This window comes from Acomys russatus, chromosome 26 (assembly GCF_903995435.1).
Source record: "Acomys russatus chromosome 26, mAcoRus1.1, whole genome shotgun sequence".
NCBI lineage: Eukaryota > Metazoa > Chordata > Mammalia > Rodentia > Muridae > Acomys > Acomys russatus.
Window position 1 is genome coordinate 20,408,111 of NC_067162.1, and position 64,728 is coordinate 20,472,838.

Genomic DNA, 64,728 nt, shown 5'->3' on the forward strand with positions numbered 1-64,728 from the left:
TAGCACCCCTTGGGAGCAAATGGTCTGGTACTGTGAAGAGAAGTCCAGAACCTGGGAGCTTTGCAGCAGCACTGTTAAAAGCTGTGTCCCACTGCTCTGGAGACTGTCAGGAAGTTCCTGCCCCCACATGTCTCTTTCTTCAGCAGTGACAGACTGGAGACATCCTTCCCACTGCCTCTGCCCCTCCCACACTTGGAATGGGGCCCTCCATGAGCTCTTGAACATTTGGGCTGGCTGGAGTTTTTAGAAAACTTGAAAGCAAACTGAAGGTTTTCTAAAAGTGGATGTGTGGCATGTGACCCTTTGGTGGCAGCTGCAGCATTCACATTTGAAAACATAAACTGCCCATAAGGGTGTGAGAGACTGTTCTGCCAGAGTTGGGTGGGGCGCTCTGGAGGGCAGAGACGGGAAGCGCAGCTGGGAGGGAGCATCCCACAGCCCTGGAGTTGGAGTGTGGCAGGCCACAGCGCTCCTCTGGACAGGGCTGGGAGCTGGGCAACGGTTCTCTCTGCTTAGAAGTCACTCTAAGACAGCTGGCTGTAGGGAAAGCAAGGTCCCAGCTCCCTGGCCCTCAGATCTAGGAAGAGTCAGTTAATCCAAGCGACTCTTTTACCTGGAGCCATCACTCCGGAGGCCCTCAACAGGTAAAAGGCAACTTAGGTCCCTCCTGGCCTTGTGTAGATGGCTCCCAAAGGAGATGGGTGTTTCCCTCTGCTGTTCGGCTTATACCCTTCACAACAAGGTTTCACATGGGCACAGGTGAGAGTAGCCCACATCAGGGTTGCCTTTTATTTTATTTCAAGACACAAAGCTGGCAGGTCAACATTTTGCTCTTGGAGGACAGATAGTGATATGTCAGGTTCAGCTGGTGGTTCCTTTTTTTCCAGTAACTGCTAATTGGAGAATGTAATTAGGCAAATATTTGAGAGCATGCCTAAGGCCAGACAATTGACTCAGCTTATACTGTGTCCCCAGTTTCCTAGGACATGGTCCTAAAACAAAGTCACTGCCCTCTTAGGGGGTAAGCAGTACTGAGGGGTCTCCTGCAAGTATGTCTCCTGATGGATTTCAAGCCTTCCCCCATCCTCCTGGGGCACTAACCAGGTCCCCCAGGGTACATGTGCTGGGACAGTTTGTGAGGACAGCCCCATTTTCTGAGGAGCTGGATGTATATGCATAAACACTTGGGCCTAAGAAATGCCACAAGAGGGGACAAAGATGGGCATGATGGTGCACACCATAATCTCAGCTCCTCAGGCTAAAGAGGGAGGATTGCAGACTGTAAGTCAATCTGGGCAACTAAGTGACAAGACCCTGTCTCAAAACATAAAAGGACTAGAGTCCGGTGTCTCAGTAGTGAGTTCCTGCCTGCCCCCTACAGGGCCATGGGTTCAATCCCAGCACTGCCCTCCCAAAACGGGGAAAAATGAAAGGCAGGATTTCCAAAACTGGGGATGGAGGAGCTCTCTGCAGGTGACATGGATTCAGAGACAAACAGAAGACAAATGTGGCACCAGGTTGCTGCTGGCCTGTTCTCACTTCTCATACTCCAGTGGTGCGGCACACACCTGTGGCTTGGCGCAGCCGAAACAGGAGAACCTGCCTGGAGGTCACAGGCCTCATGTTCAGCCCTTCCCTGACCAGCCTGGATTGTAGGGTACTCACCTTCAAGAGGTATGTGGGGATCAAGAGGGCACATGGGAGGTGGCCCATGAGAAAGCTGAGTCGGGCTCTGTGATATGAGGATGCACCTGTCAGGGCAAGGCAGCAGTTACCATGCAGAGAGCCTAGCACAAAGGCCTGATGGCCAGCTGTGTCTTCAATACCTACCCAGAAGAAAGGAGATCTTCAAAAGCCACCCATAGCATAAAGGATATTTTTGAAAACTTCCAAATCAGCATTCCTTTAGCCAGAAGAGCCAGTGGGCTGCACTGCCACACCCCCTCCTGTCAGCTCCAGCCCCGCAGTCCCCCACCCTGACCACCCCTGAGCTTCCAAACTGTTGGTCTTGAGGTCAGCTAGACACTGGCTGGTGTATTTCAGAAGTTTCTCAAGTGATTTGTCTCCCCCAGGAGGGTTGGGACGTACCATTCTGACAGACAGCAGGGAGTGGTGAAATCGACCCCTTAGTCACTAATACACATAACCCCATCCCCTACTTCACGGCATGGTGGTTTGTTCAGAAAAACCTCCGAGCTGTAATAAAGAAGTGAAAATTCAACCTGGCTAGGAAACAGTTCATCATGCCTACGCCCATCAGGCCACCTTATTCAGTGTCCCCACATTGGTTTTTAAGAAGTCACCTCAGGAGCAGAGTCAAGGTCGTGTTTTCAGGATGTCACAGGTGAGTGACATCTGCCAACTGGAGCTGAATGCTCAGGCCCAAACCCAGGATGTCCACCTGCTCCTGTCTTCTTGTGCCTTGACTGGGGCTCTTCAAGAGCCTTCCAGTGCCTGGAGTATGAAATCCAAGCTCTCTGGGGCCAAGAGCCCAGGCTTGTTCCCCGAAGTCTTAAGCAGCTTCCAAACACTGCAGGGCTTGCCCCAGCCATCAGGGATCCAGTGTAGCTCCAGTGCCCCGCTGTGCAGCCTGGTGTCCTCAGCAGCTGTTCCCAGGTGCTGGCGGCCACTGGCAGGAGAGCTTCAGGAGCTACTTGGAGAGCTCAGGGAGATGGGCAGGTCACAGAATGTCATGCACTGCACTCCGACAGTTCTTGTCTGTCCTTGTATCCAGCCTCTCACCTGCAAACACAGCCGATTCAGTTTTTTTTTTTGTTTTGGAGTGTTTGTTTGTTTTGGTTTTTTGAGACAGGGTTTCTCTGTGTAGTCTTGGCTGCCTTGGACTTACTTTGTAGACCAGCCTGGCCTCGAACTCATAAAGGTCTGCCTGCCTCTGCCTCACAAATGCTGGGATGAAAGGCGTGCACCAGCTGACTCTGTTTTTTACTTAGAGACTGAACCATCTTGTCCTGCCTTTGCCCACAGCCAGCCGACATAGCAGCTGCTCACCAGAAAGCATGCCTTCACCTGCTCAGATTAGTCAAGGGGTCGATTTCTCACACCTGTTTTTCATGGTGACTGAAGAGCTGAGTCCAGAAAAACACAAAGCCTTTCTGTTTGCAGAACACTACAAATGTCCTTCAAAGTCCCTGCTCAGTGGTCAGCCCACAGAGAGAGGATCTCTTCATTTGTTAGGTGGTGAAACTGACACTTGAGTCTCAAAATATGTTACGTGGCATGGGACCAGATCCCTTCTCTCATTCTGTTCCCTCTGGCTCGAAGACCAGGCTTGGCATAGAGCCAAGGGGTGCTGGGCTTTTAAAAGCAACTGAGGTTCTGCTTCCACGATCCTTGTTGCAAGGAGCAGCAGGTCATGGGCTTCTGCATTCCAAACTCTCGAGACCATTAAGCTAGGTGTAGTGACACATGCTTATAATTCCAGTATTTGGGAGACTGAGGCAAGAGAATTACTACAATTTTGAGGCTAACTTGTGCTGCATAGCAATGACCAGAACAGCAACTGTTACAGTGCAAGACTATCTCAAAAATTAAGGTAAAGAAATTTTAAAGGTTTGAACCTGGTGGTGCACACCTGTAATTCAAGCGCTTGAAAGGTGGAGGCAGGAAGATCATGAGTTCAAGACCACCCTGACTTAAAATAAAAAGGCCATCATGAGCTACATAGTAAAACCCAGTGGGGTTTGTTGTTGTTGTTGTTACTGTTTTGCGGGATGTGGTCTAGGCTGGCCTGAACTTCCTATGTAGCTGAAGATAGGCTTGAACTCCTGATCCTCTGGCTTTTGCCTCCTGGGTTCTGGGATTACAACAAACTCTGTTGTCTAGAAGTGTACTTTTAGAATTCAAAATGAGACAGAATGACCATGTCTCCCCTCCTGGTCCCTGGGGAGAGTTTCCCAGAAAGTTAACAGGCTAAAGATGTTTCTATAATGAAAGTCTAGACATAAGAGAAGCAAGCAGCTCTGACTCGCTAGTTTCTTGGCAGTCACTAGGATAGAAGAATTTCGCTGTTACCTGGAACTGAGTTCTTACTAGGGTTGCTACTTCAGTTTACATAGCTGCAGCAGCACTGAGCTCAGACCAGGCCTGCATTGAGAATTGTAGCTAAACCTGCATGCAGGGCTAAAGAGTAGATGGAGAGTTACTGCCCTGTGAGACCAAAACAAACAAAGAAGAAAAGTGAAGTCTCATTCAGCAGACAGTGATCGCTATTCAGGGTTCTGTTTGCCTTGGATGCCAAAAAGCTCCAAGCTTAAGTGATTGTTTTGCTTTCTTTGCTTTGAGATTTTACAAACATGTTATAGCACCACTGCCTAGCCAGAGAAAACCACCCCTTTTCTGAACCTATGCCTTATTCAAGGATCTGTGGAGGCTTTTATGCCTAGGTTGTGGCTCTTAGCTTTGGGTCCTGAGCTGCATCCATCTGAGGACACTGACCTTACTTTGCCCTGCTTAGTCTCCAAAATAGTTGCAGTATGTCTAATGCATTGCTTATACCTATGGAGACCTGTGGGGTGGCTGGTGGCTAAACAGTTTAGTTTCTTTTTTTAATCTGTCCATGAAGAAAAAGAAGCCAGAAGTCCTTCCTCCCATCGTTCTTGGCCTAGAAACCAAAAAACAATCAGGGGTCCTTTTTTCTTTTTAAAATTTATTTATTATGTATACAAATGTTCTGCCTGCACATACACCCACAGGCCAGAAGAGGGCACCAGATTTCATTGTAGATGGTTGTGAGCCATCATGTGGTTGCTGGGAATTAACCTCAGGACCTTTAGAAGAGCAGGCAGTGCTCTTAACCTCTGAGCCATCTCTCCAGACCCTTCCCTCCCTCCACCCCCCCACCCCCCGCCCACAGGGGTTCTTTCTTTAAGCATACAGATGACTTAATGTCTGCACATTTCCCCTTTCGCATCAGCTGCCCATAGCTTCAAGGCATGTTAGAATCTAGCTACTCTAATTCTATCCAAGTAGAAGGACCAGAATTACAGCACCCACATGCTCCTCAGGCGTTCATGGAATCCCAGTGGCTCTGCCCTGTGTCTAGCTTTCCAGGCCTGTCCTGGCCCTGTACTGTCTCTGCTCCTACACTGAGTAAGATTTGGATCTGTCTCTCTTCTATGGAGTCATCGAGTCTGTGAGCCCCTAGTGGGCAGGGATTCGGTTCCATGTGTGGCAGCCTAGACTTCTGCGCTGTTCTGGCCCAGGGAAGATGTTTGCATGGGCTTTCTACTGTCTCGGAACTGGAGGATCCACGCCCCAGGAGGAAGCCTCGCAGTTCTGGTATGGTTGCTGCAGCTGGTGTTGTGAATCAGGCCGACGCGCAGCGCATCCTCTTACCCGGCTATTTCACGACACCAGGGTTGCACCATACCCATCCTCTCCAGGCAAGCATCGTGGGACCACAGAACCCAGGACCTCGGGCACAGGGTGGGTTGGGGCAACTGACTGTGGGAGACGGTGTTCAGCAGGGCATAGCATCTCTGTCATAAGGCTCCACATAGTCACCTGGGATGGTTTGGACAAATGCCGGTGCCCCCTACTCTGCCCAAACCTATGAAGACTCAGAGATGTGACCTCAGAGTCAGCATTCCTGAGAGGTTCTAATCCATGTGCGACAGGAGGGAACCAGGTGGGCCTATGGCTCCTCTGTCCTTATCTGACCATGCCTGGCACCTGCTGGCCCTCCCCAGCCCCACTCCATTAGATTTGGCATATGCCATTCAACTGCTGCTCCTGGCACCAAGACACCCGGGACAAAGGCAGCTCCTTATCCTGGTACCCAAATCCCTTGCTGTCAAAGATCCCTACTCATAAACATCTTCTCCATGGGTTTCTCCCATTGTTGCCCCACCCCCAAGCCTTATATAACTCCATATAAATGCTGTTGTCTCAGTCTTCAGGGTGCTCTTCCATCTTGTCATCCTCAAGTTCCTTCCAGGCCTAGCTACCACCACTACATTTTGAAGCAACACCTCTCTGGTCCCCCTTGGTCCACATACAACAGCCAAAGTGACATATAAAAATTCCATCACATAATAACTTGCAACATGTAAGTTGGCCTATGAGCCTCCAAGTATACACCCTGTCTGCTTGGTCCTAACACACAGGCCTTCCTGCTCTGTTGGAAGCCCAAGCCACACTTTGTCCCAGGGCCTTTGCTCTCTTCTTACCTAGCTCCCCACCTCTTGCAATTCCTGCTCACATATGAGTGACTAAGCTTATCCTCACAGAGGCCTAATAGCCCTACCTCAGAAAAAGCTTTGTTTTCTCCATAGCACGCATCGCATCACTGGGTGCATTCTGATAATCGCTTGTCTGTTTATTGTCTCTCTCTCTAGAATGTGAGCTCCCAGAGAGCAGGGCTTTGTCTTGTCTGGAGGTGGGGTGGGGGCTGGGGACTTGCTCAGCAGAGAATAGTTTGTGGTAATTACCTAATAAATGTGGTGGAATGGAGAAGCGGCCCCTTCAGCCTGGTGTCCCTCCAGTTCTCCCTATTCTTCCAGCCAATCCTCCTCTTCTCCTGTCCCTGGCCACCTTTCTTCTCAGCTCCCATCTGCTGTGAGGTCCCCTTCTCTGCTGGTGCTGCATGCTCTGGGCTTCCAGGTCCAGGGCATGGTATACAGGAGGAGGCCTCTCTGGCCACGAAGATAGCAGGCCCAGTGTTGAGAAGCTAGTTGGCCTCCTGGCTCAGCCTCTGTACAGAGGATTTTTTCAGATCACTGAATCTATCCAGTCCTTGGCTGCCCTGCTCCTCCTGAGAGCCAGGCTGAGGCTAAGCAGGAAGGATTTGGCTGGCCCTCGTATGGGTGTGGTCCCCACTTTGCTGCTGCAGTAGCTGAGGCTCACCTAGAGGAGAAACTTGCTCAGAGGCCCCCCAAAACAAACAGAATGGGAATACCTTGAGTCCAATCCCAGGACTGTACTCAGAGTAAGAGTCCTGGGTCCCCTCAGGAGCTGAGTCCAGGATGTCAGGGACCAAGGAACCCAATGCTATGTCCCTATCAGGAGGAGCCCCTCTGAGGGTTTATCAAATAGACACCATACCATCAGTCACAGATATCTTCTCAGGGTCTGTGCTTTGGCACAAGGTGTCAAACAGTCACTAGCTGTCCTATCAATAAGCCCTTCAAGAGATCCTGCCTAAAGTCCATCCTACTCCAGGAAGTGCACTTGGAGCAGCTTGTTCCGGAAACAGCCTCACATCCCTTCCAGCTGACCCTGGTGCTTTGGAGAAAGGAAGAAGTGATATGCCAAGGTCACTCAGCAATTTCGCAGCCTCTTACTCCTGGCTGAAAACCAGCCCTGCCTGGCCCCTTCTATTCCAAGATCTTAATCAGGAATTTTCCACAGCTGCCAGGGCACGACAGAGTGTTGGAATGGTGTGGGGATGCTGGGTAGCTGTGATTTTTACCAGGTAGCTGGCAGTTTAAAACTCAGCGGATAAGATCTGCCCTTGGGGCCATAGACCTGCCGGGAGTGGGTGGGGGAGGCTTTACAAATCTCACTGTCCCTGTCGGGAAGGTGGAGACTGACCCTGAGGGGTCCTTGGCCTGAGTCCTTACTTCAAGCACTCAGCCCTGCTGGGGTCTGGCAGAGGAAAGGAGCACACATGCTTTTACTTTTAAAGTTTTCCTCTGCCCATGGCTTAATGTCAATAGAGGCATGATCTGTGCTGTGGGAAACCCCAAAGAGCCCTTGCAAGTCCCTCTCAAGGTAATCCTGCCAGCCAAGGATTGCCCTCCTGGCTTAGCCCTCCTCAGTTCTAGTCACCTTTGTTCTTTTTCTGTGCACTCAACAAGCACTTGTTGAGCGTCAGTCTTATACTCCATTTGCTTGAGTTAGTCACTGTACAATAGGGCAAGGTCCCTGCCTTTGTGGCTTCCATCCCCCAAAACTGGAGGGAACACAAACCCTCTCCACAAAAAAGAGCACTGAGGTCTAAAAACTCTGTGCTCATAGGGTGACTCTGGCTGTTTCTTCTCTATCTGGCTCTCTAGTTATATACACCTGACCTAGTCCCTCAAGCCCAGAGTAGCAGAGGCAGCTGGGCCTCTAGAAAGTACCTTCCCAAATAGTGCTAACTTCCTGCTGGAGGTCCGGGGTCCAATTGCCTTGGGGCAGGTGTGTAGGGCTCAGTGGGAGGGAGTGGGAGCGCTTCCTTCCAGCCAACCTTCCCTGGCTGTCCACACCTTGACACTTCCCCAGTGGCCGGCCACCTCCTACAGCTGTCTGCTCACCTCATAGCTGATCTGGTCTGTTTCTAAGTGTAGCTTCCATGAACCCTGTCCCACCATGAGCAGAGGCATGGCTTCTCCAAGTCCCCAGATCCCACTGCCACACAGCATGGGGGTGCTGGGAAAGGTCTGTTGGACAGTGACAAAAGTTCTCAGATCTTGTTTTTAACTATAAACTTTTTTTTTTTTATCTTGTGCTGGATGTAGTGGCTTACAGCTTTAATCTCAGCACTTGGGAGAGGCAGGCAGATATCTGTGAGTTCAAGGCCAGCCTGGTCTACAATTGGAGTTCCAGGACCACCAGGGCTATTATACCGAGAAACCCTGTCTCAAAAAACAAATAAAAATTATTCAAATAAATAAAAAAAAATCACACAAAAATTAGCCATACCCAAGGTTAATATAACTTAATGAACTTCTATATGGTTAGAACTGGCATAGAGACAGAAGCCATGGAGCTTCACATCAAATTTTACACCTTTAGTATTGAATATAAGTTTTGCACTTACCCACCAAAAAACTGAGTTAGAACTAAAAAAAAAAAAAATTAGCTCTTTATCTTCTCTCATATCTTGTGTCATTACCTGCATTCAGTCCTTCCCTATTTCTTTATATTTAGCTTTTCTTCATGTTATACTGTATAAGGACTTGTGCTTATATACACACATATATTTTTGGCTAGATTCCACATGAGGGAGAAGGTGGTTTATTTCTGAGTTTGTGTGATCTCACCTAATATTCTAAGACCACCCATTTTCCTGAAAAATATTTGAGAGCTGAGTAGCGCGCGCATGCGCACACACACACACACACACACACACACACACACACACACACACACACATTCATTATACAGTCATTTTTTGATGGACAAGGTTGATTCCAATTTTGTGTTATAGTGAATAAAGCAGCAATAAACCTGTATAGTTTTGTCATACTCTTAAAAGGGGTTGGGACACCTCACCCAGAAGCAAACTGAGAGGTGAGCATTCAAGGCATGTGCCTTGGAGGGCAGAGGGAGCAGGCTTTAGGGTAGGCCCTAAGCCTCAGAGGATAAAGGGAAACCCTGGGTAGGCCTTCAGGGGCAGGGCAGGAGGCCAGGCCTTTATGTCTCACATCCATCACTTATTGAACACTCAGTCTCCTGGAAAAAGATAATTATGGGTGGGGCCACTGACATAGGGCCTGACTCTGAGAGCCTGCACAGCCATATGTCTATTGTCTTTTTAGAACACACATCAAGCATCCACTAATTCATGTATCAAAACCCAGTTTCTCTTTCGTGTCCCAGGACACTGTTCCTGCAATAGCTCAGGAGCCTTCAGTGACCAGACCTCCTACTACATGGCTCTAGGGAGGGAAGGCATAGTTGGTTGCTCTGGGCTCTGTGAACCACAGCCCTGGAGCCTATGAATGTGTAGCTCAGGTGTGACACTATGTCTGGTTCACCTAAAGGCCGGTGGCTAGCACCAAGCCCTCAAGGCTTGTCAGCCAGAAGGTGGCTGCAGGTCTGCCTGGAGGCCACAAATCATAATAGTTCATGATACATGAAATGTATCAGGAAAGACAGAGAAATTGAAGGACGGAGATTGGAAGACAGACTTCTTTTTTTATGTACATGTCCTAAAATGACATCCATTTAAACTAGTAAATAGTCAGAAAGAAATATACTGTGTGGCCCCAATGAGAGGACTGTTAACCTGCCATGAAAGTGCTTTGCAGCAGATCTTCTCTGGGTTCTCTGTCATGGCTGCTGCTTCCTGCGTCCTAGCAGCAGAATCTCTCTTATCCTAGACCCAGAAGTGTACTGCAGGACTCAGCAACTCGGTTCTGTCTAGTCCAGCCCTCCCTCCTGCTCCAAAGTAGCCTCTATGTCAATGATCAAGTACATGGGGGCAGGACAGCACTTGCTGTGCTCCGCCTCCCACCTTGTCAGAGACCCTGCTCACTAGCTATGGGCAGGCTGGGCCAAGCTCCCGCCTTCTCCCAGCTGCTGCCCAGCCTATAAAGCCACCCTCAGTGTCCTTCCTCGCTCTGCGCCCCTCCCTTGATACCCAGAGCCATAATGGCAGAGCTACCTGTGACAGAGATGCCTAGCGATGCTCTGTGCAGCGGACGCTTCACCATCAGCACGCTGCTGGGGGGTGACGAGCCCCCACCAGCCACCGGTGACAGCAGCCAGCCCAGCCATTTGACACATGGCAGCACGCTGTACATGCGCACCTTTGGCTACAACACCATTGACGTGGTGCCTGCCTATGAACATTATGCTAACAGTGCTCTGCCAGGCGAGCCCCGGAAGGTGCGGCCCACCCTGGCTGACCTGCATTCATTCCTTAAGGTAAGCACCAGCTCAAAGACTGGCCACTTCCTGGCTGCGAGACTTTTGCCTCATCACCCAACATGTTCTGTCATCTGTGTTGTGAAGATGGCTGGGCGTCTTCCTAAAGGATCAAAATTACCCAAATAAAATAGTGGACCGAGGTGCTGTGAAGCTTGGGGCACAATGTTATACATTCCTGGGCAACCTAATGATAGCATAGGATGGCTGCCCATGCATATGCAGGTTTCGTGCCCCTGAGAGAGACTGTGAGAAGGAGCATTGCAGGCCCTCTCAAATATCAGCTCACTGGCTTTGCTGTCTGGGAGGCTGGAGGGCCCAATCCCTGTGACTTCACATTTTCATTGACAATTGGATAATTCTGGATCTGGGACTAAGTCCTATACTCCCAGCACTCTTCCCTGTTTCAAAGCATCCCTCCAATGGACCAAAAAAGACCCCTTGTTTGAATAGGGATGCTGAGGTGAGATGCTGGAAAGAAGGCCCCAGAGTGGCCTTAAGTCAGTAGGGAGACGAGCCAGATGGCTGCCATTCCAGGATCGAGGCCTGGGTACAATTACATCTGTGCCAGAGACCCAGTGTGTAGCCTGGGACAGACTACTTCACCTCTCATCTTGTCTCCCTTCTTAGACTGCAGGCTTCTCAGATCTCAGCCCTCTGCCCTAGACGGGTAGAGACTCCCTGAGCAGGAGCACACTAAATACCCAGCTTGCTCTCCCTGATGTCTTTCAAAACTTCAAGCAACCTTGTGCCTGTGGAGCTGTCCAAGGGCTGCCTGTGTGGCAAAATGGGACAGGCAGGGCTAAAAACAGACACTCAGCCCTTCCCCCCACCCTGCGCCCCAACCCCTATTTCTTAACTCCTGCTGGTCTCTGGGCCCCTAGCAGGAAGGTAGCCACCTGCATGCCCTGGCCTTTGATGGACGGCCAAGCCGTGAGCTGACTGATGGACTTGTGGAGGATGAAACCAGCACCGAGAAGAGCCCCGGGGAGCCTGTGCGCTTCGGCTGGGTCAAGGGGGTGATGGTGAGTGGGAGCCGACTAGGGCTTAATGGCTAGGAAGGATCAGGGTAGAGCCCCATTCAGCCTCAGCTTTGACTCTGAGGCCCTAGTGGGCAGGTTAGACCTTGGTGGGCTCAGTTTTGGCCTCAGTTTCCCCATCATCAGTGACCTCCAATTGTATTTGGTGTAAGCTTCCCAACTTCTTGTGTGCTCTTGGCCCAGACCCAACCCTGGGAAGATCTCTGCTTAGCTACTTACTAATGTTGTAGCCCCAGGAAAGTTACTTAGCCACTCCTTGCCTCAGTTTCCTCACCTGTAATGTTGAGTATTATATTAGCTTATCATGAAAATTCTTGTATAAATGCCTGCTGTGGGGATAGTGGTGATTAGAAGAAATTTCCCCCATATAGCCAGCAGAGGGCAGCACTAACATACAAATCTACCATTCCTCCTCCTCCGTTCCCATACCAGGCTACATCCTAATGGAAAAGTTTTGGCTGTAGCATGGAGCATAATTAAGCCTCCAGGCAGTAAAGAATCAAATGACTTTGATTTTGAAAGACATTATAGGGCTCTACAAAGGTGATGAGATGGGGTGTAGGAGAAAGCAGAACGAGAACCTTCATCTACCCCTGGGGGTTTCCATAGTCAGGGTTGGAGGGTGCTCCACTGTGTTGTCCAGAACCAGGCATGGCCTGCTTTTCATCTCAGCAGATGAGAGCCCCAGAAATCTCCTTACCTAGCCCTAGTAGTTGGCTGGACCAAAGCCATATCAAGCCCTCCCACTTGGAATTTCAGGCCCCAAAGATGACCTCTGGCTTTACCCCTAATATGGAAACATCCTGAGCAGTGGCTATGGCTGGAAACTGGAAAGCACAGGGCCTTGGGCTTGAAACAGGGTGAATGGTGGGAGGGCTGAAGCCCATCTCCAGACCTCCATGGCAGGGTGGGAGGAGGTAGGAGGAAAAATTGTCCTCTCCTCCTGTCCCCCAAGCCAGGCAGCCTGATCCCATGGGAGGGAGAGCACAGGAGCCTCAGGTGTCCCCCAGGTCTGGGAACAAGCACTTGAGGGTCTGGCCTTGGGACACCTCTCCTCCCAGACCCGCTGTATGCTTTAACCACCTCTCTTCCCAGATCCGCTGTATGCTCAACATCTGGGGTGTGATCCTCTACCTTAGGCTCCCCTGGATTACAGCGCAAGCGGGTATCGGTGAGTGCCACCTCAGGGCAAAGGGAAAGTGCATTCGCTTGAGTTCCAGCCCAAGCCCCTTGGGCTGTAGAGACTCCAGGCTAGGCCTGCTCCTCTGGAGCACACCCTCAGATGCCAGCAGCCTCAGTACATTTTTGTATTTGAATGTGCAGAGGCCAGAGAAAACCTCAGCTATCTACCTCAGGAGCCATCACCTTCTTTGAGATGGCTCCAAACTGAACTACATCTCCAGTCCTTATTTTGGGGAGGATTTTGTGGGGGTTGTTGCTGTTGTTTGAGGCAGGGTCTCTCTATGTAAACTTGGCTGTTCCAGGACTGGCTATGTAGATCAGGCTGGCTTTGATCTCACAGAGATCTACCTGCTTCTGCCTCCTAAGTGCTGGGATTAAAGACACGGGCCACACGCCCAGCCGCTTCTTCCTGTTTGGACACAGGGTTGTTCTCGATATTGCCCAGGCTGGCCTTGAACTCGCCATCTCCCAAATACTGGGGCCTGCACCTCAGCCTCTTCAGGTGACAAAACTGAGGCTTAGGGAAGGAAAGGGTCTCAAGGTCACACGGGGATGCAGGTGGCTACCTCAGGTTTCTCTATGGATTCTCACCTGAGGCCTATGCTGATTGCGTTTTGAGATGTTCACATTCTCACCCCCACACAGTGCTGACGTGGCTCATCATCCTGCTGTCGGTCATGGTAACATCCATCACAGGCCTTTCCATCTCGGCCATCTCCACCAACGGCAAGGTCAAGTCAGGTGTGTTCTGGTGGGGCCTTCTTCATCGGAATGCCACACTTTTCCTCTGGCTACATTCAACTCCTGGCATGCCCTATCATGCCCATGGAGATTCAGATGGGGACTTGTGGGAGCTCCCTACTTCCTAAGGAGGTCTCAGTTACCTGCCATGAGGCCTTTGCTCCTGCCCCTCCCCTCCCCCCTTGCAGTACACTGCTCTTTCTCTGGTTTCCTGCTCTGACCCTGCTAGGTGGCACCTATTTCCTCATTTCCCGGAGTCTGGGTCCAGAGCTGGGGGGCTCCATTGGCCTCATCTTTGCCTTTGCCAATGCCGTGGGTGTGGCCATGCACACCGTGGGTTTTGCGGAGACTGTACGGGACCTGCTTCAGGTGAGGGGCCAGGCATGAGGCAGAGGGAGATGGGCAACCTCCCCACACTGTTCCTCACTCTGGACCAGGCCTCCCTTCTCCTGCCTAATCTTACCTATCACTGACCAAAACTATGTCTGGTCACTTTGGGCAACAATAAAGTTCTCATTAAGTGCAGACTGTTTCCCACAAACCCCCTCTTAGGGTACATGTTACCTTTGGATCATGTTGTCCAGATGCTCTTTGGGATGGGGGAGGTGGAGCATCATCTTAGGGTATGTCCTAGAAGTGGGAGTGGGGGTCTGGAGGAGAGGTGAAGACAAGATGCACAGCTGGTCTGCTCCCTCCAGGAGTATGGCACACCCATTGTAGACCCCATCAATGACATCCGCATCATCGGTGTAGTCACTGTCACTGTGCTGCTGGCCATCTCACTGGCTGGAATGGAGTGGGAGTCCAAGGTGAGGAGGATGTGGCGGGGAGTGAGAGGGTGGGCCTGGGTCTGGTTTTGCCTCTTCTTCGTGTATGGACTAGGATTAAAGTGCTGCTTCAAGGACAAATAGACCCTAAGACAAACTGTTTTGTCTCCTATAACCATGCAAAGGGTGTGGCTTAGTAATAGCGTGGTGGTTTCCATAGGGCTGAGGAGAGGCATGCAGACCTTTCCATGCTGTGACCTTTCCAGCCCTGAGTGTGACCTGTATTCACCTGGTCCACAATGGCCACTGTCATCATGTCTGTGTTCCAGGCAGAGGGAAAGGGGAAGGGTGAAAGGAGGAAAGGAGGGAATTCCCAATTCCACTCTTTTAAGCTAAAGCCGGAAGTTGTACATATCACTCCTGCTCACACTCCGGTGGCTAGAACCTGGTCTGGCTGTACATAGCTGTAAGAGAATAGGAAAATGTACTCTTCAGTTCTGCTAAATCCTGTATCCACACAAATGCCAGAGGGTTCATACCATGAAACAAGGGAATTGCTGCGCTATATCCAGTAGGCTGGACCAGAAGGGAACCTTCAATTTGGGAGAGGCCTGGACTGCTGCTCCATATTGATCTCCGGCCTCCTGGCTTTTCAGTCTCCAGATGGTTCTGTTGTTCCTTGTTTAAGTATCTGCTGCTGGGGAAATACTACTCCAGGCCACCTTGATAATGTCGCCCCCAACCTGACCCCTTCACAGCTCCTGTTTCTAATCTCAGGCCATCGTGTTCACTGTCCTATCCCTGACTACTCACTCTGTGACTGACATGAGGTTGTGTGGTTAAAAGAGTGAGGGACCATGGCACCCACCCCCCCCACCCCCGCCAAAGGCTGGAGTTGCTATCTGACCTCCGGTGTCCTTTACTCCAGGCCCAGGTGCTATTCTTTCTTGTCATCATGGTCTCTTTTGCCAACTATCTGGTGGGCACACTGATCCCAGCGTCTGAAGACAAAGCCTCCAAAGGCTTCTACAGCTACCACGGTATGTGAGAACAGGAGCCCACGCAATGGCTCTGTGGGTGAGGACGGTCGGTCTACACACTTGACTCATTAAATGGGAACCAGGGGCTGGGTTCTCCTCCCGTGGTCGGAGGCTTCCGGGGACTTGACTGCTGGTTTGGTTGGGCTCAGCTAGGTGGCCAAGTCCTGTGGGCGGCTCTCACTTAGGCATTGGTTTTCCAGGGGACATTTTCGTTCAGAACTTGGTACCCGACTGGAGAGGCATTGATGGCAGCTTCTTTGGGATGTTCTCCATTTTCTTTCCTTCGGCCACGGGCATTCTGGCTGGGGCCAATATTTCAGGGGACCTCAAGGTAAGCAGAACCTGTCCTAACTGTCTGGTACCACAGGGGACCGGCCTCCCTGAACCCTAGTATCACACTGAGGACCCCAGCTCTGCCCTGAAGACTGATTTGCTCATGACAGGCCTTTGACTATGAGGCCTAGTGGGTCCTTGTTCTCATTACTTGGCAAAAGCTCTGCGCCTCTTTCAAATCCTTCCTGCAACATCTCTGCCGGGCCTTCCATCGGCTGTGGTGTGTTCCCCAGCATAAGATGTCAGCTCAGTGTCTCTGGCTGTACTTCCAGCTCAGAGACAGACACAAGCCAGGTGCCCAGTGTGTTTGTTGATTGAATGGTAGTGAAGTGGAGTCAAAGCAGTAGCTCAAAGTGCAGGGGGTGAGGACAGAAGGCTCAGCTGAACTTCTGGGTGGCAGTGAGCCTAGAGCCTGCGCAAGGTGAGACAATGGGAGGGCCTTTGCCAGGAGAACCCAAAGAGATGGTGGTGTGCCAGACAGTGGGCCAATGAAGTACCAGGATTGTACTGAACTTGGAGCTGACTCTAAGCTTAGTCACCTTCCCCTTTGAAGGTGTGCCTCAGTCCTGCTTCTCACAGATTGAAGAATTGGACAAGGGGGACTGCAGAGATGGCTCGGTGCTCTTCCAAAGAACACGGGTTCAATTCCCAGCACCCACATAGCAGCTCACAACTGTGAATGACTCCAGTTCCAAGGGAACTGACACCTGCATGCCTATGCACATAAAATAAAAGCTAAATAGAAATTATTTTAAAAAATAAAAAAGAAATGGGCAAGCTGGGCATGGTGGTTCAGGCTTGGAATCCCAGCACACATAGGGCAGAGACAGGAAGATCAGGAAAACTGAAAATCATTCTTACAGTATATTTCAGAGCCAGCCTGGGTGCAGTGACACGGTTTTGTAAAACCAAAACCAAATCCGAGAGCAAACCCAGATATTCCCTGAGTCAATACAGAAAGCAGCCTGCTCTGCTGGCTGGGCCTGGATCACCTATTAAGTGAGGCCTGGAGAACAGGATGCTTGCCCATCCCACTTCTCTCAAGATAGCAGCTGGCTGGCCCCTGGGGTGCCTACCCTAGGTCATGTTTAGGCATGGTCTATGTTTAGACAGCCCGAACCCTCCTCAGGCCCTATTAACCAGTAACTGGCACTATAAATCAAGCTTCTCTCCCCAGTGCTCAGCATTAGGGCCAAAAACTATCTGAGAGCCAGGTGAGGTGGCGCACTGCTATGCCCTCTGTCCTCGGCCCTTAAGTTGGCTCTCGGACTTGGCTCTGCCCTTCCTGTGGGATCGTGCCCAGCAGCAGAGCCCCCACTGTGAGATGCCCGACAACCACTGTAAGCCTCAGCTTCCCCAACTGTGAAGCGAGATCAATGTAGGTGTAGACTCAGAGGCCTGATTCTTGTAAAAGTACTTACAGGAGAGAAAGTACAAGCAGGGAGGTGGCCTTGGGAGCTCTGGGATCATAGATGCTGTGCCAAGCTCTCTGTGGGCTCTGGAGATCTGAGCTCAGCTGCTCATGCCTATACAAGGGGTAGTATATATGAGTCTTGATAGGAGGTCTCTGTAGGTGAGCAGCCTTAGGCTGTAAACATCCCAGAGGAGGAAGCAGCAGCAGATGCTGGCTAGTCTGTCCACACAAGTTACTCACTTAGACTCCCAAGGAAAGCTTTGCCATCCCTTTTGAGCCTCACCCAGGTAAAGCTGTACCTCTCTCTGTACCACTCCCCAAGGCCTTGGAGTCCTTGCCACATTCACTCAAGGCTTCACTCATTCAGGGCTTCCTCTGCTCCCTTCAAGAGTGACCTCATCTCTAGTTCCACCTCCAAGGACCTCTTTCCAAATAGGGGCTCGTTCTGAGGTTTTGAGTGGATATGGATTGCTGGGTTAAGACTACAGCCAAACTTGGGTAGGCAGAGGCAGGTGGATCGCTGTGAGTTCGAGGCCAGCCTGGTCTACAAAGTGAGTCCAGGTCAGCCAAGCCTACACAGAGAAACCCTGTCTCGAGAAAACAAACAAACAAACAAACAAACAAACAAAAAGACTACAGCTGAGGCCCGGGAAGTCCTTACAGGTGGGAAAGCCCAACAACTCCATACTCAGGTGGCCACGACCTGTTGGAATTGGGCCCAGGGCCTCACTGTACAAAACTCGGGTTATTGGGCATTGCTAGTAAGGCTAGGATCATAGGACCCCCTAACAGAGACCCCCCCAGCAGACTCAAGTCTTCCCCAGATTGTAACCTTTTCCTACTTTGGACCTCTTCTTTCATTTCTCTCCAGCCGTCAACTGGCTTTCCACACTGCCATCTGTCTACTGGGCCTCAGAGAAGACTGGGAGGTCTGCAGACAGCTGATTCATGGCAGACTTGGCCTTCTTCCTGGGTTGGGGGGTGGTGTCTGTGCCTCCAGAGGGGAGCAGTTATTGAGCTTGCTGTGGAAAAGCATCCTAGGCAGCAACTCTGGGACCAGCTCCTGGAGTCTGAGGCTATGGGTGTGTGGGTGTGTGGGTCTGTGGGTCAGGACTACAGGCATGAGAAACTCTGTGCCCACCCTCCTCACACCCTGCCACCCTCAGTTCCTCACTAGCTGCGTGGAATTGCACAGGCCATATCTCAGGAAGTTCTGCTTGAGAAGTTCAGGAAGTTTTGTCATTACTGTTGGGAAAATCTCTTTCTTGGAAGAGGAGAATGCTTGGGGCATGCCTTCCAGCTCCTTATGCCTAGAGAGCCAGACACATTAATTACTTAAAGGTGATTTACTGTGATGCATAGAGTAAGCTGAAGAGGGTCTGGGCCTGGGTGATTGATTGATTGATTTTCAGCCACAGCTGGCTGCCACCACTTCTTACAAATGACCCTGAGGTGAGAGCCAGGTGGAGGTCCCCCACTCTGTCCCCGCAACCTCCAACAAACCTTGCCAAGGGTGCCCTGTGGAGCTGATGAGGTTTCTCACCTTCATCAATTTCAACCTCAAGATCAACCCTGGCGTCATGGCCATCATGTAGGTCTTCAGTCATGGCCCTCTTCTTCCAGGGATGGACAGGTTCTGAGGGTCCAAAGTCAGGGTCCACTGCTCAACCCCACCTCTGCCAAGGTACGGAGGCCCAAAGGAATCCTTATAATACCTTGCCACCCCACAGGACCCAGCTGTAGCCATCCCGAAGGGAACACTCATGGCCATTTTCTGGACAACCATCTCCTACCTTGCCATCTCGGCTACCATTGGTGAGTAGCCAGCACAGAATGGATGGAAAGAAAGAGAAAAGTAGGTCCACCATGTAGAAAGGCCGGCGGAGGCTGCAATGTGGGGCTAGCTTCTAACACGGAGAACTAGCCTTCTGAAGCACCTGTCACCTCTCCAGTGACAGGCCATCTTCACAGTAAGGGAGGCCAGACCAGGCCCCTCTGGTACCTCAAGACTTTGAGGTTCCAGATTCCTGTGTGAAGACCAAGCAGGGCAAACCACGCTGTGTAACCATCACGTTTCATCTGGGCACTGCGCTGCCTTCATTGTAGAGGAGAAACCCAGGGCTCTGAGTGGTCGAGTGAACTGCTCAAAGCTTCGCAGCCCCAGAGTGGAAGAGCTGGGCTCTGAGCGTAGCCTGAGCAGTTAACATCTCCCTTGAAGCTCTGGGTATGCTTGCTTCCTTTGAGGCGAGTTGCTCACGGGGTGGCCATGGGACTTGAACTTTCTCATGAGCAGTTAGTGCTCAAGAGCCTCCAGGTCTCTGCTTTAAGCTCTCCCTGCCTTGAGTAAAAGGAGGCAACAACAAAAATTAGAGTACTGCTTTGATCAGATGGTCAGGTACCCCCAAAATACTCCCATACTCACTCCTGTCATTTAATATTGTCACATGATAAAGGAGGAACCAGCCTGTCCACAGTATCTCACCCTCTGCCGAGGTGGCAAGCCTTTGGGGGTTAAGGGTAAAGCAAAGGGCAGAAGGGAAGAAAAGATGGACGGACACATGGACACACACACACATACACACACACCTTCTTCCTCTCAGGATCCTGTGTGGTGAGAGATGCCTCTGGGGACCTGAATGACACCATGACTCCTGGCCCAGGCATCTGCGAAGGGCTAGCCTGTGGCTATGGCTGGAACTTCACCGAATGTTCACAGCAGCACAGCTGTCGATATGGCCTCATCAACTACTACCAGGTATAAGCGGCAGGCCCAATGTCAGAGATGTAGAGGAGACTGCAGGGGAAGCTACTGCCCAAGCCTGGGGCAGGGTGTCCTGTTCAAGTAAAGCTCTCATTGCCAGCTCCTGCCTATGAGTAGGCTTTGAGTCCCCAGGTGGGGGTTGAAATGTCAGGACCACAGCCTGCTGTGAGAAGGGACGGATACCCAGTAGGGTTTCTAGCTCAGCTCTCCCCCTACCCCCATTCCCACAGACCATGAGCATGGTGTCTGCCTTCGCACCCCTGATCACAGCTGGTATCTTTGGAGCCACCCTGTCCTCAGCCTTGGCCTGTCTTGTCTCTGCTGCCAAGGTCTTCCAGGTGAGGTTGTAGAAAGGGGCCATTTGGAGTGATGGTTATGGCTGGGGAGAGCTGAGTAGAAAGATTCCCTGGGCTAGTGTGGAGGGGTGTGTGTCATGTGCTGTGGGTCTGGGTGGAAGGGAAAAGGAACAGGTTAGCAAACTCTTAAAGGAAGTAGCCCTGTCTCCATGGTGAGGAGAGGGCTGAGTTTTACCATCCCCAGAAATAGAGACCTGCTAAGGTCAAAGCGGGGGCCACACAGGCTCAAGGGCCCTGGGAAGGAGAAAGGGGGAGGTCCCAGGCAGGGGTAGAGTGTAGTGTACACTGTCCACAGTGCCTGTGCGAAGACCAGCTGTACCCTCTGATTGGCTTCTTTGGCAAAGGCTATGGCAAGAACAAGGAGCCTGTGCGTGGCTACCTGCTGGCCTATGCCATCGCTGTTGCCTTCATCATCATAGGTAAGAGGCTTCTTCCCCTTCATCATCCTAGGTAAGAGGCTCCTCTTACCCCTGGTGTCACTGGGCACTGGGTAAATAGCACTTGCTTGGTGTTGGGGATGGAGCTAACTGGGGCCAGGCACATACTAAACACTTGCTTTCCCATCGAGGCATACCCCAGCCCCAGTGAGTGACTCTTAAGTGGGTGATGCCCTGCCTGGATGGCCTTTGGAAGGCCACATGGTCTTTCCCTACCTCCAGACAGGGTAGCTACCAAGCCATGCCAGGTAGTGGGCCATTCTACTGTTAGGAGGAAACTTCTCTCTGCCTTTTCTGCTTCTGCATTCTAGTGTCCTGGCAGCTGGGACACCACCCCACTCCCAGGACACCTGTGGAGATGGGCCAAGCTGCTACAAATGACTACTTGGTCAGTGTCTTTGCAGATACATAAAGCCAGCCTCTCAACCAAATAACTTAGGTGGACTGGCTTGTGCTGGCTTTGCCCTGCTTCTGCAGTATGATTTGATGTCATTTCTCTGAGTAATGGTTTGCACACCTGGAGAACAGAGGGCATCACATAACTCGTGAGCCACAGATAGGCAGGAAGAGAGGCGGTGTGAGGGCAAAATCCCACGCAGATACACATACACACACCCAAGGAAGCTCGATGAAGGAGAAGTGACTGCGCTGTACCATGACATCCCCTGCCCTGCTCGCTGTGCAGCAGTGGGGGCATATGGTCTATGGAGACCCCCCTCAAAGGCACCTTCCCGTCACAGCCAGATCCCTGCTGCTCGTGCCGGTCCCACCAGTCTCGCCCTAATAAGACATGCCCTAATAGTCTGGTTGCTGTCACCCAAGGGAAGATGCTAGATTCTAGATCTGGCATCATATGAAGAAGTGCCTCACCTAGGGGACAGAGAAGTCTAGTTGGCTGGCCTGTTCAAGATCCACCCCTGTCCCCTGCTGCCCAGGCTCTGGCAGCTGTAGGCTTATGGGTGGTACCTTTGGGCTGATTGATGGTTCTGACTTGGCCAGGCTGAGAGCTATGACCTTGGTAACTTGATCCAATGGGATTGCATGCAGAAATACCTGCCCCCAAAAGAGCTGCTCATCTTTCTTTGGGCTCCCCTAGAGAGACCCTAAGAATGCAGCTTGACATGCACAAGTTTATCTGGATGTGCTGGGTCCAGGGAGAGTGTGAGGGTAAAATGAACAGAACTGCAAAATGGTCTTGGGGGTTTTGGGTCACATTATCAAAGGTTTCTCCTAATACTGATTCGTGCTCAAAAAGTGTCATGGTCACTTCCCTGGGTCACCCAGTAGCCTGAGAGAGTCCACTCTGATTGTCCTCTACCTTCTAAATATTTTTATATATTTGTTAACTGGGGGGGGAGGGGGAGGACACACAGGTGAGGGTCAGAGGACAGCTCGCAGGAGCTCCCTCCTTCCACTATGTGGGTTCCGAAGCTCTGACTCAGGCCAGCAGCTTTTCTGTGGCAAGTGTCTTTACCAGCTGAGTGATCTTGCCTGCTCCCTCTGTCTTCTTAAAAACCGACGCTTAGGCTTTTCTGAGACACTGACCCTTGGAACTTCATGGGGCAAAGGACTCACTTCTCAGATGAGAAGGTTGAGTTGACTGAGCATCAAGGCCTGGCTGTGCTAGGGGGCCCCACCCTATGAGCTTGGGTGGCAGACAGCTTCTGTGGTGGAGCCCAACATGTTGCCCCCTCTCTCCCTGGTTCTTTGAAGCTGAGCTCAACACCATAGCCCCCATCATCTCTAACTTCTTCCTCTGCTCCTACGCCCTCATCAACTTCAGCTGCTTCCATGCCTCCGTCACCAACTCGCCTGGTAAGCGGAGCCTCCCCCAGCCACAGGAAGAGGTGCAGAGGGGTTGGGGGGAGAGAGGACAGGCCTGGGTGGAGGTGGGCAGTCCAAAGCCACCTTCATTTGAAACCACATGAAAGGAATGTCCGTATCCTAACATAGCCAGCCACCCTCTGCTGAGCACAGGTGCAAACTTTACAGGGCACAGTGGTTGTTCTAGTTCCACCCTTTGGCAGTTTCTCGGGAGTCAGAAGTCTGATTCCTCAGAAAGGGACAAATTTCCTAGTCCCAGAAGATGCAGCTGAAAGTTGGGGATGGTGGCTCACACCTGTAATTCCAGCACTCAAGGGAGCCTCTGTGAGTTCGAGGCCAGCCTGGTCTACAAAGCAAGTCCAGGACAGCTAAGGCTACACAAAGAACCCCTGTCTTGAAAAACCAAAGGGGGGAAAAAAGAAAAGGAAAAGAAAGGAAGGAAGGAAGGAAGGAAGGAAGAAAGAAAGAAAGAAAGAAAGAAAGAAAGAAAGAAAGAAAAAGGTGCAGCCAGTTGTACATAGCTCACCTCTAGGGGTGCTGTTCATACTGTAGCAATTAAATTTCATAGATTTCTGTGCTGCTGCTGCTGCAGCCAACCTTCTAGCAGACAGCAATAAAGAGGACAGAGGAATAGTTTTGCTAATGAAACCCAGATCTTCAATGGGCCTGCTATCCCAACACTTTCCATACAGACCACAGTGTGCCTGGCACTCTTGGAGGTGTGCCAGGGAACAGTGGTCACAAGAAGTGGCCCTAACCTGGCACAACGCCAGGCAGAATCAAGTCTCTCTCCATCCCTTTAGTCCCCTAGTCTCCACAGGGCCCCCTGGGATCTAGCACCGTTGCTGATATTTGGGGCTGTGTTAGGCCAGGGCTGAATGTTCCCTTACTGGTATAGCTTGTCACCATGGTGAAACAAATGCCCAATGGGCAAGGTTGTGGTACTTATTAGAGCCCCCCTACCAACCTCTGGAGTCAAGGCTGTGTGGGACCCTAGGGATTCCTGGCTAGTGGGTGCAAGCCAGGACCGCAGCACTGGGTATGGAAGCACGGACATTGCTACAGCTCTGGGAAGGAGAAGGCTCCTGACCACGGGCATGTACACTGACCTGGCCCCGCCCAGGGTGGAGACCCTCCTTCCGCTACTACAGCAAATGGGCGGCGCTGTTGGGGGCAGTGATCTCCGTGGTCATCATGTTCCTGCTTACGTGGTGGGCGGCTCTCATTGCCATCGGAGTCGTCCTCTTCCTCCTCCTCTATGTGATCTACAAGAAGCCAGGTGTGTGGCCGAGGTCCCTCTGGGGCTCTACTCCCTGCCTGGGCAGCCATGCAGCCAGGCCAGCCCCTCGCCCCAGCTGGAGCCTGGCCTTGGCCTCATCCTTAAATGGGGCTCCAGCTGGCCTCTACCTCAGGCTTCCTGAGCCAGGTACTCAAAAGAATGTGCCCACTCAGAACCAGACTTTTACTGTCCAATTCCTGCTACCTGCTAATGTATACATACGGGCCAGGGTGGCCAAGGGTGGCCGCGTGATGGTGAGAAAGACTGTCCACCTGCGTGTAGCAGGGTCCTGGACCGACTTCAGTCTAAAGGAGATGACCCTAGGATTCTACAGTTGAACTGGCCTTCTAGGTGGTGGCAGAGGTCTGCTTGTTAAATAGGAGTTTCAAGACTTTGCTACCTAACCTTAAATTAGGTAACCATATATGTGGCACTTGATTCCAGACCTGCACTCTGTAAGAGCAGAGCCACCAGGTGTCCATCCATCTGTCTATGGCCTTGCTTCCAAGGTGCTCTGTGCCCAAGAAACGTGGACATTCCCTCTTCCCCCATATGACTGGTTCCTTTCTGTAATTTTGAGTCTTGGTCCCTCTTCTCTGCCCTCAGAGGTGAACTGGGGCTCCTCGGTGCAGGCTGGTTCCTACAACCTGGCCCTGAGCTACTCCGTGGGCCTTAACGAGGTGGAAGACCACATCAAGAACTACCGGTGAGGAAGGCTTCTGGGCCACCGGTGACCCTGCAGCCAGCTACCGTCCTCTGCCCTGGTAGTCCAGGATGGTAGCACCAAGGTGGAAGAGCAGCTGACCATTGGAGGGCTGGGGTTGGCATTTCCTGATAGGGACAAAGTGAGGGAGAGGTCCTCATGTCGCAGTTCCCACAGTGAAAGTCATTCTGCCCTCAGGGTCACTTGGTTCAATTCTCATGACACAATCCTGGCATGCCAGCAGTGACCAACCTGTTCCAGATGCCCTTCAAAGCTAGTCCCCAGTGGTGAGGGGAGTGACCCACCTTCTATCTCCCTCCCACCTGATCATATTATAACCAATAAGATCTATTTATGTCCCACCTACTGTGGCCCATAGACTTATGACAAACATCTGAGACCTATGAGGGTACTAACCTCAGACACAGGCAAAGACAAATGAGGTTTGGAGACATTATCGTCCCCTGTTTTGCACAGCTGGTAAATGAGCCATTGAGCCTGGCTCTGATTGGCACGGGGTGCTTAACCTCGGCACCTGGCCAAGGTACAGTGAGTTTGAAAACAATGGCTTCCTCATGGCTGATCTTTACTCTGGTTTTTGCCACACTGGGCTTGGCAGGGCAAAGGAAGTTATGTAGGCGGGTGAGGGCCTGAGCTAGAAGGACGGGGATACTTAGTATCATGGCCTCAAAAGAAACAAACCCTGAAAGATCCCTTGAGTCACAGCTGGAAAGATGTGTTCCAATGCACACAGTCTCCTCCAGGACCATCAGGAGCCCAGGGGCACCTGCCTTTAGCATGAAGGCCCGGAGGGTTCTCTCCTGACACCTCGTGTGCTGTGTTCCTCCTTCTAGCCCCCAGTGCCTGGTGCTTACAGGGCCCCCCAACTTCCGCCCAGCCCTGGTGGACTTTGTAAGCACATTTACTCAGAACCTGAGCCTGCTGATCTGTGGCCACGTGCTCATTGTGAGTGCTCCTGGGGCTTTGGGAGGGACATCTGTACCCTGGGGAGGTAGGGGGTACCCGGATGCAGTGTCTACCTAGGGATAGGAGGGGCAGGGGAAGTGGAGCTAGCAGTCTGGCCAGGTCCCTCTTTCAGAACATGGTTGCATGAAGCCCAGGCTAGCTCAAGTTCATGGTGTAGCTGAGGCTGACCCTACTTCTAGCACTCGAATACCACAATGTCTAGCTTCCCTCCCCCCTTTTTCTTTCCTTCCTCTACTCTAATCAAGAGCACCTCTAGGTCTTGCGGGGGGGGGGGGGGATGGAATCCCCTAGGACAGGAGAAGGGCTGAGACAGGCTGGATGGTAAGGACGGCCATGATAGCACCTGTCCCTCACCCACAGTGTCCCTCACCCACAGGGACCCCGCAAGCAGAGAGTGCCTGAGCTCCGGCTCATTGCCAGCGGGCACACCAAGTGGCTGAACAAGAGGAAGATCAAGGCCTTCTACTCAGATGTCATTGCTGAGGACCTCCGCAGTGGGGTCCAGATTCTCATGCAGGTGTCCTGGCCAGGCTTCCTACAGGCCTTATTCAGCGAGGCAGCTCGCAAGGCAGAACACCCTGGTCTAGTTTAAGCATCAGTGGCTGCAGGGGTGTGGGGGGCGGGTCTCCCACTTACTTCTCTCTCAAGCTGTGCTGGTTCAAGAGTGCCTAGGACCCTGGGATCCTGTGGGGACTGCTTGGCTTTACCCAGATCCTGTTTCTGTTTTAGTTTAGTTTAGCTAAATTTAGTTTACTTTTAGTTTTTGGTTTTGTTTTGTTTTGTTTTTTCAGTATCGGTAATGGGCTTAGGGCCTTAGTGCATGTTAGAGAAAAACTCTACCATTGATCTATATCCACAGACCCTTTTTTTACTTAAGAAAAAAGGGGGGGTGGCGGGTTGCTGGGCTTGGGTGCACATGCCTATAATCCCAGCACTCAGGAGGCAGAGGCAGGTGGATCTCTGTGAGTTCGAGGCCAGCTTGGTCTACAAAGAGAGTCTAGGACAGCCAAGGTTACACAGAGAAACCTTGTCTCAAACAAACAAACAAACAAACAAACAAACAAAAAACCCAAAAAGTGTTTGAGACTGAATATCACTAAATTGTCCGGGCTGACCTTGAACTTACTGTACAGTCCAAGTGGGCTGCGCCTTGCAATCCTGCCTCACCCTTCTAGTTAGCTGTGTGACTTGAACCCTTCCCCCCCCTTTTTATTTTTTCAGATATAATTTAGATTTAGTAACGTGAAAACCAAAAAGTGACAGCTGTGTGCACACTGGACACCGGACAGTGGTGTGCAACCATCACTCAGATTAACAAATGTCCCACTGAGTAGTGAACTCCCTGCTCCATACTTTCATGTGAAACATCTGAGAATCCTTTTCAGTGGTTTTAACTGTTTCTCAACTTGAAAAAAAAAAAAAAATATGTTTTTTGAAAGCATTTTAGAAGTAGGTGGAAATGATGACGTAGCGAAATGTACTCTTGGGTTTTTGGTTGTTTTGTGGGCTTCTTTTTTGTTTTGTTTTAGGCAAGTAACCACTATCCTAGCTTCTGACTCATTATGTTGCCTGGTGTGCCCCAGATTCCCCCCCCTCCCCCAGGGATCATGCAAAGTCTTCCTGTCTTAGCTTTGGGGGGAATGGGGTGAGGGGTGGGGATGCTACTTGGGGATCAAGTACAGGAAGTGCTAGGCAAGTGCTCTACCCTTTAGCAAAACCACTGTCTGCCTTAGCTTCTTGGCAGTATGAGTAGAGGCGTGTATAGCATGCCCAGCTTGCTAGATATAGATAGATGATAGATAGATAGATAGATAGATAGATAGATAGATAGATAATAGATGATAGATAGATAGATAATAGATGATAGATAGATAGATAGATAGATAATAGATGATAGATAAATATATAATAGATAGATAATAGACATATGTGTGAATTTGCATGTATTTGTTTTGAATTATATACTTTTAAATGATTAATTTCTTTTGAATACAGGGTCTCACAGTGTGGCCCTGGCAAACTGGAACTACCCATGTAGACTTTCAGGCTGGCCTCTAACTCACAGAGGTCTGCCTGTCTCTGCCTCTCAAGTGTTGGGGATATAAAGGCATGAGCCATCATGCCCCACTCTAAACTGGTCAACTTACTATATTGATTTCACCCCAAATGTTTTAAAGAATCTTGATACAGAAGGGAGGAAAGAGATGGAGAGACAGGGAGAAAGAGAAAGATGGATGGATAGAGAGAGGGAGGGAGGAAGAGGAAGAAAGAGAGAAGAGCTTGTCAGGATATGACAGGAAGAAGATGGTGACAGAGAGAGAGAGAGAGAGAGAGAGAGAGAGAGAGAGGAGAGAGAGAGAGAAAATGTATAGAATACATAGACTAAGTGACTCAAGAGTCCACTAATGCTTTCTGGATAGACAGAACCCTCAGCCCCTTGAAGCATGGGTGGGAGGGGAGGCTGGGATGAGCAAGAGCTCCCCCCTGGTCATTTGTCACAGGACAGAGCCCCTGCTGATGCCAGGGCCTGCTTGCCAGACCACCTGCTGACTTAACTCCCCCTCCCCCCACCCTACCCCCACAGGCCTCCGGGTTAGGAAGAATGAAGCCCAACATTCTGGTGGTTGGATTCAAGAAGAATTGGCAGTCTGCCCACCCGGCCACAGTGGAAGACTACATTGGCATCCTGCAGTGAGTGACGCCGCAGGTGCAGCCTGTGAGCCCTTGCTTTGGGGCTACTGGGGCTTCCTGGGCTGGGGGCAGTGGAACAGAGGCAGTGTAGACACCCGAGTCACTCGGTGAAGGCTGAGGTGGAATAGAGGGTGTCTCACCTTGACCTTCACAGACTGTGAAGTCAGTGGGGGACCTGGCAGGTAATACACAGGAGTGGAGTGGGCCAGGTGTGGGGAGCAGTGGGGACTTGGCAAGCTGGCAAAAGCCCTGGCCAATTGTGCCCCTCAGAAGGCAGAACTTTCAGCTGTTCAGAGTAGTGGAGAAAGGTGGTTGTTAACTGATAATCCTTGAAGATTCACCATTGCCTGGCTCACAGCTCTGAGGTGGGCCATGGAGCCAGGTGGGAGCTAGACCTCAGGACTGTCCCCGAGGACTTCAGCATTCCAGGACCTCTTTCCTTTGCCTGTGCAGGGAGTGCCTCTCTGGATTGCTTTCGCCCTGTTGTGACACACAGAGGGAAGGACCATGAAAAAACAAGGTTGGGCCTTGAGGCCCTGGAACCTAGTCCCAGTCTGCTATTAACTCACTGTGTGACTCAGCTGGCACCCTTAGCTGCTTCTAACACAATTATGACATGGGGTAGAAACTCTGGCCCTCAGGCTCCCTGCTGCTCCAGTCCCAAAACAAGTGCAAAGGTGTGGAATTGAAGGAGAGCCAAGTTTAGCCTAATGGGTCAGACCTTCAGAGAGGCCCTAGTATTGTCAGTCAGTCAGTAAATATACTCTTGGGTCAGAAGTCCTCCAGACAACCTTTATAGCTAACCTGTCACGCAGAGGACGCCATTCCTATGTGCACACCTGTCCATGCATAGGCTTAGAGTCCCAGTTATATAATCTTAGTCCCAGCCACTCAGTCCCTTACTGTCTGACCATGAGGAAGCCCCCCCCCCCAACCCTAGGACAGGTTTTTCTGTGTAAAGCTGTTAGAGTCACCAAGCCCTCACTACCACGGGCAGAGAGGTTGACAAGGTCAACTGACGAGGAATGACCATGACATGAAACAGGACTCAATTTGCTCTCCCCAGGAGTACTGGAGATGACTCTCCAATCCTGCCTGTTTACTATACATATAGGGAAACTGAGGCCCACAGACCAATGTTAGACATCAGGTCTCCTGGGAACCAGGTCACAGGGCCAGCAGCTTGACCCCCACATCTTCTTTCCAGTGATGCCTTTGACTTCAACTATGGCGTGTGTATCATGAGGATGCATGAAGGGCTTAACGTCTCTGAGGTGATGCAGACGCATGGTGAGTACCCGCCACAGCTAGTCAGCCCCTGTGGAAAACCAACGACTTTTCTGAACAGTGGAAGGAAGAGAGGGAAAAAAAATTAGAAAAAGCCATGGGCTGGATAGATAGCCAGGTTTTAATGGTTTACAAATGGAAATGGGGCCTAGAAAGGGGAAGTGAGTCAAGGTCCAGCTAGGGGCAGAAAGGGAACTAGGATTCCCCAGTCACCGCTGGGGCTCTGAGAGCCAGGTGGGTAAAGAGGATCTGAGAGAGCAAAGGCAGAGGGCAGGCAAAGGAGCCTGCCCACCCAGAAACACCACAAAGAAAATACTGATAGGCCTCGCTCGGATGCTGGACCATTGCATCTCAAGTCTGTCCTAGGGGCTCAAAATAGGAACATGTTTTGCGGCATTTGGAAGTTGAACCTGGCTTATGAAGACTCTGAATTAGTGATAATCAGATGTGGGGAAGATGTAGGGAGGTCAAGACTCACAGGACTCTGCTCCTTGCAGGCAGGGGTATTGTCACCAGAGACCAAAGACATGCCTGCCCATAGCATCTAGACAATATTTATGCAGCCATTGTGACAGAGTGACCCACCAAGCTAGTATGACTGCTCTGCACAGGGAACAAAGCCTCCACTCACCCACCAAGGTGCTGAGACTCCGGGTGACAAAGTGGATGCTCAGCATTGTGGTGGGCACACAAGTCACCTCAGACATGAGTGTGTCCTGAGATGGATGCTCAGAGACCACTCTGAGGACAAGGCCTGTCTGTTGCAGCGGAGGACAGAGCTGGGAAAAGAGCAAGAGGAAGTCAAAACAGCTGACTTGCTGGAGGCCAGGGCAGGAGCCAGAGCAGAGGTCAGCAAGCAGCAGAAGAAGACAGGGGACTTTCTTTTAGTGTTAGGGGAGCCTCGTGAGGTGAGGAGCCCAGCATGCTGCCCAGGCAGGAGTGCCTGCAGCCCAGCTGCCCCTTTCTTTTTGCATTTCATCTCATGTTTGACCAAGGAGAGGGTGGCAAGGCCTAGGCCATCGGTGTGTGCAAGAGTCAGCCTTCCTCCCCGAGCCGCTCAGAAGAGCAGGGTATTTCTGTCCAGTGGGGATGCTAGTGTCAGGTCTTTAAGGAACTTGGCAAAGAGTAAACGGCTTCTCTTGTGACAGTGGTATCTTAATAGCTGTGTCTGGGTTACTGTAGGTTTTGGGTTCCTGTTGAAAACGACAGGCCCAGTAACAAATTTAGGGCTGTGGGCACAAGTCCCACTCCTTGTAAGTCCCACCCATCCACCCCCCTCAGAGAGGAGCAGCATGCTGTTGCCTTCTTTCAGGGACAGTTGGGAGATGGGGATGCCTTGCTGCATTTGAGAGGAGGAAGAGGTGTGTGACATTTATCTTTTAAAATTATTCTATATTATTCTAATATTTGTACCAATAAAGACATGGGAGGCATAAACTGAAGTAGAACCTGCAAGCTCAGAAACTTGCTAGCAAGGTAACTTTCTTTTCTGCACTATATACAAAGTATCTACTTACAAGCCTGATTCTACAACTAAACTTCTAGCTCTTGAGAAATCTCTGTGTCCTTTTACCCAGCCAATCCACTTTTCTCTCCAGCTCCTCCAAACCCAACAGACTCCTTAGCTCTCTTTCCTAGATACTGTTTTACCTGTGTCCTGCCAGCTGCTTCCCTGTTGTTCCTGCAAGCCCAGAGAGGGGATCCCCATCTCTTACCCGGAGCTCCTTCCATGAAGGCTCTTCCAAGCCAAAAGAGAAAGAGTGCTCTCAAAGGTCCAACTGTTAAAAGAAAAGTCTCTATCTCCTCCTCTATACCCTTGGCAGGCTTAATCGTGTCGCCATTATGGTGGGGGCATTCTAAGCCAAGCCAGTAGGGGCCAAACCATTTCACCTTTATGGTGGGGTAGCTCGAGGCCACCCAGCTAACTTAGCTTTGGGTCATAGAGCAAAGACCACAAGACTTCTCCCAAGCAACTTGCTTAAAATAGGCAGGAACTTTCTTACCAAAAGAGGCCTTCGCAGGCACACCCAAGCTGTGCCTCTTCACGGCACACCTAGCTGCATCTGACATCCTTTTGAGCTCTTGTAGTTTGCTAACAATTAGGTTCTCTATATATAATAATCAAATATCCTGAACAGAGGTGCACAAAGAAGGCAGGTTTTATCTGAACAGGAATGCTGCAGATGATGGAAGAGTGTACTCCCAACCAATAGTGAGTCCCCTAGTACCCATCAGCATCCAGGGAGGAAGGAGCTGGGAGCCAGGAAGAGGGGCTCACACAGCACTATAAGAAGCATGGGAAGGGGTGTTAGCTGTGTCTGGCCAGGCCTGCAGGATGCCTCTGGCTGCTGCATGCCCACCTTGGTGGCAATGGCCAGCCGCCTCTCTGGGAAAGCTGGCTGTTTTCAGCTGGGTCCTGGCAGGGAGCCTGCTGGCTCTGCTCTGCTCTGACCTGCCCCTTCTACAGCAGCACCCGAGGCATTGGTACAGGAGGAGGAACAAGCCAGTACCATCTTCCAGTCAGAGCAAGGCAAGAAGACCATCGACATCTACTGGCTGTTTGATGATGGAGGTCAGGTCCCCTCAGACCCATTCCTGGGATTTTCTGGACTCAGGGTCTCTGCATCTCCTGGCCTGCCCTTCTGGGTTATACTTGCTGAAGCCTCTGGTGGGACCCAGAAGCCAGCCAAGTGGACAGAGGACTTAGCCTGTTCTGGTTTTTTGTTGTTGTTTGGTTTGTGTGTGTGTGTGTGTGTGTGTGTGTGTGTGTGTGTGTGTGTGTGTTTTGTTTTGTTTTGCTTTGTTTTTTTTTCTTTTCAAGACAGGGTTTCTCTGTGTAGCCTCGGCTGTCCTGGACTTGCTTTGTAGACCAGGCTGGCCTGGAACTCACAGCAATCTGCCTGCCTCTGTCTCCCAAGTGCTGGGATTAAAGGCATACGTGACCACGCCTGGCCCTGTCCTAGTTTTAAAAACACAACTCTCAGCTTTAATGGTTCTACCTTTGATAGAGGCAGAAAGAGACCACAGCCCTGTCCCAGTTGAACACATCAACCCTCTGTGTCTGAGGGTTCCCCGTCAGCCCTGTTCTTCTGTAGACCAAAATATCAAAAAGGAAAATTATGTCTGATCAAACATGTGTACACTGATCTTCCTGTCACCATTTCCTCCATGATCAAACCCAGGAGCAGTGTCCACGCATGGTACATGCTCTGTGGCACAATGATAGGAGATGACCTGAGGGATTTGCAAGGCCGTGTGTAGATTCCACACAGACCTTACACCACTTTGTAGAAGATACGTGGCACCTGCAGGTGTGAGCATCTGAGGTCAGGCCCTGGAGCTATCCTAGAGTAACTGTGGAGTTCATTAATGACCCCTATGCAGGCTGGGATATATCAATCTATGCCTGGCAGCAAGTACTCTTGTGGGCCAACCTAATGCAGCCTCTTTCTCTGCAAATAAGGAAACTGAGTCACAGGGGAGCACACATTCATGATCACGTGGTAGCTGGGCCTTGGCCTTTTACAGAGTGATGACAAAGAGGGATGGCTCCTACTAATGGCCAGATGTTTAGTTTTCAGAAATTAATGAAGACCAGCCTGATGTTTTCATGCAATCACCTGCCCCACCTCTTGTGCCAAGTACTCGGGGCCACCTTGCTTGTTTAAAACCACCTCAATGGCTGGGCGTGGTGTCACATACCTACAATGCCAGCACTGGGGAGGTAGAGGCAGAAGGATCAAGAGTTCAAAGCCAGCCTCAGCTACATAATAAAACCATGTCTCAAACAGGCCAAATAGCAATAATACTGAAAAATCAAGAGCCAAACTCCTATACTAGCCAAATAAACCACAGCCCACTAAGCGCCTTGGCCAGTGGGTTTAGTCTGGTGAGCTCCTCCACAGGTGAGGAGCTAAGGTCCAGAGAGGGGAGGGGTTTGCTGTGGCCGTGTGGGGTGGAAAGACACAGGGGCCCTATCCTTAGTCTGTTCCTCTTGGCTCCTGGGGATCCTCCCTGACAGGCCTCACCCTCCTCATCCCCTATCTCCTGCACCGCAAGAAAAGATGGGGCAAGTGCAAGATCCGTGTGTTTGTTGGGGGCCAAATCAACCGGATGGACGAAGAGAGAAAGGCGTAAGTTGGAACCACAGGGACTGCACTGGCCATACTCCCTGTCCTTGTACCCTCCACCTCTGTCCCCAGGTGTCCCTGACATTGTCCCAAAGCCCAGCCCAGCTCTCTCCAGCCCACAGCAACAGTGGCTGGGTCCTCTCCATTTCCAAAGTGTTGGCTTCCTGGCCCACCTTAAGGAGACCCAGGTGCCCTGGCGTTTGCTCCAATAGGAACAGGTGGTAAGTGCTCTGAAATCACGAGACTCTTCAAGGACAGACTCACAGAAAGGCAGGACAGAGGTAAGTGAAGCAAGATTAGAATGTCCCCAGAGCAGGCGTGAAGGCTCAGGGGAGACATGAGGCGGCCTGAGTGGCCAGAGATGCGGTAGCTAATGATGGGAAAGTCGCGTTAATTCTCTCGGTGAGGGACGACTTTTAATTCCCCCTCAGGTCTCTGCTGGTTTGGCAGGAGATCTTGGCATAAAGCTGGTCTCTTCTTGAGCTTAGTTGCACAGTCTAAGCAAACACAGCAGGCCTGGCTCCTCGGCTTGATAGGCAATGCCATCTGGCCAGAATTTGTAGCCTCTTTCTGGCAACAAGTGCTGTTTTCTGTTTTAATTAGGAGATAAAATTTGCTTCTGAACTGTCCCTTACTAAGCCTTTAAAAATGACTATAACAAAGGCCTGAGGCAGTCTATCTCATTAAAAAAAAAAAAAAAAAAAAAAAAAAGAGGTTTCTTTTTGCTTATGGTTCTGGAGGTTCAGTCTAAATGCCGTATCTGGTGATGCCCTTCTTGCTGGCAGATACCTAAGGTGATGGTGACACAGGGTACCATATGGCAAGATACTGGTGGGGGTGTGCATGTGTGTGCTCCCTCTTTTCATATGAAGTCACCAAAGTTCAGTTCAACCATGGGAATCTACCTCAACGATGTGGGTCTAATCCTAAACCTGTCCCAAACACTCTGCCCATAAACACCAGAACAGGTTTCTGTTTCTGTGATCTCACTCACTTAACATTGGGCATTAAAATTTAACCTAAGTTCATGGGGTAAACTGTATGCAAATCACACTGCCAAGACAGAATGTGACTTGCCTTAAATAAACACAGAGAAGTACACGGAGAGGTGTGGCCACAGAGGTGTCAAGTTGGCGTGAGTTATAGGGGAGGAGTGGGGAAATGGTGACTTCCCAGCAAAGGGAAGTAAGATTAAAAGTCATAGATGAGAGCTGCTCAGACAGTGAGGCCAGTTTGTTCACAGAGAGGAGCCTGGTGCAGGCTGTAGCAATAAAGCCATGATACCCTGAGGACAGGATAAGAGGTGACCCCTGGCCTGGACCACTCTTCCTGCACCAGGATTCTACCCCTCTTCTTTCTTCTTCTAGTCACCCTGTGAGTTCAGGGAGGCCCAGTGTATTGCCCTGCCGTCTCCCTCAGCCCCTTGTATCCTGTGAGAACTCTACCACTAAAAAGGCCTTCTTTGGCAAGGCCAAGGGTTGTGCCAAGGACAGTAGCATCTGGCTCTCAGGACCTTTTTTTTTTTTTTTTGGGTTTTTCGAGACAAGGTTTCTCTGTGTAGCCTTGGCTGTCCTAGACTCACTTTGTAGACCAGGCTGGTCTCACATTCAAAGCAAGCCGCCTGCCTCTGCCTTCTAAGTGCTGGGATTAAAGGTGTGCGCCACCACTGCCTGGCTGCTTTCAGGACCTTTAAAGAGTAAACAGACCAGAAGGCTCTGGGCAGTCTCTGCTTCCTGTTTCAGCTCTGAGTGGCAGCTGGGTTCCATGAGGTTGCCTTAGCCTAAGATGGCTGCCTCTGTTAACAGCATGTCCTCTTGACAGTGGTTATAAAAACCCTCTGTCCCAACTGCTGTTTAGTGGGTCATGTGATCTGCTGTCACTACGGCCCCAGGCCTGCCGGAGCCCCTGACGCATGCTAAGATAAGGCTGCCACAACTCTGCTTTTAAAATCCTACTTCTAGGAATGTAGCACAGCTGGTTATGCATGGTGAGGGTGCGTGAAGGCCTGGGTTGTAACACTCAGCAGTGCACACAGAGTGCGGTGCTTAGAGCAGTGGAGGGTAAGGCAGAAGAGGTAGAAAGTCAAGGTCATCCTCAGCTATACAGTGAAATGGAGGCCAGCCTGAGCTACATGAGACTGGGTCTCAAAGCAAACAAATAAACAAACAAACCCAAGCCGGGCAATGGCGGTGCTCACCTTTAGTACCAGCACTTAAGAGGCAGAGGCCGGCAGATCTCTGTGAGTTCAAGGCCAGTCTGGTCTACAGAGTGAGTTCCAGGACAGCCAGGGCTACACAGATAAACCCTTTCTCGAAAAACAAAAACAAAACATAAAGCAACAAAACAAAACAAAGGCCTAGCAAGCTTGAGGGGGCTGGAGCAATGGTTCAGCAGTTTATAGTACTTGCTGCTTTTATGCAGTATCCGAGTTGGAGTCCCAGCATCCACACAGAGTAGCCCATACTGTTTAGAACTGTTTTCTCCTTAGTTCTTTTTGGGGGTTATTTTGTTTTGTTGCTTTTTTGAGACAGGGTTTCTCTGTGTAGCCTTGGCTATCCTGGACTCACTTTGTAGACCAGGCTGGCCTCGAACTGACAGAGAACCACCTGCCTCTGCCTCCCGAGTGCTGGGATTAAAGGCGTGAGCCACTGTGCCCCGGCTTCTTCTTAACTCTTGCGTGTTGCCTTTGTCTGTATCAACTCTCTTCAGTTTCCCTCTTCACTCCCCACCCCCTTTACTTTGACCTTCCCAGGCCTAGCAGCATCCTAGGCTCCACCCTGGCCAGCTGACACTGCTTTAGAGTCAGCCAGCAGACACTTGGGACATTCTGGTCAAATATTTTTTCCACATTGCTTGCTACTCTCTGACTTACCCCACCCATATTTCTCAGTGTCTGGCCACCTTTCCCCCCCCCCCACCCATCCTACACCATCCCCCCTCCCTCAGCCCTCCCCACACTCCCTACTCCCTCCACGCCGTGCTAGCCACATCTGTTCTGTTCATTGCCACACATTCAGCAGACACTTAGTAAACATCAGAATGAGTGGATACTTTAAAAAAAAATCATAAGCAGGGCGTGGTAGCACATGCCTTTAATCCCAGCACTCGGGAGGCAGAGGCAGGTGGATCACTGTGAGTTTGAGGCCAGCCTGGTCTACAAAGTGAGTCCAAGACAGCCAAGGCTAACACAGAGAGACCCTGTCTTGAAAAACAAAACAAACAAACAAACAAAAATCATGCGTCTGTCTTCCAGGATCATTTCTCTGTTGAGCAAGTTCAGACTGGGATTTCATGAAGTTCATGTCCTTCCCGACATCAACCAGAAACCTCAGGCTGAGCAGTGAGTTCCATGTTGGGAGTCCCAGCCAGAAGGGTCAGCCCTGGCCCTGTAGATCCCTCTCCTTGCTGCTCCCTTCTTCCAGCCCCACTGGCTCCTGTGCTGCTTTCCACATGGGCCAGACACACCGTGCCTCAGGGCCTTTGCACAGTCAACTGTTTCTCCACCCAGCGTCTTCAGCCTTGTGCACACAACCAGCTCTGGCTCCGAGAGGGCACACTTCCTTAAGCTAGCAGAGAGGCCTTCCCCGCCTCTTATTCCCTGTTGCAGGGCTCAGGGTATAGCTTCCTGAAGCGCCTGCCTATCTCTGTTTATTTGCTTGTTACCACCCAGCTGATCAGGAGTTCCATGAGGAGGGGGGTCCAGTCTGTCTTACTGACGGAGTGGTAGCAGCACGTGCCGCTACTTGCTGAGTGGGGCCAGGAGGGGAGGGCCCGGGTCAGAGGACAGAGCACAAACATCTGCTGGATGTCAGACCTAAGTGTCAAGGGCCGATGCCGTGTGTGAGCCACTCAGCATAAATGACAAAGTTGCATGGATTCGGCCTGAGGAGAATGTCCTTGTGGGTGGTGTTCCTTGAGCTTCCTCTAAGACCATGTCACCCAGCCTCGCTTGTATATCCCTTCCTAGCATCAAGAGGTTTGAGGACATGATTGCACCCTTCCGCCTCAATGACGGCTTCAAAGATGAGGCCACCGTCGCTGAGATGAAGAGGGACTGTCCCTGGAAGATCTCAGACGAGGAGATTAACAAGAACAGAATTAAGGTGCAAGAGAGGCAAGGGCTTGCCAGGGTATAGGGTCCCAGCATGTGTCCCCATCATGAGCTTCTGGACCCCACTTGGCCCCACCCTGTTTTCCCTTCCCCACGTCTAAGATGTTCTTGGGCCACGTGAAAGGGTAGAGTCCCATGCTGTCCTTGGTGGGGAGACTGCCTGGCCCCCATGCTTTGTAAGTGGTGCTGGCCACTGGTGGGTTGGGGTCCTTCCAGAGCTGTGTGTATGGCAGGCAGGAGGCTCTTTTGGTATTGGCGGCAGTGGCATTTTTTTTTTTTTAGGTGAAGTGAATAAAAATGGGAGGGCCAGGGACCCAGGGGCAGACCTCACTTCCCCTCTCAAGGACTCCACATCTGCGGCCCTGATCTGGGGGCCATTTGCTACCCTCTCCCAGGTGGGGACACTTGTCAACTGTCTAAGAAATATTTTTGGAGTTCACAACTCAAAGGATGTGTGATACAGCTGCTCAGTGTTCTATAGAGGCCAGGGCCACTGCTAAATGTCCTACGGGACAGGGCAGCCCTCACAACAAAGAACTGGCCATCCAAGATGTCCACAGTGAGACAGTGAGGGTCCCAGACTGGGTTAACTCACCGGCCTTGAGTTCCTTTCTCTACATTGAGTGTCTATCCACTCTCAGGTCCCAGGAATTGACCTCATTTCTGAGGGACTCAGAGACAGCCTTAGGTTAAGGTGTGTCCCCCAGCCAGCCCCACACACCATGGGGCTTTGGAGGTTTTCCCAGCCAGGCACTAGCTGGCTCTCGGGAAAGGTACTAAATAAGCAGGTGTCTAAAGAAAGCCCTCTCAAAGTCTGTCAGTGGGGAAGGCAGAGGCAGCCAAGGCTCTGTGTCCCCTAGGCTTTTATACAGGAGACCTTCCATGTGCCAGGCCCTCCCTTTACCTGGCATTGAGCCTTGTGAGGTAGCTCATTTGGATCCTTCCACATGCCCTGAGGAGGACAGTATCATATCCATTTTGCAGAGGGGCATATTGAAGCTCTGGGTGTTTCGACCTAGTAAAGAGCTCCCCCCCCCCCTTTATCATGCTGTGTTGGTCATGTCAATAAAGTCAGACAAGGGGGACAAAAACAAAGGAAGAGGTACATTTGGTACTTAATTCCCATGAGGGTCCCTCTATTCCCAGGGCTGGGGAGTCATGAGCTATACTTGTTATTTAGGGGAGTAATTCTGCATCCAGTTGAACTGGGGGTGAGGTGGTGTGTGGGGGGGGTGGGGTTCAGAAGGAAGGACGTGACCTTGGCTTTTCCTGGCCCCAGTCCCTCCGGCAGGTGAGGCTGAATGAGATTCTCCTGGACTACTCTCGGGACGCTGCCCTGATCATCCTGTAAGTCAAATCTGGCTGGCGGGAAGAGCGGTCTATTGGCATGGCGGTAGCTGTTTGCAGGGGCCTGGAGTGCCGCAGACTCAGCCTGGGGGAGTCTCAAAAAACATAGCCAGTCCAATGACTGCTCAGGGCCCTGGCCTGCGCGTCAGCTGGCAGGTCACAGGCATCATGTGTCCAGGGCATTGTTGATCCTCTTTGGTGTTCCTTCTTTGTTTGCTCCTCTTCCTGCCAAACAGGCTTGACAAACAGAGGCAGCCCATCTCAGAAGCCAGTGTGTCCTGTAGTTTGGAAATTGTCCAACCTTCACTGGCAGTTTGCCACTTCCCTGAATGATTTGAGTGCTGAACCTGGATAGCAGGAACGGAGGCTGTTCTCTCCGCACTGTTCCCCCTGGACCTGAACCCAGCCCATGCTGTCCTCTGATGCTAGCCGGGGCAAAGTGAGTGGACAGGAACAGAGGCTCTAATCCCTCTGAGCCAGTAACAAGAACATGGCCAGCCAAGACTTCCTCTACATCTGTAGCTTAGGGTAACACATGGATTTTGTTAAGACTTTCCTTACACTTTGTGGAGGCCAAGTACTCTGTCTGCTCTGTGGCTCTCCTCCTCCCTGGGAGGGGGCTGTTGGCCACCAGCCCACCAAGCCAGGAGAAGCAGAAGGTAAGGTGCAGAGCTTGAAAGGTGGAGAGCGCCACAGAGATCAAACACTCCGGGAACCACTTCAGGAGATAGCTCAACTTTAATCATAGAGAACAAAGGCTATATACCCCTTGGGGAGCAGGTGGGGGCCTTCCAGGATAGGCATTCATAATAGCTTGGAACCAGGCACTTTGAGGATACTTGTTTTGCGTTTGGCAGCATGCTCCTATCATATGAATGATACACAGTACCTAATTATCCTATAGGCGCAGGGAGGGGAGAGTTAGCGAGAAGCTGTGTCAAAGGGCCATATATCAAATGTGGTTAAGGGCATCTATGTCTAAAGACTCTCTCCAGATGGAGTCAGGCAGAGAGAGCCAGAGGTCCTGCTGGGGAGAGGGAGTCCTACACTAACGCTGGGCTCAGAGTGGCTATTCGGACCAGGAGGACTGCAACATCCATCAGCAGGGTCCTTCCAACATGCTCAGGCAGGACGGTTCGTTTTCCGGGCTTCTACCACAAGAGAATTTAAGCCCCTGGTCTAACATATGGAGCTCGCTATGAAGCCCCAGATGGGACTCAAACCAGGAAGCCTTCCATCTCTGCCTCCTTGGCAGCCAGCAACAACGAGCATGTCAAGAAGTGGCCTTTTCAAGGCATGTTCTGATATAGACCACAGATGATCTTTTTTCTTTTTAATCCTGAGGTGGCGGCAAGGAAGAGGGCCATAGGCTATCTTACTTGACAATAAGATGGTTGCTGTCATGGACAGATGATGTGTGTGTGTGTGTGTGTGTGTGTGTGTGTGTGTGTGTGTGTGTGTGTGTGTGTGCTTTTAGCATCCTCTTTTTTAGTGTGCATGGGTCTAAACATCCTGGCAGAGCTGCAAAGTGTTATCTTCTCTAGAGAGCAAGCTTGCATTTGCTGACAGGAGCAGCACAGTAGGGTTTCTATTGCTATGACAAGCACCATGACCAAAGGCAAGTTGAGGAGAAAAACGTTTATTTCAACTTACAGGTTGTTGCCTGTCATCCAGGCATGTCAGGGCAGGAACTCAAGCAGGGCAGGAACCTGGAGGCAGGAGCTGGTGCAGAGGCCATGGAGGGGTGCTGCTTACTGGCTTGCTTATCATGGCTTGCTCAGGCTGCTTTCTTATAGCTCCCATGACCAACAGCCCAGGGGTGGAACTGCCCACGTGGCTTAGGCCCTCCCACATCAACTTTAATCAAGGAAATTCTCCACAGGCTTGCCCATCTCAGCTGTGCTCATCTCAAAAACTGACTCTACTGCAGGGCAGTGTTGGCGCACTCTTTTAATCCTAGCACTTGGGAGGCAGAGGCAGACAGATCTCTGAATTCAAGAGCAGCCTGGTCTACAGAGTGAGTTACAGGACAGCCAGGACTACACAGAGAAACCCTGTCTTGAAAAATAAAAAACAACCCCCCCAAAAAACAAACAAACAAAAAACCAAACCAAACAAACAAAACTGACTCTGCCTTGTGTCAGGCTGACTAAAACCTAACCAGGAAAAGCAGTAAGTATGGCAAAGACTCTTTTGTCTTGTTTCTTTAGAGAAGCCTCAAACTTAGTACCATACTGGGTTTAGAAAGCCCAAGACTAGAGTGGTCCATTCCAAACCTGGATACCCCCTAGTCTCCACAGGCCTATCTATATGACATTGGATTCCCAAGAAGAGACTACCCAAGGAGCTCCTGTGGGTGACAGGAGGAAATGGAGTCTCTCCTCACACATGCTGGGGGAGGCAGCATTGTTCCTTTTCAGGCAGTGTAAATGCCCCTTTGAGAAGATCAGAGTGGCAAATGCGTAAAGATCAAAAACGCTCAAGGTCTTCCTGCCGATGGACAGGAGAATGGCAGGTGGAGCCTGAGGACAGCCATGAGCTGTGTGTGATAAGCACGCCATCAGAACCCCAATCCACACGGGTCTGGCCTGTCAGTCTGGTCTGCAGACTCCTAGGGGCTCAGATGGCACCAGCCAGTTACTCTGTGTGGAAAGCAATGGTTCTTCATTTCTACCAGCAGAGTTTGGTCAGCAGCTAAAGGTTGGAGTGATAAGAAACCTGCTGGGTTATGTCCCTGGCTAGACTGTGCAGGCGTGGTCTGTGTCTTCTTGGACAGTTCTTAAACTGTACTTCCAGACAGTCACTCTACCAACATGCAGGAATCATAATCTTTAGTCCACTCAGAACTGTGACAAAAATACCACGCTCCAAGTGTCTTTATAAACAAACAGGAGATCATTCCTCATAGTTCTGGGGCATGGGAGGTCTAATATCAAAATGTTAGCAAATTTGGTATCTGGTAAAGCCAGCCTTCTGATCACAGATGAGACTCACATGTCATTGGGAGACCCCTTGTCATTGTGTCCTCACATGGTGGGGACTCTCTAGGGCCATTCTGTAAAGAGGGTGCCAACCTCTTGGCTTTATCACCTCCCAAAGCCCCCAGCTCCTAAACCTATTGTTAATCACCCTCTAACCCAGAGGAAAACATTTTAATGTGCTGAATCTTGGCTGGCCATGCATGTTCAGGCCACACCAAATGCCTGGCTTATGTTCCTGTGAATTATTCATATGTGCCCAAGGACGGGAAGACATATGGAATCCTTACTGGCTCGTGGTGTCCTGTGTAGAGTGGTGGTCAGAGTCTTGTGCAGTTGCCAGTCCTTCCTTGGGCCACCCCAGAGGACACCAGGGCCTCCCTATGCTTTTCCTCGAGGCCAGGCTCCCTGTATTCAGCTCTCAGCTAGTCCGCAAGTGCTGTCTTAGAATGCCCTCCTGTGTGCCTTTTACAACATTGAAAAAGAAGTGGAGACTGTGACACCAAGCCATTAAACTAGAACCAGGTTTGGACCCTCTGAGCATAGGGCCCTGCGTGATTGCACCTCTGCAGTCCCCTGGACACCTGTTGCTGAGCACTTCCCAGATCTGCAGGAGGTCATGTTTTCCTCCTGAGAAAGGGCTGAGGAAAAGGAATTGCTCCATCAGAGACTGTTGCTAGGAAAGCTTGGGCCCAGAGTGTGGTCCGAGTCAAGACAGTGGAGTTGGCTCCAAGACATCTAACCAGGTGGGGAGTCTGAGGTGTGAGTTCTCCAGGGTGCATGGGTGGGACAAGCTGCAGCTTCCCCAGAGCAGTACCACTTCAAAGAAATGGACTTGCAATTATGACCTGCAATTAACTTGCTGTGTGGTCATCTCTCAAGGGGTAGGGGGGCTGTGATGAGAGATTTTTGCCTGAATGGCATCTCCCACCCACCCCATTCCTTTCTTCCCCAAAACTTCAGGAAAAGTCAAAGCCCACCAACTAGTCTTGGCAGATTAGTTGGACACATGATGGTGTGTCCATCACCCTGCAAATGATACCTGCATACACCTCACCTTAGCCAGCTGCTGTGCAGTAGGGCCCCAGCTATTGGGCCAACTCCATGGAGAGGACAGAGCAGCTGTGTGTGCATCACAAGCCTCCAAACTGGAGACCAGCCAAGATTTCTCAAGATGTAGCTTAGGTCAGCCTCATTAGTCTTGGAAACTCTGGAGATGCAAATTCCATGGTCTCTTCCAGAAAGGGCTGAAAAGGAGCTCAGGACCCATGTCCCCAGACATTCTAAGAACAGCAAACAAGCACCAATCCTCTCTGGGACTGGTGCAATGGACATCTAGTCTAGTGGCATTTGGGGCAGCACCTGGCTCTGTACTAATCAGTGGCTTCTCTGGTGAATCATCCCCATACCTCCACCCACGTGTGAGCATAGCTACATCTGCGCAGGTGTTGATGGGACATGTTGATGGGGCACAGTAACTATCCCTACACCACAGCCTCTAAGCAGGTTAAGAGCCTGTTCCTGTGGGGACCAGGTACCCCTTTTCTCTGTAAGAATTTCCTCCGCATTGCCAAAGAGGAGTCCTCACGACCAACACACGTGCTGAGGAGGATGCTGTGAGCGTGGGCCTTGCTGTTTTAAGAATCGTAACTAGGATCTGGGTGCCTGTAATCTCAGCACTCAGGGAGGCAGAGGCAGGTGGATTACTGTGAATTTGAGGCCAGCCTGCTGGTCTACAAAGTAAGTCCAGGACAGCCTAGGCTACACAGAGAAACCCTGTCTCGAAAAACAAGCAAATGAACAAAAACTAAAAGAATCATAACTAAATTGTGTGTCTTGAGGGAAGAACGCTGTCATAGGAGCTGGGTCCCCTGCTCAGGATCTTCCAGATGGGAAGTCGACCAGCACTCAGCCTGTCATCATTAGTTCCAACCAGGGCCTTGACTTCCTAATCTAGCATTTACCCAACATTGCCTTGCAACTTTGAACAGAACTTGCTTTGTTCCCAGCTTTGTTCGGAAGATCAGTGGTTTAAGGAGAGCATATCCTGTTGGCAAGAGTAAGTGTGTCATTGGCTAGTGCTGGAGTGAGTTACAGGTGCTGTCCCTGGGACAGGGTCACAGGCTCCATGGAGGGAGGGAGCGTCATGCTGAAGCTTGCTGCAGGAACTGTGGGCGGTTCTGGCTGGGAGCAGGCAGGCGCACCTGGGCCGTGTGGCCTTTATAGTCGGCAAATTCAGTTCCCAGCAGTAATGTAGTGTTCCTGAGATGGCAGAGTCCTCGGCCTCAGGAGTGCCTGTGAACTCTAAACTCAACCTTTCTCCTCTCTTACACCCTTTGCATGGAAGGTCGCTAAATGCTTTCGAATAAAGATGAGTGACAGTTGCTTAGTGACAGGCATCCTGGTTCCTGTCCACCTTTCCCCGCTCTTTGGGACCTCACTTTCTAAAAAGAGGGCAGTAGCAGCTGTCCCACTGTTGTTCTGACCCTGCATGTTAGTTAGTGGTCACAGGCTCTCAATGGGCATGGTGAGGTTGTAGCAAGCAGCTGCAGCTGGTAGAAAGACCTAGGAACCTGGTTCGAGACCGATCTCTACTCCTTGCACCCTGTGCATGTCCACAGACAGACAACAAGGGTAGTACCTCTGTCACTTTAGAGAACTCTGAGGCTCAGTGCCAGGCAGGCACTTTTCCAAAGCCACAAAGCTGGGGACATGATAGTGCCAGCGCTCAGGCAATTTCTATGGGGTTAGATTCTGAACTCTGAACCCTAGTTCAAATCTGCCTGGCTGGCTGCTCTGACAGACTGGGAGTTCTGTTGGGGTACTGTGCACTGCTGGTCTGTGTTAGAGCTCAGAGGAAAGAGAGCCTGTGGAGGGATTGTCAAAGATACCGCCGTGTAAGTACTGCTATCCCAACTTCATGCTCCATAGATGGTTTTGCAGGATGCTGTATTTCCCAGAAGCTGAGCCCTCAGCACTGGTACATGGCCCTAATGCATCTTTAGAATTCTTAAGATGGTAGAAAGGTTACTTTCTGATCTAAATAGCCAAACATGACTGCACAACATTCTAAGATATCCTGTTGTTTGCATGGCATTGTGCAGTTGGGACAATGGACCCTGAGAAGCCATGCTGGATCTACCCTGACATCCTCCATGGGCCAGGAGACAGGACAAGGACATGCAGCCACATCACATGAGCACATCACATAGTAGCTTTGGGAAGGTGTGTGGCTGGAAAGGCAAACCTTACACGGTGCCAGTGACCTCTCCCACTCAGCAAACGCACTTTGAGTCTGTCAGTCTCAGAGTGTATTTAGGCACAGAGGGAACGGGCCAGGATAAACTCCAGCCTGCAGGTGAATGAACGAACACATTTCCAGCGGGGGAGACGGTTAACAAATAAACACAACTAAAGTTACCTTTAAGATGGCGAAGGCCTATGAGAACAGTAAAGTGGGGACTAGATGGAAAAGTGTGCCAGAGGAGCTGCCCTCAAGCCGAAACCTAGGTGATTCAAAGGAGCCATCCAGAGCCTGGCATGGTGGTTTACCAAGTGTTAAGAGCATCAAGCAGAGAGGTCCCAAGGCAGGAGCAAGCTTGGCATTTAGCACTGTGGCTGGTCAGGAGTGAGTATGGCTAAGTGACGCTAGAAGGGTCAGAGGAGACTAGATCATAAGGGAATGAAACGAGCAGGCCATGGGTCCCCTTAGAAATAGTTTGTGGTTGAAGATATTCTTTGGGGGACTGTGAAAGACAGCAGGAGGTCTTAAGGTGAGTAGAAAGGAGCGATGAACGAGGAACAAGAAGTAAGCTGATGTACTGTTTAGAAAGCGAGCCTGGGGCTGGGCTAGGTGGAACCCTGGGTAATTCCTCTGTGTCCATTCTTCCTCCTACAGTACCTTGCCCATTGGAAGGAAGGGTAAGTGCCCCAGTTCGCTGTACATGGCCTGGCTGGAGACCCTGTCCCAGGACCTCAGACCTCCCGTCGTCCTTATCCGAGGCAACCAGGAGAACGTGCTCACCTTTTATTGCCAGTGACGCCTGGTGTGGGGGTTCCAACCTGAAGCTGAGGGGGTGGAGGTGGGGGTGGAGGCAGAACACACCCTCTCCAGCCGGAGCTGGGGCACTTCGCAGTGGGCTGTCTTTTCAGTCATCACATCTGCCAGTCCCTTTGTAGAAGACGGTGTTTCCAAGCTGGCTGAACCCCACCAGACACACTTTCTGGGCCTTGAAGTTGCATGGGAAACTCTTTGGGAGATCCTATCTCTTTTTAAAAAGCTTGGATTTGTCCTGATGACCAAGTATTAAACTACAGTCTTTGATTTGTATGCAAATTGAGCCCCAGCTCTGGTGTGCATCTTGGCAGTCTCTCCAGACCATCCCTGAAGCCGTCCTCAAACTTGTCTCCTTTTCCAAAACAAGAGAGTAGGAACCTACTCCCGAGGACCTGTGCAGAGCTCTGATGACCGCAGGGTCCTCCGAGCCTGCGTGGTAACTCACATTTCTCAACACACGGAACAACTTCAGGGAAATGTCACAAAATAATACTTCTCACTCTAGAGGGTGCCCTCTAGTATTTTCTGTTCCACTTCTCTCCCCCTCCCTCCCTGCACCCCTCATCCTTCCCTCTCTCCATCCCTCCCTCTGTCCAGCCTTCCCTCCCCACCCTCCTTTCTTCTGACAGAACATCGAGTAGTCCCAGCTGGCCTTGCACTTGCTGTTCTTGAAGGCAAGAATTGCTTCAAACTTTTGATCCTCCTGCCTCTGCTCCAGAGTGCTGGAATTCCAGGCCTGTTTTGCTGACAGGCCTGTTTTATGTGTTAGGATCAAACCTATGGCTTTATAGATACCAGCAAGCACTCTGCCCACTATGCTACCCCCACCTGGTCTGTAGTCTGCTTCTTTTTGTTTTGTTTTGTTTTGGTTTTTCCAGACAGGGTTTCTCTGTGTAGCCTTGACTGTCCTGGACTTGCTTTGTAGACCAGGCTGGCCTCGAACTCACAGTGATCCGCCTGCCTCTGCCACCCTAGTGCTGGGATTAAAGGCGTGTGCCACCACGCCCAGTCCTATTCTGCTTCTTTTTAAGTTTGCCTGCAATCTACTAAATTATTTTCAGACCCACTATTGTGCAATGATCCCTGATTTGAAAACAGGTTTAATTTCCACAGGTTGTGCGTAGAGTCTATTGACAGTTTCTTGGTTGTTTGGGAGTTTTGTTTTGTTTTGTCAACTTGACACAAGCTAAGGCCATCTAAGCAGAAGAAGCCTCAATTGTCAGAATGCCTCCTTCTGATTGGCCTGGCCTGTAACAATTGATGTGGGAGAGCCTAGCCCACCTTGCAGTGCCACCCCTGAGCAGGTGGTCCTGGGTTGTATAAGAAAGCATGCTGAGCAAGGCAGTAAGAAGTATTCCTCCATGGCTTCGGCTTTGGCTTCCGTTCCTGCCTTGAATTCCTACATAGATTTCCCTTCCGGATGAACTGTAAGGTGTAAGATGAAATAAGCCCTTTTCTTCCTATGTTTCTTCTGGTCATGGTATTTATCACAGCAATAGAGACCCTGACTAAGCCTGGGCTCTGCTGTGCACCACTGCCATACCCCTCGCCCATAGCTCAGGAAAGAAAAACAAAACAAAACAAAAACCCAACCACAACAAAACAACAAAAACCCCAGTAAAGATGGAGAGGAGGGGCCTGAATGGCAGGAGGGTTGAGAAAGACAGATGAGAAGACTTGCAAATTTTTGAGTACTATAGTAAGAGAGAATGTTACACTATGGGGATGGAAGGATGGAGTGCACAGATTTTAAAGGGTGAGGGAGAGATGGTATGGCGAGACTGGCGAAGGAAGAAAGACTGATTCTACCGGCCCAGAGCTGGAGGGAATCACCAGCCTAGATGAAGGACAACAGGTTGGCAGATGGCCAGGTGTGTCAAGGTGGGCTACGGCAGCTGGGCAGGTGGTGAAAGTGCCTACACCTGCTGCAAGGAGTGTTCCAGAGCTGCTGCAGGTTAGGTCCCCAAGAATGATGGCAGCTGGGGTGTGAGAGCGGGGCAAGCATGGACACGCACTGAGAGCAGGGCACACAGCAACAAGTGTTGAGACACCAAGTACAAAACACAATGGGCTTTGCTCTCTTGAGAGACAGAAGCAGAAAGTCAAGTTGTTTGGTGGCATGGCTGGACCTGCTCTTCTAATGCTAAGGAAAGCACCAGGCTAGGGCATGCTTGTTAGGCCAAGCTTGGGTTTTGTCAATGTCCTCCAAGGTCATTCCAAGTTTCATGTGATTGCAAAAGCTATCCCCATCTTGAGGTCGTCTCTACCAAAAGTCAGGGCTTCAAGCTGCAAGGCTCTCACAAAGCCCTCGCTGTTCTCAGGTTAGGTTAGGGCTTGCTGAGCAAGATGGGAGCCTGGCAGTGTTTAGCAGGTTTCACTGTTCTGCTGTCTAGGGACCCTGCACCAAATTCCCAGCCCTATAGAAAGCGTGGCTTCCACTAAGTAGTGTCGACGTTTTTTTTTTTGGAGTTTCTTTCTGGCAAATGACATCCCCCTCAGACTCCACAGAGTGCTTGGTTTGAGATTACAGAATGTTTTAGCTTTGCATTTTAAAAAATTATTTTAAATGTTAAATATGTTTGTGCTGGCTAGTTTCATGTTAACGTGACACAAGCTAGAGTTATCTAGCAGGGGTGTGCCACCATCCCCTAGCCCGAAAAAGTTTTCAGTTACCATCAAGACCCAAAGCCATGACAAAGAACTTATTTGTTTAGAACTCACTATTTTTCAACTATAAGAAGTGATTTGAAAAGATTAGCCATTGTTTTGTTGGATTTTTGGGGGGTTGGTGGTGGTAGTGGTTTGGTTTGGATTTTTTTCTTCTGTTTTCTTTCTTTTTTGTTTTTTGTTTGTTTGGTTAGTTTTTTTTTTTTCTTCTCACCCTGGATGGAACTTTTCTCTTGGTCCTTGAGCTCAGATGGTCAGCTTGCTTAGGAATATCTGCAGCTGTGTCTTTTCCCTTTGCTCCTCTTACACATGTTCCATAGGAAGCATGTGCTGCTCAGCCTCGTGACACCACCCAGCATTCTGGGTCTCGCCTCAACTGAAGGGAGGTTGGGTAGGTACAAAGACCTATGATGTGGCCACGTGAAAACTTGGATCTGAGTTTCTGATACCCTCCATTGTATGACTTTGGGTGTCGTCCTTTCATCTCTCTGGGCCTCTGCTTACACGATGGGAGAACTGGGTCACAGCAAATGTCCCCAGACAGCTTATCCGCCAGCGAGTGTGGCTTGGCCCATCATGGCTGACCAAATGGTTTCTAAAGCAGGAATGGGCAGATGGAGACAGGGTAGCCAGGGTAGACCTTCTTCAGTTCCTGCCCTCCCTCCACGCCCACCCCCTTCCTGTTTCCCTGCTGCGGGAGCTTTGGGTCAGGTCCCCAAGATGTTCCTTTTCCCTTTTAGGCAGCAGCAAGAGAGGAAAGTCCAGTACCCACTACATTACTCTTTCTGCCTTTGGGTAACAAAATGCTTCACATTATTACATTTCTAACAAGAGTTTAATTCTTAACTCTGAGTATGTATTTATGCCTCTGTGTAGGTATGTACATAGGAGTGCAGATGCCATCAGAGGCTAGAGCCGAAGTGTCCCCTAGAGTTGGAGTCACAGACAGTTGTAAATTACCTGTTAGGATTGCTGGATACCAAACTTGGGTCCTAACTCCCAAGCCATCCCTCCAGTCCCGTGTTATTACATTTTAGAGCCAGGAGGTATTGTCCCTGTTGATGCTTTGATGCTCCCACAGGGTGGTGGGCCACAGGGTGACTCCAGCTTTAGCCACTGATGAAGGAGCTTTCACTTATCCATCCCTGCCACCCCCACCCCCACTCCGATAAGTACCTCTCTATTTCCCCCTCTGCATTTCAGCCTCCAGAGTTAGTGGTACCTTCCTTCAGCTCCCAGGTAGATTTCTTGTGGCTTTGAAGTAAGTACAGCCCACTCTCCACCCTGTCACTCTGCCACTTCCCAGGATACAAGACTTTGGACCTCATCAGGCCATAGGGAGCCCTTCTCAGAACTGAATTCCCTCTCAAGTACTTGCCTGGCCTCTCCAGTGTGGTTAGGTTGAGGTGGGTTTCACAGAAATGAGACCTCATGGAATAGTCCAGAAAAGCCACCTTGCTGGGAAAGCCCCTAAAGTGTATGCAAAGCAGCCAGACTGGCCTCACACTGCTCAGGGAGTCAGTGAATGAGCCTTCAAGAATGTTCGCAGAACAAGAAGCACAGCCACTGCTGGGATGGGTAAGAACCCAGCTCATGGGAAATTTAATCTTGTAGCTGACGGCACAATTTTCCCAAGTGTACAAGTGCTGCCTCCTTCCGAAAACACTGGAGAGCCACTGGCTGGGAGGCCTGCAAACAGAGTCCTCCAGGTAAAAGAGCCAATGGTGAGAAGCAAGCGCTTCTGAAAGGTACAAAGAAAACATCCTGGTAGCAAAAGATAGAGGAACATTTTGGTAACAAAGCTGATCAGGTCCCTTGGATGATATGGCACCAGAAAGAGGCGAGGAGAGCTGGTGCATGGGTACTTAAACCCTCCGATCGAGAATAAGGCCACTACCACAATTTTTGAAGCCAAATTTGAAGCAAGCTTTAATTAAGTACAGGCCAGGATGATACACTCTAGCCAGGACTATTCTGAGGTTCCAGAACATAGGCACCAATCACATTTTGCAGAGGCTGATAAAGACACACCCACAAGGCTAGCCTATTTCCTATCAGGTCCAATCAGGGACAGGAACACATCCTTCTGTATTTTTTTGCCTAAGTACCTCCCATCTACATGTGATCAAGCACATGAGGTACAGTTGGGTCAAACAAACTTGTTTAGGGAAGTGAAAACATTTGGTTTAATGTAACGCCCTTTTAAAACTATTTTATTTTGGTTTCTTATACCTCTACCTCCCTTCCACCAACCCCTTAACACTAGGTAGGAGAGAAAGAAGTTTAGAAGGGGAAAGGGGCAGAGTTCTCTCTAGATGCTTCCTTCTTGTTAGGGTCGTTGGGTTCTTTGGGGGCAATACAATCTCAGTCATCAGGATGTCTGACAGCCTAGAGAACCAGCAGCCTTCTTCCTCCTCTGACCATCTCCTCGAAGACTGTGTCTCCCTCTGTCTCTCTCTCTCTCTTTCCCTATCCCCCCCGCCCCCCCCCCCCGATAAATACCCTCTCTGAGTCCTCAGAATTAACTACCTGCAACTGGCAAAGATCCAAGTGGGGCACTCCGAGCCACAGAAGGCAATTATCAGTTATGGATAAACTAAGATAGTCCCAAATCCCACACTTGGGATTAAAATGAAAATATATTAACATAACATAACTGGAGTTTTTAAAGACACCAAAACATCCACTACTGTTTATAATCTTCCATAAACAATAACCCTCAGCATTTCAGGAAGTATCCCTCCTTGGGCAAGGGGCTTATAGGTTAGAGACATTTTCAGTTATGGATCTCTTAGGCACAATGATTAAAACTTAAAATGTAACTTTGGATCTCACAGAGCCTGTTCTGTAACCCCAGCTCTTGGGAGGAGGCTGAGGCAGCAGAATTGCTAAGAGTATAAAGCCATCCTGGACTATAGAATGAGACCTTCTCTCAACAGCCCCCCCCAAAAAAAAAGAAGCCTCAAAAGAGTTCAACAGAAGGAGCAACACTAGCTGGGGGTGGGAGAAACATGCTAACAGGAGAAAGAGCTTGAGCAAGAGCCAGCAAAAGAACAGCTCTAGATAGACCGGGAGAACCAGAATTAACCGGTTTTCCTAGAGTACAAGAAATGTGTACCTGGAAGAATAAGAATGGGGGCTCAGGATGTATAGCCATGTACATGGCAAGCAATCGAGCGTGGCAGTGCATGCCTGTAATACCAGCAGAGGCTGAGGCAGGGTTGTGAGTTCAAGACCAGCCTGCGATATGTAGATGACTCTGCCTTAAACTATGCAAGGCGGTGGAGCTCACTACTGAAGGTGAGGGACAGGGCCAAGCTTCAGGAAGTATGTGACCCAGATGGTGAGAGTGGAAAGAGAAGAACCAGGAGGACCCAGCAGAAGCAGAGCGGAATCCTGAAGTTGACAAAGTTCAACATCCTAAGCAAGGTGGATGGAAGGATGCAAACAAGAGGAGGAAGAAATGCAAGTGGACGTTGCTTGGGCGCATGCATGAATAGAGTCACAGTCTCGGACTCTGAGCTGGGCCAGTTCTGAGAATAAAGGACATGGGGAACATGGGGTCAGGGAATAGACTTAATGTCATGGAAAGAGACCTTACAGGATTGGCTTTGCTGTTGCATTGGTTGCTTTTCTCAGTCATGTGACAAAAGCAACCAAGGAAATTTTGGCTCTCCCTCTCAGTGGACAGTCCACCCTGGCCCAGAAGGTGTGCTAGCAGGAGCTGAGGCGGTTGGTTCGGAAGCAGACAGAGATAAATGCTGGAGTTCCACTTGCTTACTCATCTGGGAGCCCAGCTCACCCATGGGCATATGCTGCCCCCATTCCAAGTGGGTCTTCTCTGTTAAACGTCTCAGAAAATGTTCTCACCTAGCTGTCCAGAATTCTCCACACGCCCCCGCCCCCTCACCCCTGCCCCCTCCACCCCCCAAATCCCACTCCCACCCCCAAGACAGGGTTTCTTTGTTAGCCTTGACTGTCCTGGACTAGCTTTGTAGACCAGGCTGGGCTTGAACTCACAGAGATACATCTAACCTCTGCCTCCCCAAGTGCTGAGATTACAGGTGTGTGCCACCGTGCTGGGCTTTGCCCAGAATTCTTAACCACATCAGGTTGATGGTCAGGATAAACCATCCCGGGTGTTTTATGTGTGAGTGCAAACAGATCCATCAGAACTGTGACCTGAGCTCTGGAAGAGTTTGGGTATCTCGCCACTGGCTTTTGGAAGCAGTGAGCAGAAGCAGACCCAAGAGACACACTCGTGATCAGGAAGCGGGAAACACAGCCAGAATGGAAACGCCTGTCCTTCCATCTCTGCTTTGCCAGCTCTGTGGCTGGAGGGCATGCCACTCTGGTCTTCACATTCACCTCCTTATGTGGTAGTCAGGAGCCCTATGAGGGGTAGGTTCCCCAAGACCTGTCCTAACTTGTGACTTTGAACCACACACTTTACCTCTGCCTTTCCTAGAGTCACCTTTTTGGTTCACCATTCCCCCTCTCTTCCTGGATTGAGCCTTTTATCTTCTCTGCCACTTCCTTGTTATTCATATCTCTCCTCTGACTTCCCAGGCACCATCTGGCCTCTTCTACTCACCTCCAGTCTGGAACAGAGACCTGTGGTTTAGTCACTGTCCCCGCCCCCTTACAGTCAGGTGGAGCCACGTGGCCTACTTGGCTGATGGACTTTGAGAAGGAGCACACCACTCCTGAGCTGCTGCTTTGTCGCTCTCCACCTCTCACCTTTTTCTGTCAACAGGAAGCTGCTGGTTAAAGTCGGACTTTACAAGATGACAGCAGCTTTGTTAATGGAGCCTGAAGGGGCCTGAGGAGCTGCCTGACCGACATAAAATATTTGGAAAAGAGAAACAAATGTTCTGCAGACCACAAACACTTGGTGGGCTAGAATCTCCCATCATCCTGACTAATAAATATACCTTCTAAGACAACAGCAACCCAGACACTTCCCTGTAGAGGGAGAAACCCCTTTGAGTCTCTACCTCAGTTTCCTCAACCTTTCCATTGCTGGCTTACTTGAATATTAAGTTGCACCTATGTCTTCTATTTTTCTTTTCTTTCCACACATTCAACAAGCATCCCTGCAGTGACTGAGTGACTGAAGAGTGAGTAGATTACACTTGAAGGGATGGGGACAGATGCCAACAGAATGAAGGTCAACATAGCAGTGCACTGTGGGAGCAAGTGACTAAGTGAGCACCCTGAAAAGAGTCCTGGAGGTCAATAGATCTTGCTTCTAGAAGGGTAAACCTTCAGGAACAGATAGGCAGCAGCATCTGAGAGGTGGCAACAAGGAGTCGGGGGTATGTGTGTGGAGTCTTCTTAGTGGGGGAATGTTCAAGGGTCCTTTCTTGGAGAAAAGTATGATTGGTTAAGGTGGAGAGATTTGGGGTAATAGCTCAAATGTACTAGTCAGCTTTCCATCACTGTGACAAAATACCCGAGACAATGAACTTATAAAGGAGAAAGGTTTTGACTCTTGGTTTTAGAGATCCCAGCTCATGGTCACTTGGTTCCGTTGCTTTCTGGGCCTATGGTGAAAGAGAAACATGGTAGGGGGAGTGTAGTACAGCAAAGCTGGGAAGCAGAGCAGTCTGACTGGCGGGTCACAGCCCCAGTGACCCCACTTCCTCTCACTCAACCCCCACCTCCTAAAGGATGCGCCACCCACCAATAGCATAATAGGTTGTGACCCAGTGTTTTGTACATGACATTTGCGGGACATTTACACCCCAAACCATAACAGCAAAGTACAGAGGGAAGGAAGCTGAGCCTATTCACAAAGACCTAGACTCAGGGGTAATAACTGAGGACTAAGGATAGCATGGGCCTGAGGAGAAAAAAAGAAATCCTGCCTTGACCACTCCAGCAACGAAAGACAAGGAGAAGCAGACAGAGGCATTTGTGTGGGCTGGAAAGACAGGGGGGAGAATCCAGGGCTGAGAGGGAAATTCGAGAGCACGCAGAAGTAAGCTCAGGGAGCATTCTGAAAGGGCGCGCCATGTTAACAAGAATGGTGTTTGAGCTATTTCTGTGGTCTTTAGCCTTTGCTGAAGTTCTGGGTCTGAAACTGGTTTCAGGAAGGTAAGAGTCTCTTCCTTATTTGTTTGTGGTTTTGGCAGCACAGACACTAAGTGTGTGTTCCATCACTGAGCTCCTGCCCTAGCTGGAGTTGGGACTTTTCCCAGGATAGAGGTGGGTGGAAGAGAAAGAACCCAGCAAGCAAACTTCTATTTGGGGTACTGAAAAAACTGTAAAGGGAAAAGATGCAGTGTTTCTCTATGCCCTTTTGTTTGTTTGTTGAGACAGGGTTTCTCTGTGCAGCCTTGACTGTCCTGAACTCACTCTGCAGACCAGGCTGACCTTGAACTCACAGAGATCCACCTGCCTCTGCCTCCCCTGTGCTGGGATTAAAAGTATGTGCCACCACTGCCTGGCTCCGTTTCTGTCTCTTTAAAGTAAAATGCTGAACGGCAATTGAATATTTAGCCAAGGGGAGAGTGGGAGGCAGCTATAGGGTGAAAGGCCCATTTCTATGGTTACCTGGCGCTGGTGTTCAGCTGTGATTCTTTCCTGGGTGTTGGCAGTGTCCACGTGACTCTTATGTGTCCTGGAGCCAAACTTAGGCAGCCAGGGAGAACCATAAGCCTGCACGTGGACAGTCCTGTAGCCTGAGCTGGGACAGCAGCTCCTCTGAGGGACAGACAGTCTGCTCAGACAGAGCTGCCCACTACTTCCCTATGGTGGTGTGCCCTGCAGGGGTTACCCATAAGTATTTGCTCTGTGGCAGCTGTTATTGTGTCTTCCTCTCTCCACTGGAAAGGCTGGGAACTCAGATCCAACAGAACAGCCCAAGGACTTTTGTTTTGTTTTGTTTTGTTTTGTTGAGACTGGGTTTCTCTGTGTAGTCTTGGCTGGCCTGGCCTGTGACCAGGCTGGCCTAAAACAAACAAACAAACAAACAGCACCTCATTCCTACCCCGTCCCAGTGGGCTCAGCACCTTGCCAGAGCTCAAGAAGTCTACAACACCCTTTAAAAGGAGTTCTGGATGGGTGAGGCAGATGCTCCCAAGCAACGCCCTGGCAATCACTAACTGCCTCTCTGTCTCTCTGTGATTTGCCTATTCTGGGTATTTCATAGAAAGAGACACAATGTGTGCCTTTTTGTGTCTTGCGTCTGTGTCTTACTCCACTGTGTCTGAGGGCCACCCACATGACAGCATGCATGCACCTTCACTCCTCTTGATGACTGGTTAGTATCATGCACACTTCACTCCTCTTGATGGCTGGTTGGTATCGCCTTGTGTGGCCCCATCACCTTTTACTCATTCTTCAGCTGACAGACGCAAAGGTTGTTTCCAGCTGTTGAAAATTATGCTGTAATTAATATTAATGAATGAATATAGTGTAATGATTAAGCAGGGTTTTTTTTTTTTCCTTAGATGGTTTGCAGTTTTTTGGATGTAAACCTAAGTGTGAAGTTGTAATACTTTGACTGACTTAAAGAGAATTCTGGGTACATTTTCAAACAAAGTAAGGGTGGAGGGTTTTGGGGAGAGGCTTAGCATGTATGTGTTTATATGTTGGTGTGTGTGTGTGTGTGTGTGTGTGTGTGTGTGTGTGTGTGTGTGTAGGCCAGAGGTCAACTTCAGCAATCCTTCTGCCTCTACCTCCCCAAGTGCTGGGATTATAGTCAAGCGCCACCACGCCCAGCTCAGTAGAGGCATCTGTGAGCTGCCTCATATGGGTTCTGGGATCTGAACTCTGGTCCTCATGATAGAGTGGCAGGTGCTCCTTAACCACCAAGCCATCCTTCCTCTCTCTCAAGTGGACCCGTTGCCTAGCACTGGCCACAGTTACGAGGGGATCTGACTCCAGAGTAGCTTCTGGTAAGGCAAGAAAACTGCTCTGGTTATCGTGGGGTGGGCGTGGGGGGTAGGCGGAAGGATGGATGTCAAGACTAGAGACCGTGACACCCTCTTCCTGGGAGACAAAGATGCTTTTGGGTGTGGTTCTGCTGACCTCAGAAAGGACCATAAAAGGCGAAATTCTTGGTGCTTTTCGTTAGTTAGGGGATTTCTAGAAGCCAAATAAAATAAGCGTTCCAAAAAAATGTAATGCAGAAGTTCACCCAGACCTGTGACTCCAGACGGTTTGAAATAAACCACACGCATGCTCAGTCATCTTCTCCCAGCTCTGGTTTTGTGACGACCTCTTCTGGGTCTCGGGCCTGACGAAACATGAGGCAGCCCTTGGTTCCTTGGCGCTTTCCGTGCATGTTCAGAATGTAAACTGGTTTAGGTCTCAGCACAGACAGAGCATCGTAGCAGAGCCCCCACAGTCGAATTCTAACCGGCCACAACCCTTTCATTTGCACAGACACCGTCTAAAGAGACGGGTTTCTTCTCCTCAACTCACCGAGTTTCATTCCTTGATCCACCTGAACTCCTATCTCTGAGGGGAACAAAGGAATACAGACTGTACGTCATCAACTCCACTAGCCGGAAACCAACAGGTGAAGGCTGAAAGGAGGAGTGGTAGGAGCTAGAGGTTAACTGGGAAGGGACGCTGGGGAGTGTGGGTGTGATAGGAATGCTCCGGATTGTGGGAGAGGTATGGGCTACGCAGGCAAATATAGTTGCCAAGATATATATCAATCACACTTCAGACCTAGTCAAATACTAAGTTTAAAAGAGCTGTTAGCATTCTAGGTGCTTCAGTTTGCCTACCTGTGGGGTGGAAATGGCAATACCCATATTCCCTAAGACAGTGCTGGGAGAGGGAATGGTGAGGTCCCCGAGGCTATGCTATGCAACCAACCCTTGTGCACTGCAGCTGTTGTCTTTACAATTTCTATACAAAAGGCGGTCTTTGCTGTCAGGCCCTTGTTCCTCCTGCCTTGGTTTTGTAGTGTCTCCCCTCCCCCCCATAGTGTCAATCCACCTTATTAGAGATCTGTATCTCTTCTTCCATTGACAAGTAGGGTGATCCAGCCCTCAAGTCTGTCTCCTTCTGATGGCTTTGATCGTGACCACCCCAAATTTCCCACTACCCACTACTCACACTTCCAAGAGGGCTCGCAGTCTTTGCTGAGGTGATCCCAAGACCTCTTTCCATTCATAGTCTCACTGATATTAACATGGCTGTTGTTGTTGCTGTTGTTGTTGTTGCTGTCTAAAAATAAACCCTGTACTCCTCACACGTGACCAGTGGGGCCTTTGAACATCTATCAGGCGTTTAATATATCAGGCCCTCTGCAGTAGATCTGCATCCCAAACCTCTGCCCTTTAGGGGGCAGTGAACAGGGTCTCATGATGTTGCCTGCATGACCTAGACTTGAGATTAGCCTGTGTAGAACTTCTGAGTTCTGGGTGCCACCATACCTGGCTGATCAGTCCTTTGTATATTTTTAAACTGAAACTATATATAAATGCAGTAAAATGCACAGGTTTATTTATTTGTTTTTTTCTTCTTTCATTTATTTAATCACTTTAAAGCCTGATCACAGCCTCCTCCTTCCTCTCCTCCCAGTCCTACCCTCAGCTCTCCTCCCCCTACTCTCCTCCTCCCTTCCTTCTCAGAGAAGGGGAGGTTCCCCCATGGGTACCAACCCACCCTGGCACATGATGTCACAGCAGGACTAAACACATCCTCCCACTGAAGCCAAATAAGGCAGCCCAGCTAGGGGAAGGGATCCATTTATTTGGTTTTTCCAAGACAGGATTTCTCTGGGTAGCCTTGATCATCCTGGAACTTGCTCTGTAGACCAGGCTGGCCTCGAGCTCACAGAGATCTGCCCGCCTCTGACTCCAGAGGGGCTAAAGGATGTACCACCGTCGCCTGGCAATAATGCAAAAATCTTAAACATAATTTGATTGAGTTTTGTTTGTTTGTTTGCAGGGCCTTGTAGGTGTCAGATAAATGCTCTTCTACTGAGCAATACACCCCCCAGGCCCAATTTGATTGGTTTTGACAAACTTGGATGGCAGTGTAAGCCACAGTTTGGTAAAGGCAGAGGGTATGTCCTCCCCTAGCTATATCTCTGGTGCTTTGCAGTATGCTGACAGAATGGAAGCACAGGTTCCTTGGAGAAACGCCCTGATGCTCTCCAGTTGACTTCCCCTGGTCAATCTCCAGCTATCAGTGTGACACCACTGAGAAAGAACTGGGCAGAGACATCCACAGTGAGTCTTTGTGAACCATGACAATTGGGACCATAACTGTGCCCCACTCAAGTCTACATCTGCTTTCCTGTTCCCTCCCAAGGCAGCTAGCTACCTTTTCCTGTCAGCTGGAATATTTTGCTTCCTAGAGTCTCCTCCAAATGGAATGAGGTAGCATATGTTGGGACTACATTATCCATTGGTACCTGTGGAGGATTTGTCCCAGGGTCCCCTGTACTGAAATCTGTGGATGTTCAAGTTCTTTACACAGTTGACAAACACCTGTACAGGACCACCCCCTCCTGGAGACTGGCAGTCATCTCTAGATTAGTTAATGATGTGGGAAATCACATAGTGAGTGACGACAGAAAAATTCTGTACAGTTCAGTACAGACACAAGGCATTTTGGTTGTGTTTTTATTTTGGAAACAGGATATCATTCTGTAGCCAAGTTGGCCTTGGACATGCGGTCTTCCCTCAGCTTTTCAAATGCTGGGATATGGGCATGCACTACTATGCTTGGTTCCAGACACAACTTTTTAAAAAGATGTTTTTGCTGGTCACCCCTGGCCCCAACATCCAGTGGCCTGCTGCCACACACTAAGACAGACCAGTTGGGTCCTGGCTGCTGCTTGGGCCACATCTGATTGCTCCAGTGTCACAGTACATCTCTGTCATGAAGAAGGTGGCTTGGCAGTTCTGCCTGGAGGCTTCCCAGGCAGCTGCAGGCTTGAAACAGCCTGGTCTTCAGAATGCTTAGCATGCCACTCTGCTGACTGGGGTGTGTAGTGGAAGTTTTGGTGTCTTTACAAACTCAATTATGTTATACAAACAGGTTTCCATTTTAATCCCAAGTGTGGGATATGGAGCTGCTTTTAGTTTGTCCACAGCTGATTGTTGCCTCGTGTGGCTCGGAGAAGGGCGTGGTCTTTGCCAGCAGTAGTTAGTGGAATTCTGAGGACTTGGAAAGGTTATAAATATCAGAGCCCAGAGAGAAGAAGGGGCTTTGCGGAAACAGTCGCAAGAGGAAGAAGACTCCTGGTTTGATTGCTGTTTGCTGTTTGCCGTATGTCTCCAAAGAGCCTGATGATCCTAACAAGCCGGAAGAAGCTAAAGAGAACTCTGTCCCCTCTCCCTACTAACTTTCTTTCTCTCCTAGTGGTGGGGGGTTGGTGGAAGGGATGTAGAGGTATAAGAAATCCCATTAAAATAGATAATAAAAATAGCACCAACAGGGGCATCTTCAAGTACAAGTCCCTCCAGACCTCAGGAAACATGCTCATTTTTGTAGTCACATCTTTCAGGGGTTTCTCAAATCACTTTCCATGAACCAGTGAATATTTAAGAGAACTAATTTTGAAGCCTTATGAAAGCTTCCCTGTAACACATGTGGCAGGAAGCACAATCTTCTATCAGTCCCTAACCTCTCTGAATTGTTATTAACTACCAAGGTTTAACTATTTTATATACACTGGCTGTAGCATACAAAGCAATGTAGCACACACACACACACACGCACGCACGCACGCACGCACACACACATGCACAAAAGCACAAAAAAAGTTTTTGCTGAAGTTGGTTGGACCCATGAATGCAAAACTCAGAGAATATGAAGGCTGATCAGGCTCATTGTGTCTAATTCTTTCATTCAACATGGTTTTAAAGTTTATTCTTGTTGCCGCTGTGTGTTTGTCATCCATTCAGTTTTTGTTACTGAGTAATATTATATTTATGCAAACATCATGATTTATCTGGCTTACTGGGACTATTCCCAGTGCTGTAAAACAAACTGTCAAAACATTCTTCTGCAAATCTCAGTACAAATGTTAAGTTTTTCTTTCCCATGGGTCAGTTCCTGCTATAATAATGGCTGTGTTCTGGGTGTGTGTGTGTGTGTGTGTGTGTGTGTGTGTGTGTGTGTGTGGTTTTATAAGAAAATTGCTAGGCCAGACTCCACAGGGCTATACTATTTTGTACTTTTACCAGCTGCAGATGAGTTTTCTGTTGGCTCCATTTTATGCTGTCACTATACCAAAAGCATCACAGTCAGATCAATTTATAAGGAGCAGGAGCTTATTGGCTCAGAGTTCTGGAAGCTGACAAGCCCAACATCAAGGTGACAGCATCTGGCGAGGGTCTTCTCTCAGTATCGTAACATGGAAGGAAGCATCACATGGTAGAAAACGAGAGAGAGCAAGGGAGCAAGAGTGAGGTGTGAACATGGGAAGGTGTGAGCCCCACAGTGAGGTGAGGAGCCCACTCCTGTGAGCACCATGTCGGTGCTGTCCACACCACAGCATAATCAGTACTTACAGGCTCCACCTCCCAACATTCCCTGATGGTAATTAAGTTTCAAGGTGAGTTGGAGGAGGCAAACTTTCAGATGCTGGCACCCCTACTTGGAAGAAGGGTCCGCAGGGTGACTTTGGTTTCGGAACCAGTGGGCTGGAGTAACTGCTGCTGTCCAAATATCAATGGCCGATGCCTAGTATTTACTGAGCACTCACTAAATGTCTGGCTGTGTCTTGAGAGCCTTAATAGTGTCATCCTGTTTGTGCCTCACAATAATGCTGTCAAGTTTTAATACATTAAATTTTAACAAGTAAAACTAGTAGCTAAGAAAAGCTAGGTACAGGGAGGTTAAGTAACTTCCTAGAGCTGCACGCTTAATAAGTGGCGAGAGCTGGCTAGAAGACAGGCAGTGTGGCTCATTGGCTTAACCACAGCGCTATACCTCACCCCTACACACATTCTGTATATCAAGTTTACTGTCCCTGTTGTTATTAGTCACTAATCGTTTTCATTCAGACACGTTCATCCTTTTCTCCCCTGCCTTCATCTCAGGGGGATCATACCCCCTCCAAAATGAGTTTGGGGCTGGAGAGATGGCTCAGTGGGTAAAGTACTTGCCCCTCAAGCACAAGGACCTGAGTTTGAGTCCTCAGATCTCTCATAAGCCAGATGCTGTATCTAGTGCCTGTGTTCCCGACGCTTCTAGGGAGAGATGGGAAGCAGAGACAGAAGAATCCTTAGGAACTTGCCCACCAGCTGGCAAATGCATCAGAAACAAACAAGCAAACAGCAACAACAACAACAAACCAAGAGCCCCTGTCTCCAAGGATGTGGAAGGTGAGGACCACCATCCAAAGTTGTCCTCTGATGTAAGTGTCATGGCAGGCGCATGTCATAGTTTACACTCATGAATGAGTATATACAGACAGACACACACATACATACACACACACACTGATAATGATGGTGGCATACAATTTTAACCTTAAAAAGCTGGCACTGGAGGATCACAAGTTCAAGACCAGCCTGGGCCACATGGCAAGTCCCTGCATTCAAAACAGAAAGTATGGGGCCTTTGTACTATCTTTTGTATTTCTGTTATCACTGCCCCATGGCTGCTGTCCTTAAATTTGTAGGGCCAGGAAGACCGGGGTCACACTGTGTTTATCTTCCTCTCCTTGGCAACTTATTGAGATAAACTCAGTGTTTTTCTAAGTGCCCTATAAGCAGAACGAGTCCTTCAGAGATGGCTATTTCATAGGGAGATAATTCAAGATAGAAACAAATCGGATGTGCTTTTCTCCTTGGGGTGAGCGGATGCAAAGTCAACAACACAGCCTGCCCCGCCTCCCCTCCTGAGGATCAAACTAAGAACCTCATGCATATTAGACAAGCATGTTACCATCACACTGTATCCCAAGCCCACCCTGTCCCTATGTAGTCCTGAGTGGAAATGGACAAGTTATCTTAGAGGCCCTGAGGTTTGTCCCTGAAGGCAGGGGGAAAACAGTCTGTAGGCACACTTCATTTTGCCAATGGCGCCCTTATTTCTAGCCTGTCTCCCCAGGGTCTCTGCTTTTCTTATCTGCTCTTACTCCAAGGTAGTTTCTAGCCAGCAAGCCTACCATATCATAATCAGTTATTTTCTCCCATCCAGAAGAGGTAGGAAAACCTTCATAATTTGTGGGGCCCAGTGCAAAATAAAAATACAAGGCTTATGAAGAGCTCTAAGAGGGTGGGGCTGGAGAGATGGCTCAGAGCTTAAGATCACTTCTTCAAAATCACGAGGACCAGAATTCAGATCCTGGCACCCACACAAACAAGCCGAGCATCCCTTACAAACGCCTGTAACTCTAGCTCTGAGTGGTGGAGAGATAGGAGGATTGCTGGATTCCAGCCTTGATGAGAAAACAAGGTTTCCCCAGGTTCAAGGAGAGACCCTGCCTCAAAGGAAAAGATGGAGGTAAGCCTGTGACCATTGTACGTACCAACCTACCTACCTACCTACACACACACACACACACACACACACACACACACAGACCATCATACCTCCCTACCTACCTACCTACACACACACACACACACACACACACACACACACACAAGTATACACAAAATAAATCTTTAAAAATAATTTTAAGAGAGAAACAACAGGGTGTTAAGTGTGCAGCACACAGTGGCAGAAACTGTTAGGATTCTGTTTCAGTCTGCCTACCTGTGGTCACCAATCTTATGTTTAATAATTAAAAATAAGATAATATGGGTTGGAGAGATGGTTCAGAGGTTAAGAGCACTGTTTGTTCTTCCAAAGGTCCTGAGTTCAATTCCCAGCAACGACATAGTGGCTCGCAACCATCTATAATGAGATCTAGTGTCCTCTTCTGGCATATGGGCAGAATATTGTATAAATAATAAATCTTTTTAAAATATAATAATAAAGTAAATAAGATACCAGGCACCAGATATTATATTATATTATATGAGGTTTATTAAGTGAGCCTGGGGAAAGAAGGGGGGAGGAGGGGTACCCCAGAGAAAGAAGAGAGAGAGAGAGAGAGAGAGAGAGAGAGAGAGAGAGAGAGAGAGAGGAAGAGAGAAGAGAGGGGAAGAGAGAAGAGAGAGGGGGAGTAAGGGGGTGAGAGAGAAAAGGGTGAGGTGGGTCTGTCCCTTTATATTCATGCCAGGGCCACTCCCCATGGCAGGTAGGCAATGACATCACAGGTAGGCAGACTGAAGCAGAATCCTAACAGAGACCACATGCCCTTGGAGCCGGGCTTTGTGCAAAGACTAGCTGTCCTCCAATTAATTTCTGAAGCTCTGCCTGCTTCCACCTCCAGATGCTAGCATTAATGTTGTGCCACCACACCTGGCCTCAGGGGTCCTCAACACAAGAGACCGAGAAGGAAAGCGTCTGGTGTTCTGTGGCATGTTCCTGGTGGAGCACTGGCAAATGCCCACCTGTGGTGAGATGTGGTGACTCCTCCAGAGAGATGCTGAGGTCTCAGCCCCAGAGTAAAATGACATTTAGAAATACAGTCTTCGAGAAAAGGATAGTTAAGATGAGGTCTTTAGCTGCTACAATATGACTGGTAATCGTTATTTAAAAAGGGGGAAATGCGTAAAGATAGGTGTGCGTGCATGCGCACATGGAGAACGCCATGTGAACAGAAAGGTGGAGATTGGGACAATATGGCCAGAAGCTGTGCCAAGTGCCAAGGACAGCTGGCAAACCTGCAAAAGTTAAGAGCGGGGCACAGATTCTCCCCTAAAAGGAAGCCATACTGCTCCACACTGGTCTCAGACTTCCAGCCTCTACAGCTGCTAAATAAACTTCTGTTGCTTGAAGCCCCAGTTTATGTCACTTCCTTCTGCCTGTGCGACAAACTCACATGGACATCCCCACACAGGCCACTCCTATTAGCCCTCTGACGTCTGTAAACTCCTGACAAGGCTGAAAACCCAGGTGTCCCAAGAGGATTGGGACAAAGATAGGGTGAGGGCAATGTCAGGTTTGTTTATAAAGTTTAGAG

At 49.9% G+C, this 64,728-nt stretch overlaps 1 protein-coding gene across 3 annotated transcripts; it reads left to right on the forward strand.

Moving 5' to 3' along the window:
• The first annotated feature begins 10,275 nt into the window (after positions 1-10,275).
• On the forward strand, positions 10,276-46,084 carry Slc12a3 (solute carrier family 12 member 3). 3 transcript variants are annotated; one of them, XM_051168733.1, is made up of 25 exons: positions 10,276-10,593; positions 11,478-11,618; positions 12,729-12,804; positions 13,461-13,556; positions 13,786-13,925; positions 14,255-14,365; positions 15,252-15,363; positions 15,564-15,694; positions 18,841-18,925; positions 19,711-19,865; positions 20,102-20,209; positions 20,523-20,646; positions 22,378-22,479; positions 23,612-23,767; positions 24,374-24,473; positions 25,325-25,436; positions 25,834-25,974; positions 28,042-28,148; positions 29,356-29,438; positions 31,903-32,007; positions 33,457-33,568; positions 36,819-36,905; positions 37,533-37,668; positions 38,956-39,023; positions 45,900-46,084. In XM_051168733.1, exons 1-25 carry the CDS (start codon positions 10,318-10,320, stop codon positions 46,039-46,041), a joined length of 3,006 nt encoding a protein of 1,001 aa, XP_051024690.1. In that variant the 5' UTR covers positions 10,276-10,317; the 3' UTR covers positions 46,042-46,084. The 3 variants fall into 3 exon arrangements, with proteins under 3 accessions (XP_051024690.1, XP_051024693.1, XP_051024692.1); XM_051168736.1 differs by having other exon boundaries at positions 31,906-32,007; XM_051168735.1 differs by having other exon boundaries at positions 11,481-11,618.
• Positions 46,085-64,728: the final 18,644 nt, after the last annotated feature.

Bases quoted from the DNA above. Each gene is read 5' to 3' on its own strand.
- Slc12a3 (XM_051168733.1), top strand. From the start codon at position 10,318: ATGGCAGAGCTACCTGTGACAGAGATGCCTAGCGATGCTCTGTGCAGC. The intron at 13,926-14,254 runs GTGAGGGGCCAG...TGCTCCCTCCAG, and splicing joins CTGTACGGGACCTGCTTCAG to GAGTATGGCACACCCATTGT. The intron at 19,866-20,101 runs GTATAAGCGGCA...CCATTCCCACAG, and splicing joins GCCTCATCAACTACTACCAG to ACCATGAGCATGGTGTCTGC.